This window comes from Triturus cristatus, chromosome 4_1 (assembly GCF_964204655.1).
Source record: "Triturus cristatus chromosome 4_1, aTriCri1.1, whole genome shotgun sequence".
Classification (NCBI taxonomy): Eukaryota; Metazoa; Chordata; class Amphibia; order Caudata; family Salamandridae; genus Triturus; species Triturus cristatus.
The window spans coordinates 684,225,986-684,298,074 of record NC_140585.1 but is presented as its reverse complement, the minus strand read 5'-3'; positions in this window follow the sequence as shown (position 1 = coordinate 684,298,074).

Sequence of the window (72,089 nt, the reverse complement as noted above, 5' to 3'; positions counted from 1 at the left end):
TTAAATTGAAAGACTCCTGTTAGAAATGGGGGTCTCTAGTTGGCAATGGATTGCACCTTTGTCCAAATAGGGACCCTTGCTTCTTGTCAGGGTAAGGGTGATACACTCCTAAAATAACCCCTTCTCTCCCCGTTGGTAGCTTGGCACGAGCAGACAGGCTCATCTCAGATGCAGTGCGTAAACCATTTGTAAACACATACAGTAATACAGTGAGAACACTACAAATGGACACCACACCAGTTTAGAAAAATAGGTAATCTTTATCTAAACCAAAATAAGACCAAACGACAAAAATCCACACTACAGTATTACAAATAAGGCTTTCAAATGGTAGAAATAGTTCAGTTGTAAATGCAACACTTTTCTCACAAGTACCTTAGATGCGGCACGCAAAACAAACAAAATGGCCACGGGAAGGTGCTGCTTCAGTTCCTTACACTCACAGAAAGTGATCCGTTGATTCCTTGCTCCGGGGGAAGTGAGGCGTTGTTTCCTTGCTGCAGCGCAGGGCAGTTGATGTGTCAGTTCCTTACCGGAGAGGCGGTGATGCATCATTTTCTTACTGCGTGGGGAGTTGAGGCATTCTTACTGGGGCCCCCAACGATGCAACTGTCTTGGTGCCACGATGAGTCAATCCGGTACGATGCGTTGTTTCATGCAGCCACAGAGCAGGCTTGCATCGGGATCGGTGCAGTGATCTCAGACTTCTGAGATTGTTGCTCCCAATGCGTTGTGTGGCGATTTTGTGAGCTGTGGCAGACACTGCGACGGTTTCTTTGGCGATGCTTCCAAAAACAGGTGCAGATGCGACACGCTTCTTCGGGGTTGCATCGATTTTCCTGCTCCCAGCAACTAACCATCTCTAGAGGTCCTAAACAGCAGCAGGCACTTCCATGCAGGTTGGAATTCACAGCAAGGAAATTCAGGGGAGCTGGTGGTGAAGTCTTTGTGTCCCTGAGACTTCAGAACAGGAGTCAAACTCAGTTTCAAGCCCTTGGAGTTCTTTTCTTCAAGCAGGTGACAAAGCAAACAACAAGGTCCTTTTCCTCCTTTCCTTGGCAGCAAGCAGCCACTGCAGGCCAACCCCAGACAGAAAACAGCACAGGACCTCTATCCCTCCTCAGCTTATCCGGCTCTTCTCCTTGGCAAAGGTTCCTCTTGATTCGCCAGAAGTGATCTAAAGGTCTGGGGTCTGGGTCCCTCTTTTCATACCCCAACATCCTTTGTTCTCTGAAGGACAGAGAGTTTCTGTACCCAGCCAAAACCAGTTCTGTCCTCACTGGTGCAGCTTCCTGGCAGGAGGTGGAGACAGCCTTGTTTAAGGCAGACCAGGCCCATTCAGCTGAAAAGGAAATCTTCTCCCTCTATTCTAAATGCAGCCCAGGTCTATTCAGCCCAGCCCTGACTCGTCGGACTTCTGGAGCCGCTGACCCTCTCTAGCCCCTGTCATCCAAAAGCCAGACATGCAATCCACAAACCTAGCAGAGGCACACCGGATGGTTAGGCAAGACAATACCTACTTTCTAAAAGTGGTATTTTCAACACAGAATTTACCTCACTAATAGATGCATTTTAACATTCAGAGTTCAGGCATACTAAACTTCATTTTTCCACCTTGTTCCCACGGCCAGTTATGTTTATAAGCTGTTATAAACAAACTCTTCATTCTGTCCTATGGGAACAGGTAGCCTTGCAATAGTGAAAAACTAAATTGGCAGTATTTCACTATCAGGACATGCCATACACATCAGGGCATGTCCTACCTTTCACATACAATGCACCTTGCCCACAGGGGTACCTTGGGCCTACCTTAAGGGGGGACTAATATGTAGAAAAGGGAAGGTTTAGTGTCTGTACAAGTGTGTGCACTTGCCAAGTCGACATGGCAGTTCCAGACTGCACACAGGCTTTGCAATGCCAGGCCAGAATTACATTTTACAGGCTGCTTCTGTGGGTGGCACAATCAGTGCGGCAGCCCACTAGCAGCATTTGATTTAAAGGCCCTGGGCACACATGTTGCACTGTACTAGGGACTGACTAGTCAATCATGAAAACACCTATCCATAACAGTAATTTACAAAGGGAGCACTTGCACTTTGGCACTAAACGGCAGTGGCAAAGTGCCCAAAGCATCTAGACCAGCAAAATGGAGTCCAACACACAGCAAAAACATAGGAGACAAAGGTAAAAAATGCAGGGGAGACCCACGCCAATGGGGCCAGGTCTAACAACCACATTGATGAAGATAAGCACGGGGTGCTGCTCTGGCGTGTGCATGGGGTGCTACTGCTACCCCAATATGTTCTTCAGACCAGGATAATGGTGGACTCTGCAGCTAAATCCCATGTAAGTGCACCACAGCAGCACTGGAGTGAGGCAGTGAAGAGAGAGGACAGAGACTAGCTTGTTTGGGGCGTGCCTTGCTGGGGTCAGTTTGCTTTGCTGAAAATGATTGCCACTCTCTTACCATTGCTTGTACAGTGCATCATCCAACATCAACTATGTACCGTAAGTTTTCTGAACACCTTGAAAAAACGCTCCAGAAAAATGTGTCATTCTGTCCTCTTTAGTTAATCACTACTACTTATTAATAAGAGACTATCTGCCATTGCAAATGGCCGCCAGCGTTCGCACTCTTTGTTCATAACCCAAGTAAGCGAGCTGATTGGGAAAATTGCAAAGGCAACATAGGCCCAACTTTTCAACGCTGTAATTGTCATTTTTTCATTAATATAAAGGTCAAGCCTTGGGTGCCCATGGCAATTCAGTGGACAAATGAAGCATGCGAGTCGAGTGAATTATGCTACCTCTTTTATTAAAGACATTACAAAAGTTAATTAATGTCAATCAGTTACAAATCATTACATTGAACATTAACAGGAACCACATTCTGAATTATCGGTCAAAGCCGCGCTGGTAATAGTTTTAAGTAAGAGACATATTTTCCACATAAAGAGAATAAAGGTTTTGACACTGTGAGAAACGCAAAATATACGGCTTCTGCAAATACCAGGTCCAATCATCCCGGGTCCAATAACTCTGCAGCTAGAGGTTGTTGGCAAAGGGAAAGCACAGACTGTACCTATCCAGTGGCGTAACAAAAACTTACGAGACCCCCTGCAGAATGTGATAAGGGGCCCCTGAGTCGCCTCTTTCTTAAGGCTATTCATCTGGCATTCTGCTAAATAGAGCCCCCCTACCCCTGAAGGGTTGGGACCCTCCTGGAGTTTTGGGAGTCCCCCTGCACCTGCCTACGATTTGCAAAACCACGCGGGAGCAGACAACACTCCCGCGCTGTTGCTTGATTGTGCCCTTCTTCCCTTCCCCAGCCCCCCAACTCACAGACGTCCCCACTACCATTTATTATCAGCTAAATGCAAGCATCCCTACTTGGGGCAGGTTCCCTACGCAAGTCCCAAGAATGAGGAGGTGGAGGGAGAAAACATGCCTCATAATTGCCACCTCTGCTTGGAATACTAAGCATCCCCTGTGTGTGTTGTAAATACCTCACTTATGAGCATGGTATTATAATCTATTGCCAAATAAATCCCGGACTGTGTGTTGAAGTGGATGTAGTCTGTTAACCCACGATGTTGTTATCTGCCCCATACTTCTTCTATAGTCCACATTTTATTTATTTTGCAGTTTTATATAACAGGAACTAGATCCTACGGGTTTCAGAACACTTTACAAAGGAAAAGTTACAGTGCATAAACAAATGTATTTGTTAAATTACTTTTTGTTACTGAAAGAATAGAGGTTACAAATAAATCCACTGTTTTGAGGTAGACTGTGTATAAGGGAAGGATTAGGATGGCATCAGTACTTTAAATGGGAAAAAATAAGTGCAGATACTCATTAAAATGAGCTAGAGGTGTTGCAAGTGGGCGGGGCTATGGGCAGGCTAAGGGCAAGACATAATGATACTTAATGACTTCTATACCAGTTGAAGCACATCTCAAAACATAACAGAAATGCATTTATGTAAACAAAATAGGTTAAATCATTACACAAAATGAAAGCCAAACTTGATATGTTAACATTTCCTTGTTTTGTAATATTGCAAATTCTTAATGTCAAAGCAGTTATTTGTTGTTTGGCACAATACTATATATTCTCAAGAGCGCACATACACAGAAACAAACAAGCAGACATACACAAAAGCATTCCACCATGCAAAGGAGCCTATGCTGAAGAGTCAGCCGCGGCTGAGCTCAGGACTACAGAAGCACCTTGGCTGTCAGAGGCAGCTTCTTCTCTGACAGCCTAGTGTTCACCAGCTCTATCAGCCAATGAGCCTACCAAGTGCTGGTACTAACAGTGATAAAAATGAGGAGTGCCAGTACTCAGCACATGTGAGTATCGTCCCATTTAAAGCACTGTCTCTGCCCTTTTACCTACGACCAGGCTCTTCCTGTCTCTTGCTAATTCAGTGTCTTTACATCCACATCTCCTCTCTGTTCACCTCTCATTTCTACCCAGCCTTTAACCTTCTCTCTGTGTTTCTGAAATGAAATGAAATGAAATGAAAGGGGATTTATAAAGCGCGACTGCTGCCCTAAGGCGTCCAAGCACTGAGTAGAAAAACCGGTTCACTGAGGGACTAGCTAAGGGAGACAAGTGGGGAATTAGTTCCTGAACAAGAAAGTTTTTAATTCCTTGCGGAAGGAAGGGAGGATGGGATTGGATCTAAGGGATAGGGGAAGTGAGTTCCATAATTTGGCGGCGTTGAGGGTGAAGGCCCTGCCTCCTGCTCTTGACCTCTTAATTCTAGGTACTGTGGCTAGAAATGCGTTAGTTGAGTGCAGTAGTTTCCCGGGGAGGTAGGGAGTGAGAAGAGAATGATTGATCTCTGGGTTTGCTCTGTGAAATGCTTGATGGGATATGCATAGGGTTTTGTATTTTATTCTTTCCCTCACCTGGAGCCAATGGAGTGATCGAATTCCCGTTTTGTCAGATTCTCTTCTCGGTATCTTAAGTAGCGTACGTGCAGCACAGTTCTGGATTCGCTGTAGTTTTTGCAGCACGTATTCAGGGGCTCCCAGATAGAGAGCGTTGTTGAAGTCTATCCGGGACTGGATGAGGCCCTGAATAACCACCTGTTGGGCTTCGAAAGGTAGGAGAGGCAGAATTTTCTTCAGCATCCGGATGATACCGAAACAAGTTGCTGAAGTTTTGGTGGCCTGGGTGTTCAGAGTGAGTGAGTTGTCGAGCCACACTCCCAGGCTTTTGATATTCTCCTTCGGGGTAGGTGGTGGGCCTAAACTAGGGGGCCATAGCCGGTCGAAGTCAGTGAGGGTGGAGGGGCCGAGGAGCATGACCTCGGTTTTATCCCCGTTTAATTTTAATGAGGATGCTGTCATCCATTTCCTCACCTCTTCCATGCAGGCCGCTAGGTTGTCCCGAGGGGGCCCGCTGTTCTTCTGTGCCAGGGAGACCACCAGCTGGGTGTCGTCCGCATATGAAATGATTTTGATACCATATTGGCGGACAACCTCAGCCAGCGGTCTCATGTACACATTGAACAGGGTGGGGCTTAGGGAGGAGCCCTGGGGTACCCCACAATCCAGGGATCTACTGGTGGAGCAGGAGTCGCCGTCGAAGACCTGGAAAGTCCTTCCGCTCAAAAAGGAGCTTAGCCAGTCAAGGGCGGCCCCGGCGAGTCCCAGATGGAATAGCCGGCAAAGAAGGGTTTCTGCCCCTCTTGCTCCCACCTCTCGCTTACTCTCTCCACAAGTCTCTTACATTTTGTCACAGTTTTTTCTCACTTGTCTCCTCTTCTCCACTCCATGATGTACCCATACCCTAAATTTACAATCTGGCCACTATTTTGTTGTGCTATATTTCATTATTTGTGTTGATAGCGCATGCTTGCTGTTGAGGCCTGTATTTTTAAATAAAGGCTCGCAAAAAAAACCCTGCTAAATTAGGATTGATATTTTATCCAGTAAATAAAAGCATAAATCATGTAATCACTTCAAAAGTATTTGCAAGCTGTGAAAGTATGAGCCTGAGCATGCGCGCATGCGCTGTGGCGGCCCTGCAAATTCTGCAAGGCAAGGTTTTAAAATAAATTTCAAGCTAAAGGTTATTTCATTTCCCTTGATCAGACTGCTTCCCACCATTAAAAGAGGCAATGCAATTGAAATCACATGTGGTTCATTAATAGTTAAACCAGTTACTTCAAGAAATACAGCAGATTTTTTACTTTACACAAATGTATGTTAAAATACTATTTCTAAGTACCCATTTCAGAACTGAACAAATATCTGGTCTTTTTATTGGAAAAAAGTGGCAATCCTAACTTCAGCTGTCACCACACTTTTTTACATTCCTCCCCCCTTCCTTCTATGGTTATCTTGTTCCCCCCCCCCCCCAACCAGATCCATTGCTAGTTCTCATTCCCGGGGTGCTGCAGCAGTCACTGCTATTCATTGCTCTTTGGGCAGGGCTGCCTTCACACCCATGGATCCCTCGCTGTTATCATGTAAATGCAGCCATTAGTGTTGGAGGGGCACACAAAGGGAAGCAGCACAGCGTGACACAAGCCCTCTCCAACACCTGCAGTGTGGGGAAATTCAAATGGGTGCTGCTAATCCAGCAGCCTCTCTGCAAAAAGGCTACTTCAGGTGCTCAAGGCGATTTGCGAAATTCAGAAGCAGAGCGGCATCTGTCCTGCGTTGGAGGAGATACCGAACCAGACCCTGCTGTGCACTCAATCAGGGTACGGGTACTCTTGCGGACAATAAAAAGTGCTGGTACTGATGGCTAGAAAATTTGGAACTGCTAGTGAATACCAGCCCATTTAAAGCACTTGATGGTATATAGTCTGCCTCAGATACTTGTGTCCACCCATCATCACTGAGCTGCAGAACGGCCTGTTTATGCTGAACTGTGCTGCCAGGTGTGATAGGTTCTAAGCAGGAGTCCAAGAAAGGCATGTGGTACATCCCATATGTACCTAGTACTTTCATATATAAATTTCTAGTCTCTAGACCATAGAGAAAATTGGAAACTGAGCTGTTATCAAATTGGAACAGGTGGATAATGGTTAAGTGCCTTATAATAGAATGATAACAGATTTAGGGAGACAAGATGTTAAGAAAGTAAAAGTGTCAGTCTGAATGGGATCAGAAGCTCGGGGATATGCATAACACCGACCCTGCAGGGAACACCGGGGGCATGAGAAGATCGCATGGGGGCATTCTAGTTGTTTCCCAGGACACGGCCTTGGAATGGTCTGTGGCCATTAATAGGCCAGAGCATGCAGCATATTCTGTGCGCAGAGAGGGAGAGGCAAATGAAGCTGCACCTGGAGAGAGGAACGAGGATGCCAGAATGAAAGAATTGGGAGAGGAGTTTTCAGCAGAGAATAAGGGGAGAAGAAGGATGGAGACACAGGAGATCAAGTTTCAGCTTTGGAGGAGGTGAAGGGTACCCCACAACAGCTAGAGCTGTTTAAAGGATCCTCGGAGGAAGAAGACAATGCGCATGCTCCAGGGAAAGGCGAAAAGGACAAGACCGCCGTGACTCTGAGGCAGAGTTCCGGCCTCAGGCAAGTAGCGCAGTGGGGTATGCCCCAGGTGGTTTGCTTGGCAGTATCACAGGGCTATCTGGTGGGGCTGTAAATAAAGTCACTAGTTACACTATTTGACACAAAATTTGATCACAAGTATTGTCGCCAGCACGGGGAGAAGGGGAGCACGGCAAGCTATCAAAGACACAAAAAAACACAGGAAAATAATGCATGTCCACCCAACGCCATGAGAAAATACCTGGCACTCAAGGTAATAACAATGACCTTTTCGGGGAATATGACCCAATAACCAGTCTCCAGAGAGAGACCACATGGTTTGGTGTCTGACCCTGTTTTATGCGGAACCTGATCATAAATAGCCATGGGCCGAGACTTCTGTTCCGGTCGTGGAGTGTGCGGAGATTTGCCTCCTCTGCATTCCGCGAAGAATGCAAATCTCCGCACACTCCGCAACGTAGGGGAATTGGCCAGCCCCCGCCTCCACCTCCATATTAACAATAAATTATACAACTAATAAATACATTTAAACCACTTACCTGAACTCTGCCGTCCCCGGGCTGCCCTCCTACTCTTCATCACCGTTTCTGATAATTCTTGCAAAAACTGTGCATGCGCGCAAGTCCGCACATGCACATTTCTTGTGAGAAATGCGCACGCGCACTTGCAGTTTATGCAAGAATTAGCAGAAACAGTGATGAAGAGGAGGAGTGCAGCCCGGGGACGCCGCAGATCAGGTAAGTGATTTAAATTTACTTATTACATATGACATAGAAGGTAGTGATGGTTTAAGAGGATTGCACATCAATCATGAACAGTAGATTATTTCAATTTATCAATATATGCCAATAATATTGGTGCACCTCAAGGTAACCGAATAAAGACACTCCACTACCACAGATGTCACCACACAGGAGTTCCTAAGAGCTCCTGTGCAAAGCTTAACAAAACCACTGTACCTCGGCACTCTTCAAATAACTCACAATTGTCATATAGTGTGACACAATTACAGTTAGGTAAATGATGTGATTACTCACAGGAAACCAATCCATACAATTAGACTGCTGCACAATTTAATACCAAGTAATGGCGTTTCATACAAATGTGCACAACCGATAGCCAGGGTGTAGTCCAAAACACTAACATATATTTCTTAACCTCTTAAGTGCCCATGACGAGATAGTCTCGTCATGGAGCACGGTCGCGCTGTGCCCATGACGAGACTATCTCGTCATGAACCCCACCCACTAATGTAACGCCCGGCACAGGAGGGGGAAAGGGCGTGGCACAGAAGGGGTTAATAAAGATTCCGTTGTCATTAGTGAATCCACGAAAGTCAAGATTATACGGCTTTTCAGTTGGCAATGATGGAAAACAGCCGACACGTGTTTCGTATCAAGGTAACTTCTTCAAGGCTTTTCGTATGGAAGATGTTAGGTCCAAGGAGATTTGAATTCTTCAGAATGCTCGTATCCTATTCTTTATAAAAACGGAAAATATGAGAGACCCTTGATTTAGAAGCCGTGTGAGTCTCTGGCCATTAGTGTAAAATTACCCCGAATAGAGAAATACTGTATGGAGGGAATCGTTCAATAATATGCTTCCCAGGGGGAGGAGCCTAGCGCTTGACCAAGATGGCCGCGTGAGCTTAGAGCTCCCGAGACCCTCGCGCCCTCCGTCGACTATCCTGTCTCTAATCCTGATGGTATGCATGGCACCGTGTTGCTGAGTTGTCAGGGAGGCGATTGATGCTACCCGCGGTCGGATCGCCCATCGGGAACCAGACTTACGACTGGCGGAAGATTGCGGCCTAACTCCCGGGGATGCCAGGGGCTAGAGTTGGCACGATGCCCGACTCCTAGTTGATCAACAACGGCCTGGCGAGGTGTGAACTGTCGGACGGAGGTCCTCGCACTTTCACTTTCGATTTCGTTCCCTTTGTCTGCCCGGACACTGTAGAGCTCTGGGTGGCTTTATTACCCCAAGGACGCTCGGCGGGCTGCTCACTCCTTATCCCTCTCTCTGAGAGGGAACAGTTTTAACTGCACTGGACTGCCCGGAGTCCATTATGTCGGGCAAAGCAGAAGGGGATCGGCTGAAGACTAAGTCCACCAGGCGGGGAACGTACTCCCAAGTCAACAGTATGGACCGCTACGCCCTCCTGGAAGCATCGCCGAGTGGATCGAGCCAGGCGCCGGATGCCCAGAAGGAGGACTCGCCTGGGACACCGGAGCTCTCCCTACAGGATGTCATGGGCGCGCTCGACGGGATGCAGACCTCGATGGGGAGACAGTTCGAGGCCCTGGCGCATAAGGTGGATGCCATCCTGGTAGATGTCAATCTGATCCGCTCGGACCTGGGCAAGACGAACGAGCGCGTTAAGAACCTGGACCACAAGACCACGGGCCTCACTGATGATGTTGCGGATCTGCAGACCGAGGTTCGGAAGCTGAGGGCCGAGAGTGACCTCGCCGCCCGCCGGCTGGAGGACTTCGAGAGCCGGGCCAGGCGCAACAATGTGCGCGTCATCGGGGTCCCGGAGTCCTCGGATGAGGCTTCGGCGGACCTGCTTGTGGAGGATTTGGTCCTCAATCATCTGAAGCCTAAGGGCCTTGGAAAGTTTTTTGCGGTGGAAAGGGCCCATAGGGTGCCGGGCGGGCGGCTCAAGGCGGGTGCCCCGCCGCGGCCGATTGTCGCCCGGCTCTTTCATTTTCGAGATCGGGACGCTATCCTGCAAGCTTCGAGGGTGACGGGCCCAGTCCCCTTCCAGAATGCGTCGGTGAATTTTTATCCGGACTTCACCCAGCAGGTGCAGAGACAGAGACAGAGCTTCCTGGGGGTGAAGCGGAGACTTCGGGAACTGGATCTGAAGTATGCCATGCTTTTCCCTGCCAGACTACGGGTGGTGCATGAAGATCGGACATTCTTTTTTGACTCTCCTGTTATGGCCGACGAATGGCTGGACGCTTTGCCCCGGCGACGGACGGGGGATGACACAGCCGAGCATGGAGACAGTGGCCGGGATGGACAGGGCTGAGATCTCAGAGCCGGCCTGACTTGGTTTGACCATACTTGAAGATTCTAACAGAGTGCAGTAACTGTGGAGGGTTGCGGGAGGACGAGGGGTGCTCTTTTCCTCCCTTAGGGTACTTTTTGTAGATTTTTTTTTTGTAGGGCGACAGGCACACTGCAAGTTGGGGGGGCTTTGTAAGCTGCAGCAGGGGTGCAGGGTGGGGGGAGTTTTGGGGATTTTGAGTTTGTTGTTGGGGGGTTTATTTCTGCAAGGCATTATGATTATCCTCAGGGCTGTTCCATGGTGGCTCCTCGGGTGTGGGGTGGGCCTCTTTCCGTTTGAGGATGGGGGGTAGGGGCTTAAGTGTTATAAGCTGGAATGTTAATGGTTTGGGGGATCGCATCAAGAGGGGGATTGTTTTGCAATTTTTGAAACGCTCAATGCCAGATGTTGTCCTGCTGCAGGAGACGCATCTCATAGGTAATATGTGCTATGCCTTGAATAGGAAGGGGTATAAATTCATTGCACACTCGGGATTCTCTTCTGGGTCCAGGGGTGCGGGCATTCTTGTTAGAGCATCGTTGCCTTTTGAGGTGGACTCCACCATTGTTGACGATAGGGGGAGGTTTGTGGCGGTGGCGGGGCGGTGGGAAGGAAGGACTTTGGTTTTGGTTTCGGTTTATGTCCCGCCGGCCCTGCAGGCCTCCACACTTGCTGAACTGGGCAGGGCTTTGCTGACTCTCCCGGGGGGAATGCTGGTAGTGGGAGGGGATTTCAACGCTGTGGGCTCCGGACTGTTGGATAGATACCCGCCCAGGGACACAGGGGGGGCTCAGAAATGGCTTCCAGACTTCCTGGATACGTTTGGTCTGATAGACTGCTGGAGGCTCCGGCACCCCACACAGAGTCAATACACGTTTCACTCCGGGGCGCATGGTAGCCTCTCCAGGATTGATTACCTGCTCACTCTGGCCGCACATGCCTCGTTGATATCCGAGGCGAGGCACATGGCACGCGGTATCTCTGACCACTCGCCAGTGTGGATCCGGCTGGATCTAGGTCGGGAGGGAGGAGGGAGAGTGGCCCCCATCAACCCATGGTATTTCCGAGACCCCAAGATGCGCAGCGCCCTGGTAAAGAATGTGGATAATTACTTTAAGGACAATCTGGGAACCGTGGACTCGGCGGTGTCGCTGTGGGAAGCCTTTAAGACCGTGCTTCGGGGGGAAGCCCTCTCCCTGGTGGTGGCTGCCAAGAATCGGAGGGATGGCGAGGTGCGGCAAGTGGAGGAGGAGATCGCGGCCCTTGAGGGGGCTATGGAGGAGGAGGTTACAGAGTCCTCACTGCATGAGCTTTGCTTGAAGCAGGCGGAGTATAGGGACCTGGTTACGAACGCCGCTAAGACCCTCAGTAGGGAACAACAGGGCCGCCTGTATGACGTTGGTGATAAGGCAGGGAAACTCCTGGCGTGGTTGGACAGGAAAGAACGGGTCAATAGAGTGGTGCCAGAGTTGACGGGAGAGTGGGGAGAGGCGATTGTGGAACCTGAGGGGATTGTGAAGTGTTTCGCGGAGCATTTTCGTAGGGTTTATTCCTCTGTGTCGGACAGGCCGCCCGAGGACTCGTCTGAGCTCCTCCGTGATATCGAGTTGCCCTGCCTCTCTGATATAGATAGGGATGATTTGGATGGTGACATAACGGTTGACGAGGTGGCGGGGGCGATTCGCGCGTTAAACTCGGGTAAGGCCTCTAGACCGAATGGACTGCCGATCGACCTGTATAAACTGTTCCCGGATAGGGTCGCCCCTCACCTGCGCGCCATGTTCTTGGAGGCGCGGGGGGATGGGATCCTTCCGTTGGATCAGCGGCTGGCGTCGATCGTGGTAATACATAAAGAGGGTAAACCCCGAGATAGGTGCGCCTCCTATCGGCCCATTTCACTCCTCAACGCTGAGCCGAAAATTCTGGCCAAACTCCTGGCTACCCGTTTGAGTAGGGTGCTTGGCGATTTGGTCCACCCGGATCAATCTGGCTTCATCCCGCACCGAAACACAGCATTAAACCTTAGGCGTCTTCATGGCGTCATCGCCAGGGCGGGCACGCTGCGTGAACCGGCTATTGTGGCATCTCTTGATGCCACGATGGCCTTTGACACGGTGGAGTGGGCATACTTATGGGCCGTGCTGGCCAAGTTTGGTTTCGGTCGCGGTTTTGTGAGTTGGGTCCGGTTGCTGTACGAGGGGCCACTAGCGAATGTTGTGGTGAATGGTCGGGCATCTACTCCGTTTCAGCTTGGTAGGGGTACTCGGCAGGGTTGCCCCCTGTCGCCTCTGTTGTTCGCCCTCGCCCTTGAACCGTTGGCTGCGTGGATACGTTGGCACCCGGATATACGGGGCCTTCGGTGGTCGCCTGATCACGAGGACCGTATTTCGCTTTATGCCGATGATATCCTACTGTATCTTGCCTCACCTAAGAAGTCACTTATAGTGGTCTGTGACGTACTCGCATCGTTCGGTGGGAACTCGGGGCTTGTGATTAATTGGGGCAAATCGTACTTGTACGTTCTTAGTGGCGAGGTCCCACCGATCCCTAGAACATGTTCGATACAGGTTGCCCAGCAGGGTTACGTGTATTTGGGGATTTTTATATCCATGGATCCTGCTGTGCGCTATGAGAGGAATCTGCTCCCCCCCTTGGCGCGCTTGAGGCGAGATGTTGAAGGTTGGCGGAGGCTGCCGCTCTCCCTTGTTGGGCGTGCGGCCCTGTTCAAAATGATGTCTCTTCCCCGCTTCCTCTATGCCCTCCAGAACACCTTGGACTGGGTACCGGCCAAATACTTTCGGGAGGTCGAAGGCCTCCAACGGACGTTGTTGTGGGATGGGCGGCCGCGAATAGCTATTTCAAAGTTGACGCTCCCATGGTACGATGGGGGCATTGCGCTCCCAGACATCCAACGGTACTATTGGGCCACGCAGCTGAGCGCGATCAACCATGGGTTTTATGGCCCTGCCCTCAGCCCTGGGTATGCCCTGGATAGGTGGCTGCTTCGTGGCGGCAACTACTACAGGGCGTTGTATTCGCGGTCCTTAGACTCGTCCCTCACGGGGCCCACAGGTGTGGCGGTGCGTGTATGGAAGATGGCGACTGATTCGTTGGGCTGGAAGGATAGGCTCACCCTCGCTACCCCATTGTTTGAATCGGAGAGATTGGGAAGACTCTGGCATACGAAGGGCTTTGATAAGTGGGACCTGATCGGTATATCCAAGGTGGGAGATGTGCTGCATAAGGGGAGGGTGAAGTCCTTCGAGGAGTTGCAGACTGAGTATGAGCTAGGGCCCTCAGAGTATTTCAGGTATATCCAGCTGCGTCATGCCCTCCGATCAGTCCTCGTGGAGGGTGAGAAGGTGCCGGAGTCCTCTCCCCTTGAGGACCGAGTCCTTGATGGTCATATGCCCGAGAGCACGATCTCGCTCATATATAAGAAGTTGATTAACGGGCAGATATGCTTTTGGGGCTGAGAGAACAGTGGACTAGGGATGGCCTTGAGTTGGATAATGAGGACTGGCAGTCAGCGGTTTCCTCTCCTAAGGAGGTTGCGATCCCGTCGCGTCTGAGGCTGGTGCAGCTTAAAATACTGCACCGGGTGTATGTGACGGGGCCAAGGCTGGTCCACATGGGATTCTCGGAGGACGGCCTGTGCAGAAGGGGATGTGGTATGGTGGGTACTTTCCTGCACATCATTTGGGAATGTGGTGTCATTGTGGAGTTCTGGAGGAGAGTCCATGCAGTTATGGGGGAGGTGACGGGCACTGCGGTACAGCCGGAGGCGCGGTGTTGCCTCCTGAACGTCTGGGGGCCCACTGACCTCGATGAGGCGCAGACCCAATGGGTGACTCTGGGTAACATGGTGGCTAAAAGGGATATCGCGCGATTGTGGGGCTCCTCGGGACCCCCCACACTGACCGCGTGGAAGGAGAACATGGACTGGAGCATGTTTAGGGAGAAGACGGTCTACTGCTCTAGAGGTCGCCCCCGGAAGTGGCACGCCATCTGGGGGCGGTGGAACCAATACAGGGGGGGAATATGTCTTGCCCCGGATCTGGAACCTCCCGAGGAACAGCTTTCCCCCTGACCTACTTTCCAGCACAGTTTGGTTTTAGGAACCGTTTTGGGCCTCTGCTGTCCCCCTTCTTCCTCCGTACACAGTCTTGTAACTAGTAGATGAGTGGGGTCCGGCCTCCCCTGGGGGCTTTCGCCATGGGCTCTCAATGTTCTGCCTTGCTGGGGTTTGTTGTGAGTTTTTTTCTGTGTTTATTTAAAATTGGACCTTTGCATTACTCTTTGAACTGTATTGGGGGCACATCACTGTATCTAACTCTCAATGCTGCGGAACCTTCGGGCTGTCGGCTGAATAGCTGTGTCCTGAATTTTGAAATAAAGGTTTTCAAAAAAAAAAAAAAAAAAAAAAATAATAATATGCTTCCCCCCAATGATGCGAAGCACCTTTAAAAAGTCCCCACGATGAGGAGAGTTCCCCAAGGGTGAAAATCGTTATAAACAGGTAAATACAGTGTAGTTTCCGTACCTCCGAAAGGGAGGACAACAACCCGAGACAAGCATGGGACACTGATGTAAAGGTTGGCAATGGCCAGGTAGGACCATACTTTTGCATGCAGAAAGGGTTTACTGCATTGGAAAATAAAGAAACCTGGAGAGGTCATCACCAAATTGATTGTTCCGCTCCCTTTTAGGGAACAAGTGTCACACTTAGCTCATAGCCAAACGGGTGGCGGTCACTATAGAAGGGACAAAACTGATGAGTATTTACACAGAGAATTTTATTGTCCGGGAGTGTTCATGGACATTCGATGATTCTGTACGGCATGTAATCGATGTCAGTTAGTCAACCCACTACAAAAGAGCATAGCACCCTTAAGGCCCTTACCCAACGTCAACATTCCCTTCTCAGAAGTGGGCATGGATTTGGTCAGTCCCTTGGTGACACCAGCTCATCGATACCAGTATATACTTGGGCTGTTGGACTATGCCTCCTGGTATCCCGAGGCGATACCTATATCAAGCATGACCACTAAGTCAGTTGCTCAGGCCATGATAAAGTTCTTTACCAGGGTGGGGTTTCCCAAAGAGCTCCGTACAGACCAGGGAACTCCATTCATGTCATGACTCATGGCTCAGATATGCCAGTTGTTAGGGATAAAACGGATAAGGATCTCCATATATCATTCATAGACCGATGGTCTGATGGAACAATATAATACACCATAAAAACTGTCTTTAAGAAGTTGGTATCTGACACTGGCAAAACTTGGACAGAAAAAATTATATCATGTACTTTAAGCTGTCCCCACCCGAGCCCAGCCCCCAACAGGGTTTTTGAATTAGCATTCGGCACACAACCCGGTCCACTGTTAGACATGGCTGCAGAACAGTGGAAAGCAGAAGAGGATGGGGGACTAGAACTGCTTGTATATGCCAACTGTTTAAAGGAAAAGATACATATCCTGTTGGAGAATGTTAGACTCAATATGGTGAAAGCACAAGAAAAACAGAAGTTGAGCTACAGCCCTTTTGAATTAGTATACGACAGACCACCCACAACTCGGTTAGATATGGCAGAAGAGTAGTGGGAAGCAGAAGAGGATGTGGGACTAGAACTGCTTGTGTATGCCAGCAAACTGTTTAAAGGAAAAGATAGATATCCTGTTAGAGAATGTTAGACTCAATATGGAGAAAGCACGAGAAAAACAGAAGTTGGGCTACTATCGGGGTAGTAAAGTAAGAGAACTACAATTGGGGGAAAAGAGCTTTAATCCTCCTTGTAGGAGAGTAGGATCTGCTTTTATGGTTACCCCTACTTTTTGCCTGGTGCTAGTTTGACTGGGATCCTGCTAATCAGGACCTCGGTGTCTGTCCTTTCTCCCCTAAATTAGTTATGGTAAGTACATAGGTACCTCCCAGATTGGATACTGGTCTACCCGTATACGTCTCTAGCATATGGTACTGAAGTACCAAGGGCATAGGTACACCAGGAGTCCCCCATGCGCTGAAGCATGTATTATGCCACCCATGGGAGACCACTCAAACTGTAACTACAGGCCTGCTATTGCAGCCTGTGTAAGCTTGTGCTAGCACCACTTACAAAAGATATATGTTTCCCAATATCTAAGGTCACTGCAAACCTATTATTCATCCCTAAAGCAGGCATTTCAATACGGAAGATAGGGTGCTCTGTTCTAAGTGAGAGGATGCCACCTGCATGAGCAGAACACCCCCTACAACCTTCAAGGTCTATTCTCCCGGGTTGTAAGTGCATAAGCTATCATGATACATAGAGTGGTCTTGCATCATTACGCGATGACCATCTCTAAACTGGCTGTAACGAACCCTGTAATGTTTGGTATCAAGCATGTTGGAATCATACCTCCCACACCGTAAACGGTGTGGGAGGTATGATTCCATGCACCAGTCTTCTAGACCCAGACAGCACAACATGGCTGCTGCCGACCAGAGACACGGTTGTGCCCTCCTGCTACTGAGCCAAGCTTGAGCAGGGGAAGGCAGAACAGTAGGTACCCTCTCACAGGGTCTGGGTGAGAGCGCTTGCCAGTGCCACTCAGTCTGCTTGAAGGGCACATTTGGTGCCCTCCCTGCATAGTCCAGTTCAAATCAGCTCAGGGAGCCATTGGCTCCCGCTCTGAGGTGAAACTGACCCCTGGGAGGGAACCCTGAATCGTCCCAACCAATTCCTTAGGGTATTTAAGGGTTTACCTTTGGGTGGGTCCCTAGATTCATCATGGGACAAGATTCATATCAAGACACTGCTTCTTCTTCGACAGTCTGGGCACTCTGGACTTAGCTCTAATCATCAAGACTGCAACTGGGAAGACTCCTGATACTCCTGGTCTTGCCGCCCAGCTCGTCTGCTGCAACATCCATGCCTGTGCTCCATACAGGAACCTTCCAAGGCCTGTGGACATCCAAGACACATGAAGGAATCTGCCTTGAAGTGAAGTAATCACTTCTCTGCATCTGCAGGCACCGCAACAAAGCTGACCGGTCTGCTGGTCCTGGGCTCCCATGAATTCTGAAAGGCTCAACAACAAATGTGGTTGTTCTTTATATCCTTTGGGGCCTGCCCTGTCCTCTCACGAAGTTTGAGGCCAGTTTCCCTCGTCGGAGCTGCAGGAACCAAACCCCTGTGCACAGTGTTGACTTGCTGTTGCAAAGGCTCGTTGGTTTCTTTCCACCAAGATCTTCGGGCTCCAAGTAGCCCCAATCTCAAGCATCTCTTGTGACCAAGATATTTCTACTCACCACATCACTTGCACCGTGGCCTGCATCTTTGGTGAGCTGCTCGGGGTCCTCTTGAGACTCCAGTGCCTTCGGCCTGTGGGTACTCTTGAGGGTCTTCTTTGATTTTAGTGGGCTCCCCGATTGGTTGGGGCATGCCCTGACTCCCCTGTTTGTGGGGAGTCACCTGGAACTTGCTGATCCCAACATTGCACCTTCTTTGCTTTCCACTTTGTTCGCAGTTGCCAAGGCTTTTTGGCACTCCCGATGGACACCAACCCCTCAACTCTCGACATTCAATGGTTGACAGCTCATGAACATCTCCTGGTCTTCCACAGCACCGCCTGGTCCACACAGCTACAGCTCCAAGGTCACCGTCAGCTCTCCTGCAACACCTGGCATCGGTGGGCATTCATCTTCCGGGCCGCCTGGTCACTCCCAAGTGGCATAGACTCTGTCCCCTTTGCTTGTAGGTACTTCTCATCTTGAATCCACCTTTGGGTTCCACCGGACACTGTCACCTTCCCCAGTAGCGGCATCTTTAGGAAGTCCTCCATTGAGTTTGATTGCAGTTTGCGACGCCACTTCACACCTATGCACCCGGCTTCCCTGGTGTAAGTATCCTGGTTCCTAGGGTATTCACGGGTGGGGTGCCTCTCCAACCTTCTGTCTCGCACTGGGTTTCTTCAGGGTCCACTGGCAAGGGTCCTTCTTCTTTAAAATTGCAACCACGACTTACCCCTTGACTTGTATTGAGCCCGCAGTCGTGTTCCCACTCTGTACACGGCCTCTCTGGGGTTCCCGGTTACTTACCTCGAGTGGTTCCTTGGGTCCCCGGTACTTCCACGTCTTCTGGGTATAGTCTTGACTTCAGTCGTGGTTCACATACCACTACTTTAGTATATGGTTTGGTCTCACCCTGGCGACCACTGTGTCTGTACTACTTACCTGTTTTTATTGCAAAGTATTGTGTGTATTGTGTATTTGTGTATATCTCCATACTAATTCACCACTAATCCTTTATGGGTTCCGGAGTAGCGTGCTACTCATAAAAATAAAGTGTTTCAACACCACATCCAGGTTAACAAGCATATATATAAATGCAAACCTTTTTCCCTTCTTCTATCCCTCCGCTATCCTTCTGAATCCAAATAACTTACTAACCTATCCACCACTCAAATTACTTTCATATTTCACTATACTTATTCAACACTAATCCTTCTTGGGTTCCAGAGTAGCGTGCTACTCGCCGGAAAAGTGCTTTGACGCCTCGTCAGAGGTAGTAAGCGCTATATAAATGCAATTACAATACAATACAATCTTCACTAGGAGATATCTGTATGTGTTAGTGAGTGTCTTATAATAAATGCATATTTTTTATAAATACACCGTGTCGTTCTTTTTCACATAATCTATACCAGTGCGACTATGCTCTGGTTAAAGACGCTGAATTATACTCCTTCTGGACTAAGCCTGAAGGCTGCTCTCCACAGCTACCACTTAGAGAGCTTTCTAAAGTTGTCTAAGACCACTAAAATCACCATAAGGGATGTCTGGATTAGTGCAGGGTGCACACTTACATAAGTGTGCACCATATACTAAGCCAGCTTCTCACACTCCTACTCTCCTCAGACAACAAACTGTTGGCCAAACGGCAGGGTCCTTATGAGGAGATAGCTCAAGTCACTCTGGTGACTAATAGATTGGCAGTCCCCTGTTGTCTGGAAAAAGAACAAATAAATCATATTTATCTACTTAAAAAATGGGAAAAGAACAACTGTCCTGATATGGATGCTCTTCCAGCTCTGTTGGTGACTGATCACACCCCCTGGAAATTTCCTTTTCTCCGCAGGAGATAACCTAACAGAAGGAAATAGCGCAGTTGTGTCCCCACCTAAATACCACACAGAAGGAACAGCTCTTAGCCTTGGTTGGCAGGAATAAGGATGTTTTATAGTGCAATCCAGGTTGGACCACAATGGTACAACATGACATAATCACAGAGGGTGACCGGGTGGTTCGGTTATGCACCTACAGAATTCCTTAGGCTAGGTGACAGGCAGTGGAAGATGAGGTGTTCAGCATGCTAGTAGGGAGAAATCATAGAACCATCTAACAGTACCCTGGTGTGCCCCATTGGTGCTCAAACGCAAACCCAATGGCACCCGGTGGTTTTGTATAGACTTTTGCTAATTGTTGGAAGGCGGACCTCGGGGGAGTCAGAGAGACCACCCAGAGGGGCCCCCACACTGTACGAAGTAGCCGAGCGCTGCTGAGAAGCCTCCTAGGAGAGGTCCTTCTCCTATACCGTACTAGCACAGTAACACCACCGCACAGGACTCGAGGATGTTTATCAAGACAAGCAATTCTTTATCAGCATTTAGGAAGTTACGGTTATCGATATATACAAGGGGGGATCGAGGGATCCGCAAGAGTCTCAAAGTCTTTGGTAGGGACGGGGTAGCGGGACAGTCTTTAGTAGCAGCTGGGTACGAGGGTACCTTGGCCCAGTTCTTGATCCTCAAGCTGGAGGGACTCCGGGTCTCGGAGTGGTCGAGCCGCGATGGCGTCAGCAGGGCTCTGGTGATCAGTTTGTGGAGCTTGAGCCGCAACTAGGTCAGCAGGGCTCTTAAGGTGTTTCAGTTCAGCTCGAGCCGCGACGACGTCAGCAGGGCTCTGGTGGAGGTTTCAGCGAGGTTGGGCCGCGACAGCGTCAGCAGGGCCCCGATGTTCCGTGAGGTTCCTGGTCTCACTAAGGTGGAGCCGCGACGCAGTCAGCAGGGCTCGTGGTATAGTATCAGGCAAGAGTTCTTCTCCGTAGGGTCAGCCGCGATTCCATCAGCAGGGCTCTTGACTCCGGGATACAACTCCTGTCCCATTGCGGGGTTGCCCCAGATATAGGTCTGGAGCCCTTTGATGTCCGGACTCTTGCGCCTGGGGGCGGAGAGGCCGGGCTGGGAGAGGCCAGACGCCCAGCGGGAGAGGCGCCAGGCCCGGGGAGGCCGGAGGACGATCGCACCTAGGTGTTGAGGGACGGTGGGGGTCCCATCGAAACTCTCCTCCTCCGGGAGTGGTGAAGTGGCCATGCGGTGCCCCCTGGCCAGATCTTGGTGCCTCGATGTCGGGGCTTCGCTGGGGCCGAGGCCGGAGGGAGTCGGCCTGCATGGGCTGGTGCGTGGAGCAAGCATGGGGAGGACCCCGAAGGGATGAGGGGTCCCTGTGCGGCCTGGAAAAGGGGGCCGCTGAGGCGGGTGTAGGAAACCGGGTACAATCCAAAGGGGGCCTCGAAGGGAGGAGGGGTCCCTGGCGGCCTGAGAGGGCGGCCCGTGTAGGCCGGTGCGGGGGACGAGCACAATCCAAGAGGGTTAAGACCACGCCACGAGGCCGGGTCCAACACTAATCGAATAGTATATAAAAATGTAACACATACCCCACGCCCAGCGTGGATGAACTCATAGAAAATCTGGGTGCTGCTATTTAACTCACTACCTTGGACCTCACTGAGGGGTACTGGCAAACCCCTTTGACCGCATCCGCTAGGGAAAAAACAGCATTCTCTACACACTCTGGTCTCTATTGATTCAGGGCGCTCCCTTTTGGGTTATATGGGGCACCAGCAACATTACAGATGTTGATGGGCCTCCTTCAATGACCCCATAGTGGATATGCACCAGCATATTTAGATGAAATAGTCAGCTATGGTCCTTCTTGGGAGAAACAAATGAACCATCTGGAAGTGATCCTCACAACCCTTAGAAAGGTCAGTCTCACAGCCAATCCCGACAACTGTACCCTCACCACTAATTCTATAAAATTCCTAGTATACCACGTGCAGGAGGGTAGGATTAGTCCCCAAGTTAACAAAGTGAAAGCAATAAAATACCTACCTCTTCCCGTGGACAAAAAAGGGGTCTGTTCCTTTTTGGACCTGATAGGCTATTATCGCGAGTTTATACTGAAATTTTCAGAGATAGCTTCTCCCTTGACTGACTTATTGCAGGAAAACCAACCAAGTGAGATAACAGACTGGTCCCCAATCCATCAAAACAGTTTTAACTGGTTGAAAAACACATTGTGCTGTGACCCGGTGTTGTTGTGCCCAGATTTCATCAACCATTTTGTACTTCAGACAGATTTCTGCAACAGAGGTCTCAGGAGTGACCTATCTCAACCGTACAAGTCGGGACATCTCCACCTGGTGGTGTGCATAAGCCGTAAGCTGTTGCCCCTGGAGGTACATTTTCCCTCCATATAGAAGATGTGCCAAGCCATTAAATAGGCTGTGGAGGCCCTTCAATATTCCTAGTTGGGGTGGATGTTCACACTGTTAATGGATCATGCACCCCTGGTGTGGCTGGCCCCCACCAGGACATAAACATGATAGTACTTAGGTGGACCGGGGAAAGTTAAAATGGACAAGAGCACTGTGACTCTCCTCAGCCTCAGTCAAGTACCGCAGTGGTGTCTGCGCCAGGTGGTTTGCTGGGCAGTATCACAGGGCTATCTGGTGGGGCTGTAAATAAAGTCACTAGTTACACTATTTGCCACAAACCTTGAGCACGGGGAGGAGGGGAGAACCGTGAGCTATGAAAGACCCCAAAATGCAGGAAAATAATGCATATGTGCCCAAAGACATGAGAAAATACTGGGTACTCAAGGTTGTAATGGTGACCCATTAGGGGGATATGACCCATCAACTTGTCTCCAGAGATAGAGAGCACACGGTGTGGTGTTGGGCCCTGTTTTATGAGGAACCTGATTATTAAGGTCTTTCTCCTGTTTCTATTTCCCCTAGGGTGAAACCTAGAACCTGGCACAGTCGACATGGTAACCAAAGAAGACCAGTGGGAAGACCCTATCTAAGGAGGAGGTTCAGTGGATTGGGACTTGGCACCCATGTCCTTAAGTCCTTAAAAAACACTATATTCTGCTAGAATACATCTTTATATACAACTATTCTGGTCTGAGTCGTCATCATACCCCATTACACTGACATTGCTTTGTTTCAACTGAGTTAGCTGTGACTGCGTTCTTTGTGACTGCTCATTGTGAATAGCCTTCGCATATTGTTTAATTCGCATTACATACTCATGGGTCACTGCACACCTCAAACGCTTATTTCCCAGTCTCTCTTGAGCGTGAAGCAGCGGCTGATGCTGTCATTGATGATGCATGATTAGGAAGACATTATTTTTTAATTTAATGGTTTCAAAAGCACCAAATGCTCTCAATCCAAACAGAACTTTTGTCAGGGTTCACTGCTGATGTGACACTCCACTTAAACTTGTCTTCCTTTCTTCTTTCCTTCTCCGTGGCTGCGCACAGAGTAAACTCATACCAGGGCTACCACACCTTCTTTGGCCTCATTTTACAAAGATAGTGTCATGGATTCCACTGATTGCAGCTCCTATGATAACATTCCAGATGAAAGAACACCATTTAGAAGTTCAAACACGTCCCTCCCCATGGCAATATTTCCTGTCAACAAAACATTGTGCCGATGAGAACATTTTCATCTGTTTCCACGATTTTCCACAGAGGGAAACCCGCAATGATGAATACAAGGAGATCCCGTCATGTGTCTGCAGTAAGCTGCTCTTCTTATCACGCGAGGCCTGGATAATATTTATTCTTTAGGCTAATTTCTGGTGTTAATGTTGACATGCTTTAGTCATAACCCTTTATAAATACACGCACTTAATTGTTGTTGCAAGGAATTACAGCAACTGTGCAGTTTATTATCTGTGAATGTCCTGCTCCTTAAAAGATTAAATTAAGTATAGTGGGTGTGCATAATTGAAATGTGTACCCCATTTCATGTGTGACCCCATCACCCAATCCTGCCTGTTTATCTAGGATTGTCAGCGCACTCCATCATGTCATAAACCCACAGGAAGGTGTAGTCTTAATAGCGCCAATAAAACAATTGCGGTCACACACCTGGTGGCAGTGATTTCTAAAAGGAAACATCCACCAGTCCAGAAAAAGGAGAGGTGTGGAGCAGTGGCCAGAGCAGCTGGATCCTGAGTGGGGCTCGTGGTTTGATCCCCAGTGCCGGACACAGCTCAGCTCAGCATCCTGTGACTCTGGGTAATGGTTCACTTAATCTTCCTGACGCCCCCAGCGCTTGGATACCCTTAGGGGTGATAAGTTGTGATTTACAAATATGAGATTTAGATAACATGGTGTCCTGAACACATGGGGCCTAATGCTAACCCTTTTTTAACCAATAGCACTTTGTATGCAGGGATTTTTAAACCAGTACTTATAAGGTTAAATATAAAACTGAAAGTCCTGTCAAAGAATGGGTTGTTAGTTAAAAAGCCAGGACTAGCTGAATATCTATTCCAAAATTGTCTTTATTCAGCTAAAAAGCCATAAAAGCATATAAAATCAGTACAATATATAAAAGGACCAAAATAAGAATATACAATCAACTTGATGAGATCGATAAGCGTTATTTGGACTGTTAGATATTTCATCAGATTCCAGTAACAAAATATCATCAATAATAGACATTTATTTTGCAAATGGCTGTATTAGATACATGTTAAAACACTGTCTCACTGACTCACACAAACTAGTTAGCAAACAAATTATGACCCAGCACTCCCAGATTGGGAAACAAAGTTTCTTAAACAGATAAATAAAGTCCCCTTTGTAACAAATAGCCTTCTCCCAGTTTTAGATTACTACAGTACCAAAAACTAAAAGGGGTAGCCAGAGAACATCCAGGGTCTCTTAACACCAGAAGGGGGCCTAGAACCTGGGGACAAGCGTCTGGTGGAAATAAGAACACACTACTCACTACCCATCACTAAGACAATGGGGATATTTACCTATCAGACATCTGAAAAAAGAGAGCTAGACATGTGCTCAATTTTGCCTCTCTCTCCACATGGACAACAAAAAGCGAGAGATTGCAAACACTATAAACTGCCTAGTATCACTTTTCAAGATTCTGGATGCCCTGGTATAATCACTGAGGCCTAAATTGCAGCACAACACAAGTGTCCATTTCCAGCTGTTTCCTAAATAAATTGGGCAGAAGAAGAGTACATGGTTCACTGTTTCAGTGGCCCCATGAAGAGGGGCAGAGCCTATCATACTCCTTGGGACCTCACAGCTATTTGGCAGTAAATGAGTGAAGTGCCAATATCCCTAGTTAAAATTTCAAGAAAATTAAATTTGCCCGAAACAGGTTCAACCTCATTCAGGTAATCTTCCAAAATATTTTCCTCTGTATGTTCCAGAAAGGATTAGACCTGGGCGGTAAATTTCGTTCAGTTCGCGTAATTTGCGATATTTTGATATTTTCGCGTTCCGCAGAGAGCGCGAAAATGTCAAAACTTTCGCAACCTGCCACGAAATGGAAGTATTTTTCTTGTTCACGCTTTAAAAATGCATTCTCGCGCGCGCGATCGCGACTTACCGGGTCCCTGCGTTCGCCGACGAGTTTTCCTATCCGTTCACACGCGCCACAAGATGTTGGATTGTTGGTAGCCGGTCGCGCTATCCCACGAGAGTTTGCGATCGCGAACACGTCATTGCGATCACGAACAGGAAATAAGCATCGCAAGCAAGATGGCCACGCCCATTAGCGACCGCATGGGCAAGTTGGAGATATATTTCCCCGCGAGCACGCAAAAGCAAACGGGCGGGAAAAGCAATCTCCGCATCTTCGCGAAAGTTTCGCATGCTCGTGGAGATTTTGTGCAATTTCGCGATAATTTACGAAAGTCAATTTTGCAAATTCTGCCCACCCTTAGAAAGGATGCAGTTAGAGTACAGAGTCTTGGCTGGCCAAGCAGAGTTCTTGTTTATACTGTCAATATCTACTCTTAATAAAGGCTTTAGATATTACATGAGCCTCATCTGGAGCTATCCACAGTCTCTCACACCCTATCTGCGTAAGGCACTTTTTTTATACTTTATCCAGGGTGTTGCTTGATCCGGAAATGCCTAGAATTTCTACACAGCCCTGTTGATAAGAAATCTATTCTGGATTTGCCCAAACTGTTCTCCAATATAGAATGGGTCTCAACCTTATTTTATCAAAAATAGATTTTAAGGCTAAGTCAAGTCTGAGGAGAATGAGTGGAGCACTTATAGGGAGGTTAGTCAATGAGAGCATGAATTGGTTTTCAACCACCACAAGACAGGGCATATCCTGAAAACCCCAAAGCTCTGCACCAAGAAAATTAAGTTGTAGATTTGTAAGACTGGAGAGATGGGTCAACATTAAGATCCCCACTGCATCTTTACTATGCCCCCAGACTGTTGCTCCAGTTTAAGCCTTCATTGTGTAATTTGAACTTACCAATCAAAGTGCTCTGATAGACCTATCCCCAAACTGTCAATTGGGTGGACCCTCTCCAGAAGTACTCTATTGAGCAATGGATTATCTCTGGTGTATTTACAAGGACTGAAAACCATAAACTTTGTTTTCTCAATGTTGAGTTCCAGGCCCCTCTGTTTACAGAAGCACTCAAAATGATGCAGTAGATTTTTAAGAGCAATGGGCAATTTTAACTTTAGGTGTGTATCATCTGCAAACAGAAAGGATAGTACCCTGACATCTGATAACCTAGCAACACTGTTCTCACACTTCTCCAAATATCCAACCATAGTAAGCAAAGTAGGGGTGAGGACACACCCCTGATGGATGCCCATATTCACTGGGATCGAGTCTGTCATTTCACCCATTGGCCCAACCCTGACCTACGTATAGCTGTGGTCAATGCACGTAACAACGGTGGGCGGTGGGGCTGGGTGGGGAGCTATTTCAAGGGACGATGCCAAGGGAAAATTAAATAAATAATTAATTTTCCCTCAGCATCGTCCCTCGAAATCCCCCGCACCCGGACCCACCACCCCACCGCTGTGACCTGCACGGACCACGGCTGCCTACGTATAATTATTATGATATAATCTAATGATTACATCCAACAAGTACTTCGGACCCAATTTTGATCAGGACCTGCTACAAAGTAGTTATTGGTACTAGGTTAAATGCAGACCGCTTGTCTACAAATACCACATAAAGGAGTCCAACCCACAATGTTTCAGTTTTCCAATACAATAGTTAAAGATGGAGCAACTAATCCATAGTACTTGTGCATTCCCTAAAATCCGGCTTGTAGGAGTGAAAGGACCTCAGTGATGGTTAACCATTCATGCAACCTATCCAATATAATCCTTTAGAATACATTTTGAGCACTGTCAATAAGACTTATCGGCTTTTAAAATTGGTGTGATCTCTACCTCAGCCCAGGTCTGAGGCAAAGGTGCACCTCTCATTATAGCATTAAACAAGGATAGGAAATAGGAACACCAAATATCAATTTCAGCATGAAATAGATCCCCAGGGATCTTATCCAGCCCTGGTGCTTTCATAAGCAAAATCTATTCTATAGCTTTACAAATTTCGACATAAGAAATATAAATGGCACTCAGATTTGACAAACCCAGCTAAGCAAGACCTCTGTCCTGGGTGTCCAACACCTGTGGTCTTGCAATATGCGTAGAGTTTAAAGCATTTGACACGACTGGGTTACTCTGGTGAGATTTCGACTCAGATTAGCTAGAGTTAAGGGCTGGGAAATGCTCAGACCAATCAACTGCAGAAATGTTATTTCCAATAGAATATTGTCTATCAATCCCTCTATCTTTGCCATCCTTTGTTTCTGTACACTTTTTTAAATCTTTTTTATTTTTATCTAGCTCTCTATTTTCCTGACTCTATATTTTGAGGATTTTTTCTACTTTTTGTGTCTTTTTCTACTACTGTTTCAACCTTTTTCTATAACTTGCTTTTTTCATTTCTTTCACTTACTTTTCTAATTCCTCCCTTTTCTTTTCTGCCCCACCCCGAGTCCCAGAACCATGGCTAAGGGCAAGGCCATGGGCAGGGGCAAGGCTACTCATAGCTGCAGCTGCGACCCCACAAGGGGTGCAGGCTAGGGACATCTTCAACGAAGCGGAGGTGGCCGCACTTTTTTGGGTCTGGGTACTGGCTCCGGGAGCGTCACCAGCAGTGGGGAAAGGTGCGCCGGGCAGCGTTTCGCTGCTCTGATGTCCGGCGCACCGATACCCAGCTGACGCACTGGTGGTCCGATATCCTGGACCGGGGGCATGACCTGCTGGACCTGCTAGGGGTGGAGGTCCCGGGGCTTGGTGAGTAGCTATTTAATATTACTACTTTATGTTCTTCTGCTCTGTGTTATATATTGCGAATATATTTTTTTTAGGAACAGCAAGAATGCTGTTGCTTACATTGCAGGTAAATTACGTTTAAAATCTTCTGTGATTGTTATGACACAGGTGCTCGGTGCTACTAATCTTACTTGTTTGCAACTTTGCGCTCGCTTGGCCTGATTATGTAAGAGTTTACTTTAGAGAACTTAAGTTAGGAAATGCTAGAGAGACTCTAGTCCTTCCTTTGTCCTCCTGCCACTAAGAAGAGATAGTGGTGGATTGATATGTTTAGTTACTTATTAGTATTAGTTGGTAATTTTTTAGTGGTCTACGTGACGCATCCTTCGTCACGTCACATCACATGCTGCTGAGTGCTGCTTAACTCAGTCCTTAGTAGAACCTTTTGTAGTTTGTTTAGTGAGTGGTAATAGGCTTATCACTAGCAGAACATCAGCAGAAACCAACCAACAATTGTATGCAAAAATGTATGCATGTGTCCTCCATCTATGCATTTTGTGAGGACTAAAATAAATGGAAATGAAGACTTAGTGAACAATTGGCCCGTCTGGAATAGGTGGGCTAGGTCAGGTGGTATTTAGGCTTAGTTAGTATTCTGGAATCAGAATGGACACTGGATTAGTGTTCATAAATAATAACTAGACGGTCCGCGATTCCCGCAATCCTAGTCAACCAGATTAGATAGGTCAATTTTATTGTAATTGCTGTTTTCATAAATGTTTTTTTGAGCGTTTTTTAAATTTTTTTTATTTGTTTTACACCAATCATCCATGTTTGTCTCCTTCTTTCTTACATCTTTCATGATCAGCACCCAGGGGCAAGAAGACGGGGTCGTCGGAGTCGGCGGGAGTAGCTGATGGCCAGGACTGCTCCTCTACTGAGGGCTCTGCTGCTGGCCACAGTAAGTCCTTCTGTTGTTAATATTAATAATTTTACTTCCCTAACTTTTACTGCACCTTATTTTTTCTGAACGGTTTCCTAATTCTATTTTTTACAAAATCTTCTTCGATCTAGACTATCTGTTCCTAAATTCTTGTTATCCCTGCTGCCTCTGCTATGACACTCTGTACTACTACTATTAGTCTTTCTGTAGCTAAGCTTGCCCAGTTGGCCACTCTTTATTTAAAAGGTTTTAAATAAAACTCAGATTCACCAATAGCTCTAGCCATTGAGTCCAGTCCTTTGGGTTGTCATCTTCTAGTCTTCTTAATCTTGAGGCTTTTTGACAATTCCCACCAACAAAATGCCCAACCAGATATTTTACTATTTTTGATAGGATAGGACATACTAATACTGTTGTAGGGATTCTGCACATACAGAACTATGCACAAGAAAATAGGACATTGGTGATAGGAGGTTGGACCTTCCTCACACCTCAGAACCCACAATCCCCTGACCGACTAGCTATAGTGTCTCATTAGCTCCCCGAACCCCCGAAGATACCCGATAATTAGACAACCCAGAACATAACACTTCCGACCTCTCAAAGTTGCGGACGCAATGCACACCCTTACGCTCACTCACTCGTGTAAATCCACACCAAATACCACAGAGTCTATGTAAGATCAAAAGGTTTATTTTCAACTAACAAGCTCTGTATGTTGTTCTATAATGCAGTATACAAGCCAGCACCAACAGCAAAATGCATAAGAATAAAAAAATAAACATTGTTACAACTACAAGTCTATAGAAGACAAAAGGGGAAATCATGATAACTGAACAGCGGTAGTTTATATAAAATTATAAATGAAGATCTCTGAGCGAATTCTGGGGGACCCCTCACCTTAGAACCTAGAAGTACTGGTTACATCATATGCTCTGCAAAGCTCTGGTTCGTAGAAGGGAATCTTCTGTCTGTTATGAGAAAAATGGTGCTCGTTAGTATAATGCAAGCATTTTTCAGTCGTGCCAAAAAGTGTAGCATGTTATGGCTAAGCAATACGGACTGACCAGAACTCCATAACAAAGTGGCTTATTTTTCGACCTTGTACACAGCGCTCAGACAGTAGCAGTATGAGCTCATGTGGGCTGAAAGGCATGTTACACAACAAACTGCGAGGTAACGTGCCCAAAAATAAAAGACACAAAGCTAAAATGGTTGCATGGCACAGGATAACTTAGCAAAGACTAGAATGACCCTAGGGACCATATAACACTACTAGTGTCTACTCTACTCTAGTACCCGATTTGTACTAGTGATGTATGTTGTATGTGTATGTGTTAACTTTTTTTTCAATCTTGCTAGTAAAAAAGAATAAATAGGGGGAGGTGTATATGGCATCTAAAAAATGTGAAATGTTTTTTCTAGGCGTACTACCCACCACCGGTGCTGGGCCAGCGGCGATGGCGACGCGGCCACTTTGGAGGGAGCAGGAGATGTGGCAGCTGCAGGAGCTGCAGGGGGGTGAGCCAGCAGCAGTGGTGAGCAGTGGTAAGTTATATTCCTTACTTATTGACATTATACTCACTGCAAGGGCACTGTACTGTTGGGGCTTAGTAAGTGACAAGTTGTTGTGAACAACGGTTGAAGAGGACACCCTTTACTTAGCATTAGCAATAGCATTAGCGGCGGGAGTTGAGTAATCAATGGCCTCTTCTATCTGACTTCAACTCAGCTGTGAAATTTTTATGGAGAAGACTGAAAGTCAGATCAGATGACCTTGATCGATATGTTGAACGAAAAGGGAAAGAAGGGTGGAAGAAGGAAGGACGGGCGAGATGTAATAATTATGACTGGCAGAGAAGGATACGTGGGATGCATGCACAGGTGGCTGATAGGAATCAGATGCAATGGTGGTTGAAGAATGGGTGGAAGGTGAAAGAAAAGATGCCTGCATGGGTGGGTGAAACTGTATGGGTGGATAGCAAGAATCCTCCGGGGTGTTTGTGTCAAACTCAAAGCCAAGGCAAGCAAGGAAGAAGGGAAGCATGGGTGGTGGTTTAAAACAAAAAGAATAAATGTTTGTTGTTGGTGAAGCAAACTAAGGTTTGTTGAGAGATTAAGAAGAATGATAGATGTTTACTTGGAATGTATGGATGCCTGGATGGTATTCATCATAGATAGCATAGGTAGAGACTGTCACTGGATGAAGAGTCTTAGTTTGAAGAGAATGTAAAAGAAACCGCGCCAGAGTAGCAAAGCCGAGGAGAATAGAAGTTGTATTTACAGAATACCCCCTTGACTCACAGTAGGTTGCAAGCACAGCATATATATTGTGTGTGTTTGTAGTTATCAAGTGCCTTCCTCCGACTCCGAGGACCACTCCCTACCTATGTTAATTTATTTTCGACTGTGTCAGCCAGCCTGCTATGGGTGGCCTATTGGCTGGTTACACAATAAATCAAAACAAAGTAACTCATGTCGTCCCATATATAAGCAACGATCATTGGATCAGATATAATCTGCCTTTTTGTAGTAGTCAGGGCAGGGTGAAAGTGAAATTGAGCAATTGCCCATGATGTAACAGAGTATGGCCAGTGCCACCCATAATAGAAAAATACGAGTTTCACCACCTGCAGACAGTAGTAAATAAAACTAACGTGAGTCTGTGTCATGACTCGAGCATGTTTGTCTTGGACGCAAGCTGACTGAGCTGGCAGGCCGGCTACAACAAGGTTACGTAATTTCGCTAAACATGAGAGAAGAAGAAGACTGGTGTACTGTGTACTTGAGTCCATAGTGCTAGTATAATGTCTGAAACTCCCACAAATGTTAGAGGCCGAGGAAGTGGGAGGATAGATACATACCACCAATGTTATGTACTGTGCTTGTTAGTGCTACTGTGCCACTATGTGTTGAATTAATTTTGTGTTACTGTTTTGCTGAGAGTATTGGTTACAATAGTCTTTTTTTCTTTCTTGATATAGGTCCTCCTTCCCAAGCAAAAAAAACAACCAGGAAGGAGTTGGCGCCAGAAGCTGGAGGCCATCTACCAAGAATACCGGCGGCTGGTGGTTCTGGAGGAGGAGGATGAGGAGGCGGCAGCAGCTGCAGCCTCCTACAATGCCCCCGGCCTCAGCCAGGCCCCTCCAGTGGTACGGCACCACAGTCTGGCAGCCGCCCGCCACCGCACTAAAACATCCAGCACTGCTGCCCCCCCTGTGGATGCAACTGCAGGGCATATGTGTGCTGCATGCTCCTCCGAAATGCACGTCTAGAGGAGCACTTAGAGGAGCTGAACAAGATGATCAAGGTCCTGAAGAAGGAAATCAGAAGAGCCCACCGATAAGACCCTGTTGGATTGCTCCTTATTTATACTTAAACATATCATACGTTGTTAATATTTTGTGGGGGATTATTGGTTTACACATCACATGGTTTCCTTGCTGCTGCAGGGCCGCAGCCAGTGTTTGATTTAAATAATCTGCTGATTTTGTAACACACAAACAGATAGCTACAATACCCCTCACTGAGTGACTTGTCCTACTAGTACTGTCAGTCTCCCCTCCTAGTCCATTATTATACCTCCCCCAAACTTCTTATCTTACCTGTGATTGATGTTTAAGTTAGGCACAGCGATGGCTGAATGGTGATGATGGTTTGGTTTCTCAAGAGAATGGAGATGCCATGGTTGTGGTGGTAGTAGTAGACACTGGCAGTAGCATTTGCAAAAAAGAAAATGAGACAGTCTGTCGCCTGAGAGAGACTCTGGGAGGAGTAGTAGAACAAAGTACAGTACAATACACAAGAAGACTGCCAAACAATAATGATATTGCTGATTAGCAATGCTAAAGTAAAATAAAACATAATGGTGGCGGGGATAGCATAGTACAACAGGTTACTAACTGTAGTTGTGTCGAGTCACTCGAGGATGTTGATGAATCCAATCGATGCCGGAAACGAATTGTGAAGGATTAGGTTCCTTTGGAAAAAAAATGTACTTGCAAATATACTGAGCATGGGTGGGCAAGCAGAAGAAGATCCTCGCCCTGCTTTGAAATTAAATTAGTGTTGCTTTCACCACATCCGCCCAAGCAAGCGTGTGATCAATTATTGGTGTACAATTAATTTAGTCACACCTCAATATAAATCACACAGCCCGGGGGAAGAGGGTTAAGGTTTGATGAATGGTTGGGAAGGGGAGTTTGGGGAAAGGTTTGACAAAGAAAAACACTATGCATGGACAAACAACAAAACACAATCTTGGCAGACGACCATATCCATAAATCTGTTAAGGGAGAAAAAGGAAATGCATGCATGATGAATGATGATAACTTGATAGTTAATGGTAAGTAGTACTTGCTAACTACTACTAGACAATTAGACAGTACAGGGCAGCAGTATATTATGCAATTTGCCTTGCCTGTCTGCCCTCAGAGAGACCCAAATTACATACAGTTTCTGTTCTGCTGTACCAGGCTTACTTTTAAAGATAGCAAAGAAAATTAAAAAAATAGCTGTAGGGATGAATTATAAGCAGAGAGCAAACATAATAACAACAACACACAGTCGTAATAATTGAAGATAAAAAATGAATCAAAAGATGATGAATGTTGGTACTGTTACTGTATGTTATCCTGGTCAAATTGGGGAGTTGCATCTCGGCATTCCTCTTGGTCCTCTCTTCTATGGACGCTCCGTCCATCAATCTTGGGTGCCGCCACTGCCTGCCTGGCGGATGCGGATTGGTAAGGTAAGTGTGAGTTGTTTTTCCCAGTATAGCACAGAGTAAGGGCCAGCCTGTAATTGTAGATGGAAAAACAAAAGGGATATTGAAAAATCAAGAAGAAAGCAAATGCATAAATTACGGTGGAGTGCAGAAAGAACACTTTCAGAGGCGGCATGGATACATCATGTCTACTCCAACCTCCATTTAGCTTACATTTTGACAGAGACAGAAAAAGCACATATACAGCAACATAGCATTTTCCAAATTAAGTGTCTAAATCAGTGCACCGCTGTCAGTCATACCACTACACTCGACTCCACCAATACAGAGACATGTGGGTCTGCTGTGGTTCTTGTTGACTTGTTTACCTTTTATGCCACTCATGAAACGCCCTGAGTTATTCCATCAATCATCTCTGATCCTACTGAGTGACTGTGAAGATATTAGGTCACTGGTCATCATCATGGTGTTGTCCAACTCAGTGTGCAGTGTACATATTGAGTCCAGATTCCATATTAAAAAATGCAAGGGATCGGCCTGCAGTAGAAGTACAATTTTGTTATTAAACAACATGAAGGGAAACATTGACTTGAGTTACTTTTAGTGTGTAGATTAAATAATAATAGTACACAATGAATTCACTTCATGTACAACAAACAACAACACAAACACCAATCACTCTCAGAGTCAGCGTCCAATGCATGCCATCATTAATTACCTGTTCCTACTCATCTTAAGTTAAGGGGCAGCCTCTCTCGGCTCGGAAAGGAGGATAGCTATAGTAGTCATCATATTCCACTTCCTTTGGAGGGACTCGACGAGGCAACATTTTCTTGCTTGTACTATTATTATTCTAAATCCAATCATCATCTGGCTTGAGGGACTCGGAGTAGTGGGCTTTAGTTAAATGCAGACAGCTGCACCTCCAATATGGCAATAAAAAGACTAGAAGACGGTGGTAATGGATTTGATGTGATTCGAAGTTTCGAACTAGAAAGACAGACACACACAGATACAAGTAAATAAGGAAGGAAGAAAGAAAGTAAGAAGTTCAAGCCTAGTTGTCAGGGAAGTATAGCTCATCCTCAAACTCAGGGGGGTTCAACCAGAAGTAGGTAATCATCTAACACACTACATCCGTCACCTAAGTCGCTGTCCTCATCTTCCTGCGTATTGTGTAATTCGGTGGTATAAAGTGCTGATTCATTTTGATCATGGTAAACCTCTACACATTTTTGGGTGAGAGACTGGTCCTTTTCACTGTTACAATGGCACCAGCAGCACTGAAAACAGGTTCAGAAGAGACACTTGCAACAGGGCAAGCCAGATAGTTTATTGTCAGCCTGCTGAGCACTGGCCATTGGCCCCTTTTCCCATACCAATACCGCAATGTGTTTTGATTAATGTTGATCTCTGTTGGGTCATCCAGATAGGCCTGGACCATCTGCTCAATGTTCAGGGGTGCTACACTTTGCTTGGCCTCTTTTGTCTTTGCATCAGCACTGGACCTAGCAAGCCCTTGCTGTAAATGCCAATCCTGTGCCGATTTTACTGGGGCTGATGATCCAGTTCTTGCTGTTGTCGATTGTGTGTGTGATCGGTCTGAGCCAAACGCACTGTCCTCAGGCTCTAAAGTGGAACTTGACGCCAGATACCCTGCTGCAGTACTTGTTGTGGGTTTGAGTAGTGGGCCTTTAATTACCAGCCATTCATTTTCAAAGTCACTGGCTGCCTCAGCTATTCAAGTTTTGTACCGGGCAACATCCACTTCTTAAAAAGGAATTAATGTCTTACTGCTCAGTGCTGATTTGTACCGTGGATTCAGAAATGTGGCACAAATGTAATGTTTTTCTGAAACAATGCGAGTTTGTACCCTTGTATTATCAGCTAAGCAATGGGATAAGCTCTCCACCAACTCATATGCTTCATTTGTTTCCCCCACACCTGTGTATGCTTCAGACACCTCCTTCAGCTTTTGCTCTAGCAGGTGCAACAATGAGATAGCTTGGCCCATAGTACAGTCCTCCTTGCTGACTTCATGTGTGAATAGCTTGAAAGGAAGAAGCATCTCTGTCAGGCATTTAACTAGGCCCCATTGGTCCATCTGAAGGGCCATGCCTTTGCATGACATATTCATTGATTGGTCTGTACTGCTCAAACAGACAGTCAAGCATGTAATAAGTGAGTTCCAGCTGCTTCCGGGCTTTAAAAGAATGGCTGAAATGTGCGCATATTCTTCTGCAGGTGGTCAGTAAGTTGCTGACTATGGCTTCTTTTTTCAGGGACCCTGAAATAGGCACCATCCTCCATGGCCTTAAGTACATTACTGCCATTATCCGTGGCAACAAAACCAATGTTAAGCCCTCTTGGGCACAGCCATTCAAAGACCTTGCTGTTAAACTCTTCTAAAATATTTACAGTAGTATGAGATTTCTCCATGGCGAACATGGCTACAGTTGCATGTTTACGAGTAGCATGAAAAATCTCAGCAGTGTCAACAACACCTGCTTCAGATATCTTTTCTCTAACCCCCAAAAAAGAGACCAAGTGTGCAGTGATGCACATGTAATCAGTGGCTTGGCAACTGGTCCACATGTCTGGTGTCAGGTGGATAGTGTGAACAGCACTCTGCTGCAAAGCTTGTAGAAGCAATTCCAGCACATCGTGATGTAGTGCTGGAACAGCAACTCTGGCGAAATAGGACCGTCTGGGAACCTTCCATTTGGGGCAGATGGCTGACACAATTCAAGGAAACCCACCCCTTTCACAAAAGAAAAAGGGAGAAGGTCCAGCGCTAACATTTTAGCCTGCTTCGCTTTGTAAAACGTGCCGTTGGGTGGTTGCGTTCGTACTGCCACTCATACCTAAGCATGCTGTCACTGGTAGGCTGGATTATTTTCCTTTGTGGTTCTGCTGATGCAGGTGACTTCTTGAACCCAGTTAGGCTCAACAACGTACTTTTTTTTCATTGCAGTACTCTGTTGCCTTGGTGTCTCAGTCTGACTCTGAGTCTTCTTAATACGGTGCCACTGAGATATTGCTCAGTATGTGGGCGGTACCACTACACTGCTGGGGACAGGGCTAGAAATGTCTCCCTCTTGTTTCCCTTCCACCGCGATCATATCTTCTTCTACTTCTTCATCCCACCAACAGCAATGGGTGCAGTTTTACTTTTGTATGCTAAGTAGGTGCACCTCCCACTGGATCATGTGGTGTTGTTTGAGATGACTTGTTTGTCCTCCGGTACCATAGTTTGTACCAAGCTTACCCTGACTAACAGCTTGTTGACAAATTGAGCATTGAGCAACGTTCTCCTCCTTACTGCTAACCGAAAAGAAGTCCCAAACTGGGGAGGTGAACTTTCTGGAGCTGCTGGAGGTGGCACTTTTTCAATGCCAGATGAACTGGAGGGTGGGCATTGAATTTGACTCTTACAGTACCACTACCTACTCAGGTAGAGGTTGAGCTGGATGTAGGTCCCTGCCGGGCCTTAGCAAATGCACATATGGGAGCTGGAGGTCGTGTTGGTGTTACCTGTGTTGGTGGTATATGTGCCACATCCCTCACAGCAATTTGGGATGGGGTAATAATAATGTCGGACTCCATCTCCACTGGGGCGGGAGTGATGATCATGATGACTGGCTCGTCAGCATCCTACTCTTCTACATATCCCTCCATAACTCTAAGGCTTTCTGGAACCTTCCTTTTCCCTAGCCTCGTCGCGTGGCGTGCCTCACTTTCAGACTGAGATGGTGGCTTCCAAGTGGCATCTAGATCATCAGAAGGGGGGCTTGAAGAAGACGTTGGACTACCCCTCCTTTTCCTTGCGGGGGATCTGGAAGACAATGGATCTTCTGAAAGAGTGGCTTGTTCTCCTTCCTCTGCAGGAATCTTGATTTCCTAAACTGCCCCTACTTCGGGAGGAGCAACTACTATTGTGGGCGGTGGTTGCGGCTGTTGCAGTTTTTGTTGCCCACTTATCTGCTGAGTTTTCTCCTGCGTTGATTGTGTACTACTTTGCGATAACGATAAGTCAATATCAACATCACTGCTCGTTGGCGTTTGCACAATTAGACTAGCTGCCTCTGCGACACTCATGGACTTGGGCCTAGGTTGGTGGGGTGTGCCCAATGATGCAAAGGTGCTTCTCCCAGCTTGGTCCCCTGACACCGCTGCTGCAGAAGTTATGTTCTGTTCCCCAAAAAACATTGCGGGCGGCACACCAGTCTTGGTAAGTGCCACTTCCTTCTTCTGTTCCTTCTTCTCACTGGCAACTTTCTTGGTACTGGAGGACCTGGTAACTTTCTTTGGGGCCATCTTCTTCAGATGTCAGCAGGACGCAGTTGCACAAGATGCAGAGATGTCTGTGGCCACACGTCACGTGACGTTGTGCGCAGCAGGACTTCTGTCTGGCAGTACAACGGGTGATGATTATGACAGTGACACCTCCTCCTCAGTCTTTTGTGTACCTAAAAGCAAAGAGAAGCCAGAGGAACATCAGTGAAATGTTGCATTTGTTGCTGTGGTTCAATTAATACTAGTACAAATAAACGTTTTTGAACTCAGTTTTTTTTTTTTTAACAGTGTGTCCATTTGTAAGACTTTGACAACAAGGGCTTTCATGGTATACTGTGTGCAGTCAGGAAGAATAGGAAAGAAGAACAAAAACAAAAATACAAATGGAATGACAGTGGAACCTGTTTGGCATTAATTTGCGCATCATGTCATTCAGGGAGCTGCAGCTGGCAAAGGGGATGGAAGCAGTAAGCCAAGAGGAACAAAGGAAACACATGCAGGCCTATATGGCAAAAGCAGCACACTTATAACTACCACCATAAAATGGCCACCAGCCACATGGACACTCACAGTCACAAGCAACACGCATGAGGCCTGGAAAAAAATGAACAGAAACAGGCCTATAACGGCCAGGCAAAGGAGGCATACTAAACAACACAGTTTTAATGCAATAAAATGCAAAAACGAAAATCCACAGGGCTAAACAAGGTGTGCAAGTTACACAACAACCACACCACACACACACACACAACAAAGGCATTTATTTAACACACACCAAAAAAGTGAAATACCCCAAAAAACAAATTTTGCAATTCAATCCAATGCCATCCATGCCCTAAATGATGTTTATCAACAGACCCCACAGAAACAGTTGTTTCATCATGCACCCATGACTACCTCTGGACCTACTGGATGAAAGGCCTATTGGCAGACTAGGCCACAAGCTTGCAGGCCTATGGCAAAAGCACACTGCCTGGCTTCAAAATGGCCTCCAGCCACATGGCCAGGACCACAACAACAAGAAAGGGAAGACAGACAATGCTGGCCTATGGCAAAAGCACACTGCCTGGCTTCAAAATGGCCACATGGCCAGGCCCACAACAACAAGGAGCCTAAGCCAAAAAGGAACAATGAACTGAAACAGGCCTATAATAGCCAGGCAAAGGAGGCATGCTAAACAACACAGCTTTAATGCAATAAAATGCAAAAACAAAAATCCACCAGGCTAAACAAGGTGTGCAAGTTACGCAACAAGCACACCACACACACACACTCACACACACAACAAAGGCATTTATTTATCACACACCAAAAAAGTGAAATAACCCAAAAAATACATTTTGCAATTCGATCCAATGACATCCATTCCCTAAATAATGTTTAAATTCAACAGAACACACAGAAACAATTGTTTCATGCACCCATGACTACCTCTGAGCCTACGGGATGAAAGGCCGATTGACAGACTAGGCCACAAGCTTGCAGGCCTATGGCAAAAGCACACTACCTGGCTTCAAAATGGCCACCAGCCACATGGCCAGGCCCACAACAACAAGAAGCCTAGCCCAAAAGTAACAAAGGAAACACATGCAGGCCTATATGGCAAAAGCAGCACACTTATAACTACCACCACAAAATGGCCACCAGCCACATAGATGCTCACAGTCACAAGCAACAAGCAGGAGGCCTTGAAAACAATGAACTGAAACAGGCCTATAACAGCCAGACAAAGGAGGCATGCTAAACACCACAGTTTTAATGCAAATTCAAAAACGAAAATCCATAGGGCTAAACAAGGTGTGCAAGTTGCACAACAAACACACCACACACACACAACAATGGCATTTATTTAACACACACCCAAAAACTGAAATACCCCAAAAATACACATTTTGCAATTCAATCCAATGCCATCCATGCCTGGCCTAAATGATGTTTAAAATAAATTCAACACACACCAAAGGAAGAGTTGTTTCATCATACACCCATGACTAGCTCTGGGCTTACTGGCTACCCACAATAAGTTTTTTTTTTAAATGATGAAAAATACAAAAATTGTAGTTACAGCAACTGCAATGCCCCAATCAAACAAACAACGCCAACTTACTTGTAAAATCTCAAATCCAAAAGTCCTCAAATCCAAAAGTCCTCAGATCCAAAAGTCCTCAAATCCTGAAGTCCTCAAATCCAAAAGTCCTCAAATCCAATGATATATGATGCAGCAGACAGAAAGAGTGATCCTTCCAGCTCCAAATCCAAATGAAAAGCGAACAGGACATTGACAAAGCACTGGGAGGAGCCTGCTGGACAGGAACAGGAAGCTGGAGACTCTGGGGCACTTCCTTCCTCTTCCAAACTAAAGGTTTTTCAAAAAAAGGAATCCTTGCACAAACAAGTACAGCCAAATGTCAATCTGAGGAGTTTTTTTCATCCAAATCATCATTTTTTAGAAGGTTTTATTCTGCTCAAGATATTCTTCTCCAGATTGGAAATTTTGCGTGTTCGGCATCGCGAGCTTCACCAAACATCCGCCGGATGTCCGATGGCGTGTCCGAATGATGTGTTCGCGAACGCACACTCTTGCGGTGTCCGATGGCGCATCCGAATGACGTGTTCACGATCGCACACTCTCCCGGGATCATGCGGCCGGCTACCAAAATCTTGTGGTGCACGCGAACCGATAGGAAAACTCGTCCACAAACGCAGGGATCCTGGTAAGTCGCTACCACAAGTGCGAAATAGCATTTTTAAAGCGTGAACATGGAAAAAATTCCACTACCCCACGATCGCTGAATTTTCGGTAATTCTGCGTTCTACGTGGAACGCGGAATTGCCAAAAATCCACAAATTCCATGAGCAGAGCGGATTTTAATGCCCAGGCTTAGTCCAAAAACCATACCATAGCACTCCGTTTTATTCTGTGCTGATAATGAGTTAATATTAGCATTCTATCAAACAGTTCAGTATGAAAACTAGATATTTTATTTCCCAGTGGCCTAAGAGTGATATCCACAGCATTGTGATTGCTGTCTTGACATGGGGTCACAATTATTTAAACCAGAGTTGGCCACTGCCTAATATCTTAGAAAATGTAATCAATAAGGCAAACATTATGCATACAATTAGAAGTGTATTTCTTCCTTTTGTCAGAAACCATTGTACAATTACAAGCTCTTTAGTCATGGTTAAGGGTAAGTGTGTTCATTTGAACAGCCACTGCAGTCCATTTGTTACCATAGGAAATTGTAAATCCTGGAATTGACCAGACATCATCTTCCTCGCTTGAGAGAGCCTCAACATCTGAATCTAAGGGTTTGTACTTACAATTGAAGTCCCCTGCAACAATTTTATATGTACCAACAGGAAGAGCTCCTAAATTTTTATATCTGTTCAACAGATCTATAACAGGTGACTCAGAGTTAGTGCCCACTGATCGACAATAACCATTGTAGATGTAATACATTTCATTTGATGGAAAGTACAAACTGACACAAATTGAACCCAGAGAACCTAACTCGATCACAGACCCACAAAATATGGTGGTTTTCACTCAAATCGTTAGACACCCTGATGGCCGTCCCTTCCCTACTGTGACAGTAACTCAGCTGTAATTGACAAATCCAGGATGGAATTGAGGAACAGAGACCCCGTCTCCTGAAAAAGAAAAAAATCAAACATGTCTATAAACTGACACCAATCAGGACATGTTAATTTAGAAAACAACCCAGCAAGATTCCAGGATACAAGCTTGGTGTGTGAAATTACATTATCAATAACATGTGCCCATCTAAGAGCTGTTCAAGTAACCAAACTAGTGCCATCAGTGAGGTTAGATAGTGAGCTAATATTGCATAAATCCTCTGCCTTTTCTAGCCCTTGACTAATGACTACACAGTTATTAAGTGTTTCTTTTCATGCCATATCATAGGGATCCCATTGATCCAATTATTTGCTCAAAAGAGGAGGGAACAGCATCACCCCTGTACACCCTCAAAGTTTAAACAACCAGTCGCAAGTCAATCTACTTCCTCAACTCTAGAAAAATGTTGATAACAATTAGATCAAGATAATTCGAATGCTGGTCGCATGGTTGGCAGTCTTCTGATCATGGGGCATGAGAGGGTGGGTACCATGCAGCCATTATCTTTAGTTTTATCAAAAATAGCCAAGGGCCACGCTGAACTATGCTATTATAATAACATCTTAGTATGGAGTGAGTAAAAAGGGGCTGATTAAAATTAGTGATCAGTGAAAATGGATAGGAGCACACTGCCATCACGTCTCAGCGTCATTACCTCTCGGCATCTTGATCGATGTAGTACATTGTTTATCGCTCACTACAAAGTTCGAAATGATAATTGACTAATGCCATATTTTTAGTAGCGTATCCATGGACACGTCTTTCTGGATTCCTCCGTCATCAGTAGGGAAAAGTTAGTAGGTTTCTGGACATGCTGCCACTTAATTTTCACAGGCACAATTCCACTCAGGGAAAGCAGGCGCTGCCAAGCTTGTCTAGGAATACGCTACTAAAAATATGGCATTAGCCAATTATCATTTCGAACTTTGTACTGAGCGAATAAAAATGTACTACATCGACCAAGATGCCTAGAGGTAATGACGCTGAGATGTGATGGCAGTGTGCTCCTATCCCCTTTCACTGAAAATTAGTGATCACTCTGTGCCCTTTGGAGTTTTTCTCTGAGCATCCAATCCAAACTACTCTTGTTACCATGATAATTTTTCTGTTGAGATTTTAATGTCCTTCATGTGTGCCCCAAGCCAATAAAAACACCTGTTTTTTAGGGATTTCTAAGATTCATACATTTTAGGTTTTGCAACATTCTTAAACATCAATGCAAAGGGCGTGACTTCGTGAGGGTGATCCAAGCATGGTAGAGAAGCATTGGTTGTCAACTGGTGAAAATTAGCTGAATATGTCGCATGTGATACTTGGCATCTATTCTCTCGATTGTCAAAGATATTTATTTACTTGACAAATGAAGCTGTTGGAGCCTCAAAGTTTAATAGTAATCATAAAAAAGTTGCATGGCGCACTTCCTTATTACTTCCAATTGTTTTCTTCCATCAGTTTATATTATTTATTTTACCTAAAGCTGAACTAAGTATTCAGAAGACTAAATATGTGAGAGTTCCTAAATACCCTTGAAAAACCAACCACTCGCAATGATAAGCCAATGTGACATTCCAGGTCGAAGCAATTGAAACGAAGAAAAAAACTGTACTGTGCATTTGCCATGCTACATGTATTCCATAGAAAAGGTACATTTCCATAAGGCTAAAACACCAAATTTCCTTCAATATAATTCAGTACTTGTGTCATGATTTTTCTGCATTCAGTTTCAAATCCATTTATTGCATACTTGTTTTTATCAAGGCTTGCAATTCATTATCATAAGTCTCTGTCTCACCTTTTGGATGAAATTAACATACATGTATCATAAAGTGTTTTGCTCCGGGTGGAGTTCTTCTTGAATTAGCAAGCCACAAGGGAAATCTGTTAATACCTTTTCACCCACATTGTAATTACTGGATGTTATGCTTGACAAAAATACCAATATATAAAGTATTTGAAAAATGTGCCAAAATTGTCAGCAACTTTCGCATGGTTTTCAAATAGTTTTATATTGGAGTACTAGAAGGATAAAATTGATAACAGGGAGCAGTAGGTGGATGAAATATTTATTACATTTTATGTGTATTTTTCAACTTACAGCACAACAACAGAAGGACAGTTAGACACAAGCATATGGTGTAGCTCCCTACCTGCATGGGGAAGAATGCGACATTTGACAGATGCATCCCATACCTCACCAGTTATAGGATGTCATAAATATAAAATAAAAACAGAGTATTTTAAATATCACAAAAATAATACATAACTTATTATCTTGATACAATCAATCACCCACGACATTCTCATCCGAGCAACTATCCCATTAATGCCAACCGCTCCCCCGAATAACAACCACGCCTATCATCACCCCACTGAAACACGCAAAGCACACTTACCTACCAACACTAATCAGAGGTACGACTCAGATGAGACCCTACAACCCCCTGACCGTCACCTATCCACTCCCCCCTAAATAACTCCTCCCCACTATCAACTACTAAAACGAATCCTCAGTCATTGAATCCTAACTCACTTACTTGACCCGCGAGCCAGAGGCGACCGCATCAATCACGACGTGACCCACCTCACACCCGGTCCAAGGCTACCCACAGGAATAACTCAGGCAGTATTATTACCAAAAGCCAATATCTCAATTCCAAGCTCTCCCCTTTCCCTGGACAACACCCCCCATGACAGGCAGTACCCTGAAGCCCTCACCCCCTCCTCCTGGGAGATGAATCAGAGACTCGCTCTACTGGAAAGCCAGCTAGAAACGGTAATAGTGGGTCATAGTGGGTCTTAACTAAATCATACTTAGCCTCACCTCACACCGGAATTCTCAGCAACGCCCACACCTCACGTCCAAAAATAACAACACAAAACACCCAAGACCTCTAAAGGCTCAATGGCACAGCTGGAAAACAATGCCCCTCGCGAACCAATCACAGAGATCTAATAGAGCAAAAACCGCAATGCCCATGAGAGAGGCGATGGAACTTGCCACCTCATATGACATATCCCCTACTATCACCCCTAACTCCAAGATCCAGGTTATCCCCAAATCGATAGAGACCGCTCCCCACCCAGAACGCCAAGACCACCAGATTTCGTCTCTTCTATTCCCAGGCCCCCCTAACGTAGAATCTCAACAACGAGGAGATCAACATCAAATGCTTACTCACTAACTGCAGATCGGCCACGAAACGTGCTACCGAACTGGCAGAAAGCATCCATGAACACAACATAGACATCATGTTCATTACTGAAACATCGCTCAATGAGTTCTCTGCTGCATCCATGGACATGCTTGTACCCCCAGGCTTCTTAATCATTAACAAAAACAGAAAAATCAAACGAGGTGGGGGTACTGCAATCACACACAAGGATAGCATCTCTGTAATGGAAATTGACTCCTTCATCTATAACTCATTTGAATGCCTAACTGTCAACATCAAGATGAGGGAAAACAAAACTCTACTATGCCATCTCCTCTACCATCCACCTGGCAACACCACCACATTCGGTAAACACCTCTCCAACCTGATAACTCATTGTGCACTCCGGGACTCCAACAGCATAATTCTTGGTGACCTCAACCTACAATGGAATGAGGAAATCAACTCGATGATCCAAACCTTGAATGGACTGCTGCACAACACCAATCTTACCCAACACTGTACAGAACGATCACATAACAGAGGATCAATCCTAGATGCCATCATAGCCCAAGCAGACACAGTCACTATCGACCACATCCTGCTGGTGGACTGGTCAGCCCACCATTTAATTGTATTCCCCATCAACCAAACTACCCTATGCCTGCCTCACATGCAAGAACACCCCCACTGGGCGAGAAACCTAAAACAAATTCCTCTTAGGGAGTAAGCACGCTCCTCCCCATCACCACAGACAACCTCTCCACAACAGAACTCACCTCACAATACAACACAAATATGACATCCGTCATGGACCAATTAGCCCCCTTGAAAAAGGAAAGAGTCAGGAACACCCCTTCTAGATCCTGGTTCAACTTCGACATTAACTGAGAAAGAAGACAGCTTAGAGCTGCAGAAAGACTCTGGCGGAACAATCCATCCAAAATCCTCCTTAATCGACTCAAATCAGTTCGCAGGGCATACAATAAGCACATCAAGAACGAAAACAAATGTGGGGGCCCTTGACAACATAAAAAACAGACCGAAAGAACTCTTCAATGTCATCAGAGAACAAATTTCAAAGCCCCCAGAACCCACTGTGCAGGCCTCCAAAGTCCTATGTGAGAACTTTGCCAAAATCACAAAGATTGAGCTCTCCCTGGACGTCCACCTCTGCCACCCTGACAGTAGCTCACTCACTGAGACAGAAGCTACCAAACCAAAGCGCCACCCAAACAAATAGAAATCTTTCAACCCCATGTCTGAAGCTGAGGTAGCAATAATGATTGCTAGTTCGACTCCCTCAACTCACATCTCGGATCCCATTCCGTCCCAACTGACCAAAAAGATCAATCTTACCCTAGCACCGATCTGGACCAAGATTATAAATAGCTCCCTGAGAACTGGAGTCATGCCTGAATGTCTCAAAATTCGGACAAGTCACACCTTTACTAAAGAAACCAGGCTCGGACGCAAATGATCTGAAAAACTTCAGACCCGTCACCAACCTTCCTTTCCTAGCTAAAATCCTGGAAAGGTGTGCTCTCCTCCAACTCATCCAACACATGGACTGCAATAAACTCCGAGACCCTCACCAATGGGGTCTCTGAAAAGGATGCAGCACAGAGACAGCGAATCTGAACGTCATAGATGACATCCACAACTCTCTAGACAATGACCAATGCTGTCTACTCATACTCTTAGACCTATCTGCAGCCTTCGACACGGTTGGCCACAAATTACTCATTAAGGTACTACAAGAGAGGGTGGGGGCGGATGAGGTGGTCTTACAGTGGTTCACCTCCTTTCTACAGAAGCGCACCCAAAAGATAATAATCAACAACTTCCCGTCTGACCTACACCCCGTCAACAGGGGTGTACCCCAAGGATCGGTTCTCTTCCACAACTCTTCAACATCTACATGGAACACCTCACCGCCATACTCAGAAAATCCAACATCACCTTCCACCTCTATGCGGACGACACCCGGATCTATCTGGAAACATCTTCCATGGACGACATCCGATGACTAAATGACACTTTAAGAGAAGTCCAACACTGGCTATCACTCAATCACTTGAAACTCAACCAAGACAAAACAGAAATCCTTCTCATTTCCAACAAGGAGCAGAAACCCCAAATCACAGAATGGCTGAAAGCCATTGATGCTTTCAACTGCAATCTCACCCTGGCCGACTCAGTGAAATCACTGGGAATCACACTGGACCCAAAATTAGACATGGCCAAACACATCAAAAACTCTGCCAAGAACGCCTTCCTCAACCTCAAACTGCTCAACAAAATAAAGCCCTTCATCCCTCCGAATTACCTTAAACAAACTACTCAAGCCCTAGTGCTGTCCAGACAGGACTATGGAAATGCAACCCTCACAGGAGCAGCAAAATCCCACCTAGCTCACATCAGAGCAACTCTGAATGCAGCAGCCAGAATGGTCACCGGAGTAAAGAAATTTGAACACATCTCGGCTGCACTCAGAGAACTAAAATGGCTCCCAATAGAAATGCGTGCGAACTTTAGAACTGCCTGTCTCATGCACAAAGCTCTACACACTGGAAACACCGCCAACCTGGCCACGAATCTCAAAAAAGCAGACCAGATAAGGAGCCTCAGGAGTAGCAACACTCTATTCCTCATCCCCCGGAGAACTCGCAAACAAAAATACGCATCTCGATTTTTCTCAGGAAATGCGCCCAAAATACGGAACTCCATCCCAGTCCATATCAGGACCACCCCCTCCTTTGTGTAAACTTCAAAAGACAACTTAAAGACCTCTTCCTCAACCGATCCCTTCCTAATGGATAGCCGCTGCCCAAACGCAAACTCCTGCACACTGCAGCACTCAGTCACCTGAGCATTAAGACTTCTACCTCACCCACCACCCGAACGGTACATGGGCTTCCCTTCCCGAAAAAGGTCCTCACACAAATCAATTTGTATACAACTCCTATATAATGCGTTTTCATGCCAATAATGTGATACTATATTCTCAGACTTTTAATTCGCCATGACTCAATATGTATAATTAATATTGTTTTTCTTTGACTGATCTCACCATTACTTATGTTGTAAAGCGCTCCGATACCCTCGGGTCTGGCAAGCGCTATATAAAACTCCTAAATAAATAAATAAGTGTCTCTACTAGAACAAGTCAGTACATCCATTTGTTTACACTGGACCGCTTGGAAATGGCTATAGTGACGCTAGTATGCCTGCATCCATGCACAGTCCATGGGTTGAAAAGTGACTTTCATAGCCTCAATTGCAAGCAGATAAGAACTTAGCTGGCCTTGTATGTCTTGAGGTATTAATGAGGTATGCAGCTGATCAGCTTAAAGCTTTAGCTATTTTTTTGCAGTACAAAAGGGACTGCAGCCATTTTTTTCTGGCATTGGGCTCCACCCTTGCCACACTAGCATGTTACTTGATGCTTAGCTAGGAGGGGTGCCAGTGCTGTAAACCTTCTCATAGAACTGGTAACTTAGAAAAAGAATAACATATCTTCAGTAGGCCTGGACCACACTGCAGCCCCAGGCCAAATCCGTGAGACCTAGCCTCCGGCATCCTACAACCCCTACATTTGCAGTCCTCACTAAGGCAGCACTTCCACATACCTTTCGGAGTATTAAACATCCAATGTATAAACCTAAAATAAATAAGCTGAAGCCTGCTACTAGGGGCAAGCATACTAATTTGTGTGCAACAGAATTTCCATGATTTCTTCTCTCAGTTCGCCAGCCCCCATGTTTCTTTCAGAGGGGCATGTGATGGGAGCTTCTTCCTACGCAGACCTGTAGATTAATATCATAGGTTACATTGAGAAGTCAGCGAATCCAGCCCTATTGTCTCCATGCAGTTGATAATACATGCACATATCTAATCAAGTCTGGTTATCTCTGTTCACGGTGGTATGTAAGTCTATGAGTTTACTGTTATTATGTAGGGCCCCTACCTTAATAATCCCTGATTCATGGTGCTGGCCCAATGCTTTTCCTTCATGTGTAACCCTTATCTTCAAGAGATGTCATAATGAACCAACCCTACATGGATTCTCATCTTGACCTAAGCCCAAGCAGTGCAGACAAATATATCAATAGTCATCGAGTGCTGAACTAAGTATGCACCCAACTGTGCCTGTAAAGAAACTGGTGTTGCATTGTCTGATTCCTCTGCCAAGTGAGGCAAATAAAGAAGTGGATGGAACAAGTAATATGTAAAGTGCAATTTAAAGTAAAGGTAATACATACATGTCAATATTTAGAAGAGGAAAGCAGGAGTTTTAAATGAAATAATCGGGAGAATGTGTTCCTCTCATTGACTTCTTTTGAGGATGAGGCCTTTATCAGGTCTATTGTCATGTATGAGACTTGCAAGTGTGCTGCTGCAAGGTTGGATATCAGAAAAGCAAAATACATATTTATTATTACCTATCAAGAGTGTGGAGAAAGCGCCATAGCAGGCAGAGAGAGTGTGACAAACACGTACTGGTCTGTGGGAGCAGGTTGCTGGCAATGCATACTCTGAGTTACACACGTCCAATCCCTGTTGGCAGAAGGCCATCGAAGATTCAAGATTTTGCATGCAGGAATCAGGAGGCGAGAGACTAGCCTTGAAATCAGTAGTCTCCCGCCTGAATCGGGAGGGTTGGCATATATGCTAAATAAGTTCAAAATCAGGCCACTCACACAGCCACAAGTTCACCCTTACAGTTAATCACACGCCTACTCATACACCTATGCAGGCACTGACACAGCCACTGACTAATCTATACAGCCACTCACACAGCCACTCAGTCTCCAATACAGCCATTTACACACCACTTACTCACTCTAACAGCTACTCCCACACCTGCTCACTCTTGAATACAGCCACTCACTCTCCAGTACAGCTACTCACACACCAATACAACCACTAACACATTCACTCACACACCTATGCAGCAACTCACAGAGCCATTTATAAACAGATTCTCACAGTTTCATAGCCACTCTTACACTACACTTACTGGGTGATGTCATCAGTGATGTAATTTGACATGTCATCAGTGATGTCACTAAGCATGTCATGGGTGATGTAATATGTGAGGTCATAAGCAGTGCATTGCGTGGGCTTAAAGTACAGTTAGCTCAGGTACCTACAAATTATTATTACAAACACTTGTAGAGCGCATAGCTACCCGGAGGAATCCCAGCTCTAGCAGCATCAAACAGACAAGCAGACTAGATGATTTATGGGGCAGAATTTTGGAACAACCATATTTTGAGGAGCTTCCGGAAAGAAACATGTAGGGTTACTGAGCAATGTTGTATAAAAGAACGCCCTCCACATCTTACCCTTTTTATTCTGGGGATTTTATTCTGGGGAATAAGGCTAGGAATAGGTTGGTCTATCGTAGGCATTTACTAGGATGATAGAAAGTGATGAGAGAACGATTAATAGGGGACCCTTTCCCCCAAAGGGACTTGTGAGCTATGCACAGAGATTTCAACTTTATTCTCTCTTTAATTGGCAGCCAGTGTGAGGTATTCAATGCAGGCTTGACAGACTGGGTTTTGGGAATATTAAGCAGCATTCGAGCTGCACAGTTCTGTATGACCTGCAGTGTCCTTGTGGTTGACAAAGAGGCCCCTCGACAGAGGGCGTTTCCATAGTGCAGGCGGGAGAGAATCGGAACCTGGACCATAAGTATCATTAAAATAATGGGAAGGAGAGGTAGAGGTAGAGGAGAGACTTTACGGAGCATCCTGGGACTGCTATATCAGGTCGCTACCAGTTTCACTGCTTGGTGTTCGAATTTCAAGGACTTTTCCAGCCACATATCTAGACTTTTGATCTTAGTTTTAGGGACAGGGCCCAGACAATTTGGCCATACCAGTCCAAGATCAGAGATGGAGGGGTTGTCCAGGAGCATTAGCTCTGTTTTATCTCCATTGAGCTTATGACAGGAGTATTCCATCCAATTTGCCACTTTCTCTAAACATGATTTCAGGCAGGATGGGAAGTTCTGTGAGTGATTCCGAGCAACAACCAGTTGAGTATCATCGGCATATGTGACTATATTAATCCCATATTGCAGAACAATCTCTGCAAGAGGTCTCATATATGCATTAAACAATGTAGGGCTCAGTGACGATCCCTGGGGCACTCCGCAGCTAAGCGACAGGTTCTTGGTGGTGTTACCTCCTTCAAAAACCTGGAAAGTTCTACCTTCTAAGAAGGACTGTAACCAGGTGATGACTAAGGGTGGGCGTAGTTCGCGAAGTAGCACTTCACGAAGCTACGCAAAGTGAAGTTCGCACTACGCGAGCTACACGTAGCACTTCGCGAACTGCGTAGTAACATGTTCGCACTGTGCAAGATGTTGTTTTCAATGATTGCACAGTGTGGACAAGCAACCGGCACTGTGCATCATTGAAAATGGCATCTTGCACAGTGCGAGCTGTAGTTTTCTGCTGCTCGAGTAGATTTTTACTCGAGTGGCAGCTTTCTCAACGCGAACTGGTAGTTTCTCATTGCGAGCGGTCGCGAGCATACGCGACCCCTCGCAATGAGAAACCTGACCTCCTCGCGTTGGGAATCTCGCCGGGAGGTTTATTTTCCATGCTCGCGATCGCCAACTTGATGTTGCTGATCGCGAACAAGGAAAAAGTCTCGCCGGGATGTCATTTTGCTTGCTCGCGGTCACCAACTTGACGTTGAGGACCGCGAGCAAGCAAAAAATGACCGCAGCACTACGCAACACTACGCTACGCTTGTTCGCACTGTGCTACGTGCAGTTCGCATAGTGCGAAGTAGCGCGAGCTTCGCAAACTACGCGAGCGTAGCGTAGTGCTTCGCCCAGGCTTAGTGATGACACCACCTGTGACTCCAAAAAATCTAAGTCTATTATAAAGGATGTTACAGTTTACAGTATCGAATGCGGAGCACAGATCGAGGATTTTCTTAGACTCATTGGCCACAGCAAGAAGAGCGGGTTCCGTACCGTATTGTGGCCGAAATCCAGTTTGGGAGTAGTACAGTAAGTTATGGGTTTCTACAAACTTTGAAAAAATCATATTGCTATATTTTTCTAGAATTTTGCTCATCTCGAAGGAAGAGAGATGAGACTGTAGTTACCCAGAATGTCAGGGTTTAAGTTTGGCTTCTTTAGCAGTGTCCTCACCATGGCACGTTTCGAGGGAGGTGGGACTTGGCTGGTGAAAATAGATAGATTTATCAACTCAAGTATGACTGGGAATACTACTTCACAGCCTTACATAAAAAATGAGGAGATGCTGGGTCAGGGGGAGAACCTGATTTTACTTGGGAGAAAATTTCTAGTAAAATGCCCATGTTAATGATTGGAAATTCCTCCAATAAGTGCTCAGTATAAAGAGGGGAATTATCCTTAGTAAGGTGGATACTAGGGCAGAAGGAGTGAAAAAATGTATCCTTTAAATCCTGGATTTTTAAAGAATTCTGCAGGTTAACTGCAGCAAGCTGATGTGACATCAGGTAGTGTATCTGGTAGAGGAGGCTGCAGAAATTCTTTGCAATATGAAACATTTCCAGAGGAGAGTTAGATGTTAGATTCATTTTTCTTCATAATAGAGTGCTTGTGCTTTTTTTTACTTCAGTTTGATAGAGGTTAATGAAATCCTTATATTTCTGTTTACTTGACTCATTATAGTCTTTCCTCTAGCTCTTTTACAGCTGAGTTTCTTGGGAATAACTAGATCCAAGGAAGACTCATTCCACTGATTACATTTTTCGTTAGCTGACGTAAGGTTAGAGTCTAGCGTAGGTTTTATATTTTTAAGGGCTGAGATCCAATGTTCTAGAGGTAGTTTCTTTAGACCAGGCGTTTTCCCAGCTACCGGTGGTTCTAAAAGAGGAGGATTATTTCTGTGTGTCCCAGGAAATAGGGATAAAAAAATGATCAGACCAGGGCACTGGATCTCTCACTAGAAGCTTATTGTTGTTAGTAAAAATAGAAAAATGACTGTTGCCTAAGACCCAGAGTCTATCTGACTGCTGCATGGAGTAATGTCCTTGCCAACCAGCACTTTTTAGTTGGCATGAAAGCATGCACATCTCAAGTTTAGGTGGAAAGCAGCTCCCGTATAACGCACCCGAAACACCAGCGACACTCTATATTTGCTCACCTCAAATGTCTGCTTTTCTTTCAAAGTCTTTAAGCGTAGGATTTACACAATTCCATCCATGCCAAGATAGAAAGGGACAAAGTATTTTGCCATTTCTGCAGCAACGTTTTTAAGCACAGGACTAGCATAGTGCTATCCATGCCTCGCTGCAAAATGACCAAAGCCTTTTACCACTCCAGGCACAGTATTACAACTTTGAATTGGTAAAATACCAACCAAGCCAACCTAACCTGAATAAAAGCAACCCCTGACCTGTGTGTTGCTCTCATTAGAGCGCTTCAGAGAGGTATTGCTTTGTCCAGACACAAGAGAGCACCCAGTATAAGTCAAAACAATACCCTTTCAGGTTTAGAGTGATGCATAAATCATACAAAAAATAAGCAGAGAACTCTGGGTAGTTCTCAAGTTTAGGTGGAAAGCAGCTCCTGTATAGAGTACCCTCAACACCAGCGACACTCTATATTTGCTCACCTCAAATGTCTGCTTTTCTATCAAAGTCTTTATGCGTAGGATTAACACAGTGCCATCAATGCCAAGATAGAAAGGGACAAAGTATTTTGCCATTTCTACAGCAATGTTTTTAAGTATAGGACTAGCACAGTGCTAGCCATGCCAAGCTGTAAAATGACCAAAGCCTTTTACCAGTCCAGGCACCATATTTCAGCTTTGAATTGGTAAAATACCAACCAAGCCAACTTGAAATGAATAAAAGCATCTCCTGACACGTGTTTCACTCTCATTAAAGCTCTTCAGAGAGGTATAGCTTTGTCCAGACACAAGGGAGCACCCAGCAAAAGTCAAAACAATACCTTTTCAGGTTTGGAGTGATGCATAAACTGGGGTCGCCAGTAGGTAGTTACAGTTAGGTCCTAGTTTCCATAGGAAAAGCCTCTTTTGTTTTGCTAAAAACTTTGGCACAGTTTGACAAATCTTCCAGAAATTTTCATAAGTAGTACGTACCTGAGTTCAGTTGCTGTCTGGAAACTTTCAGGGTGATTCACCAAACAGGGGCCCCATGCAATTTCCCATAGGGACTTTAGACATGAGGACAGACAGAACTGCTTAACAGAATTACACCAAATTTGGCAGAAGGCTCGATCTTGGTTCAGAAAAAGTCCTTCTTATGATTTGGTGTTTTTGAGCTATTGAAGGAAAAACAAATGTGTACATCTAGAACCGCAGACCCTCCGTGAATCCATGCTGAGATCTGATTGGCAGCCAATACTTCAAACAGGAAGTGTTGGCAGCCATCTGGGACTCAGACAAGTCCCAAAAACAAAGTCAACAAATAAAAATAGGGGGCAAGGTAGGAATACCCTGACCCCCTAGGCCTGGTGCTGGGGTCTCCCCATGACCCCACCTGGACCAAACTGCATTTTGTTTAATTTTGCTGTGATTTCGCAGTGGATTTGTGGATTCGTGAATTTGCAGCAAGATAGTAAAAAAACAACAAGCATGGTCTCCGGCGCTAATTTGTTTGTCCGCCCCTGGGAGGTGGGCCAGGTCCTTGGGGCATATGTTAATATATATTATGAGAAGGGGGTGCCTGTGGTCCCCATGGCCAATCGGGGCCAGGACAATATGCAAATATAAGAGGGGCCTTTTACGGCACCAGGGACTGTCACCTCCCCGGGGCCAGGCCGAATAAAGATAAAGGGGTTGAGTGGCAGCACAGCCCCCTTCCCAGACCATGTGCAGCCCTGGGGACCACCACCTCCCTAGATCTTGGCTATATTTTGCAAAGGGGGGCACGCAGCCTCCCTCCTCATCGGCCCTTTCTGGCCCAAGGGAACACCATCTACCCAGGGCAGGCCCTCGAATGACAAAGGCACTCCAACTCGAGCCACTAATGGTCATGGGGTCTGCCACCCCCTCAGAGCTGGCTCCCTATGTCCTGAGGTGCCCACCCTCAGGACATAGTTGCTTGCTATCACTTGCCAGGAGCTTTGACAGCTCCCACCAAGCAAGAGAAAACTGCAAGTCCGCTCCCAGTGGGTGGGAGCAGGAAAACTGCTCCCACTCGCTGGGAGCGGACTTTTCATCTGTTAAAGTGAGCAGGAAAACAAATGAAAGAATTGCTCCTGCATGCAGGGAGCAGCATTTGTGCTGCTCCCTGCATGCTGGAGCAATGCCGGCTCCTGCTGAAGTTTGGTAGCTGGCAGGGTCTGCGGGGGCATTGAGGCTCCCACCGCTGTCTCCAACATGCACGCTTGGTGCCCTGGGGTGCTCCAGGGCACCCAACATCAAGTTGCCGGGCCCCGGGAAATGGGGTCCCTGGGGCCAAAATCGGCCCAGAAAGGGGAGACGCACAGCCCACTCCCCATCTATAATTCAGGTATAGTGTAGAATATGCACCAGGCATTTACCTAACAAGGTAGCACTTACTGAAAGTACTCCAGTTGAGCAGACATTTTGTGCAATGCTCTGGACTTTAATTGAGTAAATGGGCCGATGAGGTTCCATTCTGGCCCTGATGCCAATTTCACAGAAATTAAATCTTAGTGGCCAACATTTACAAATATAAACATAGCAAGTGCCCCAGTTGAAGCTCCACTTCTGGAAAGGACAAATTATCCTAACGTCCTGGGCTTGACAAAGGCAAAGCAAGTGTGTTTTCTTGGCAATTCCACATTCAAAAATGATCTGAAATCCTTGGCAAAGGTGAATGCATTGTTGAAATATTGGAGGCAATCTGAGTGTGACTGTGGTGAGTGGGTTCTGACTTGGCCTCTCCTGGTAAGAGCAGAGTCCATTGTTCTCCCTTTGCATTACTAAGAGTATCCAGATGTGCAAATCACTTGGAAGCTCTACCCTTTCAACCCCACCTGTCCACTTTAGTAGTATGCATAGGTAATCCCGCCTTTTGCCAGGTTGATGGAAAGCTTAACAAGTGGCCCCCCAGTGTGTTCCCCACCGATTTTGGTAACGTTTTATAGATGCAGAGGAATATGAGGGCATCTCCACCAAACAACTTAACAAATAAGCATTTACTTCACATAGTTAAAGGGAAGGTCCTTTGTTTGGTGGAGATTTACCTCATTGTAATATTGTTGTCTTCTCTATCGGAAGATTCAAATTATCACAGATTGCTAGATACAGATAAATGATGAACACACAAGGTTGCTTGAGACATTTCCTCATGGTCTATTATTTAGGTGTAGTGTAGAATATGCACCGGATATTTACCCAATGAGGGAGCACTTACTAATTAACCAGTAGAAAGTACCCTTGTTGGGTTGGAATTTCGTGCAAAACTGTGGACTCTTGATTAGGCAAACTGGCAGGTGAGGTTCCGTTCTGGTCCTGATGCTCAACAGCAAGCACTTACAAATATAAGCACAGAAGGATCCCAGTTGAAGCTCCATATCTGTAAAGGGCAAATGATGCTAACTTCCTGGGCTTGACGAAGGCAAAGCAAATGTGTTTTTTAGGCAATTCCACATTAAAAAAAAGACCAAAAATCCTTGGTAAAGGTGAATGTATTGTTGATCTATCGGAGTCAATCTGTAGTGACTGTGGGTTTATTCTTGTGCACTCCTGGTGAGAGCAGAGTACATGGTTCTCCTTTGAAATTACTTCAAGTATCCAAATACGCAAAATCATCTAGAAGAGTCACCCATTTAGCCCCGCCCCTACACCTTAGTAGTATGCAAAGGTCTTCCTGCCTGATGCCAGTATGATGGGCAGCTTACCAAAAGGTCACCCAGTGCATTTCCAGCTTTCTTGATGCAATGAATATGAGGGCATCTTCACCAAACAAAGAAACACTTACTTTATATAGTTAAAAGGAAGTACCCTTGTTTGGTGGAGATTCACCTCTTTGTAGTCTTGTCATGTTCTCCATAGGAGAATTCACGTTATCACAGATTTCTGGAAGAATACGCTTGAGGAACATTGACTTTGCTGAAATTAAACACACAGAAGTTCACTGGAGACATTTCCTGCTGGTCCATTACCCTGCTGCAGTGTAGAATATGCACTGGATATTTACTCACTGGGTTAGCACTTACTAGTTATTCCACTGATTGACTGACCGATTACTGATTTTAAACTGGTCTGGTACATATGGGATGATAATTTTGGCAATATATTCTTTGAGCACATGAATGGGTCTGTGAAACAATAAATTCAGTTCAGCCTTTACTTGTCTATTCAGTATTGTTAATTAATTTGCAATAGTTTCCTGGAAAAGTATTTACTAATCTTTCCCCTTGAAAGTGCTTCATTTTTGTTTATTTAGTTCATTTTCTCAAACTCGATTGGGTTACCGGGAAGGCCTCACACTTTCTTTTCCGAACAGCATGACCATTATCGCCTCCTCAGGATCCGATGTTTCATTGCTGTAGACAAATTGTTTGTAAATAACCCAGAGACTTTGGAAGATTCTGCAACTGGAACTGACAACCAAGCATTTAGAAAGGCTGTCAAAGCTCATGTGTGTGATCTCCATGCACAATATTTGCCGGCCCTGTTATGACATAAACATTATTCAAATCTAACTTAGACTTCGTCATTCTTCCCGATTCTTCCTTATGTTGACATTTGAGGTACCCCCCGCAAATGTTGGGCTTTTTTGGGGGGGTCATAAAAGACAATTTGACTAATAAGCTGGTCTCTCAAGGGTTACTTGGGCTTCATTGTTTCTAGTTTCCTGGCACCTAATGACCCATATGTGAGTAGTCCTTTTACACTTTGAGGGCACAGCGTTTAGTCCATTGCCATAATTAAACTAAACTGGGGTAAAATTTGATGGTTGCCTGCACATTTAGAGTAGACTTGTTGCTGTCTAGCCATATAACATATTGTATAGTAGCCATCTAGATTAATTTGTGCTACTGAATCCACAATGTAAAGAGCACCCTCTGAGAAGTGAGGCAAACTGGGGTTGACAGTATCTTTTTACATAATGTATTAAAGTTAATGTTGTTTTTTCGTTGAAACCTACTTAATTTATCAACAGCAAAAGGATGAAAGCCTGAAATATTCTTGCTAGTTTAGGTGCTGTAATCTGCAGGTTGCTCGCAGCGCTCTGTGAATGCACTGAATAAGTCGTCTTGTGTTACTGGTACATTGTTTTCTTGGCATAACAGGTATATTTTCAGCAGTAACTGCAGGCTGGTAACAACGCGTGCGAACCTAGCCCCTGGCGTGATTGACTAGTGTGGGTCGCTGGGAGGAGGGCTGCAAGGGCACTGGGTGACCAGCCTTTGAGCTGGAAGGGGTGAGGATATTGCCTTCTTGTTCTTGCTCGGAGCCTCTGCGGATAACTAGCATGCCTGCAGCTTCCATCATCCTTGTGTAGCTTTTCCTCCTGCCCTCATGCCCCTATTATCATCTCTTGGCAGTGTTTTGAATATTTCTGCTGGGTTGTTTTGCTTTGTTGTGTTTTGAACAGTAGATTTGTGGTTGGCCACAAAGAAGGTAGACACTTTGGCATAAGACATCCAAATGTCAGTTGAATGCTGAATTTGGGGTAACTTTTACTGTGATGATTGAGGGGGTTGGTTGAGGGTGCCACAACAAGTGTTCCTAGCCCATCATGGGTACTTTGTAGCACTTCCCTAGGAGAACATGAGCCAGGGATCCAGGGTATGGCCCGATTTGCCAGGCCCATCTGTCAGATGATGCCAGGAGGCTCCCTCTTTTAGGTTGTCCATTACATGATTTTATTAGTAGCTCAGCTATCAAGTTGGCCCAGTTATAAAATTCTATGATAAAATGGATCAGAGTCCAGAAGTTAAGAAACAGAAGTTTAATCTTCAATGGCACACTATCATCCTACAGCCAGCAGATCAGTAATATGAGAGTTCTAGTTCTGTTTAGAACATCCACCTAGAGATGGAATGTGCAAGAATCAAAGATACCAAAATATTAAAGGGAAAGGGACAAGAGATGAATACATGCAGATATAACACCAAGCTTCCTTGGTGTTCTGGAACAGTTGAGTTTGTCTTGTAAGAAGGTACACCTTGGGAGGGGGCACCCAGAAGTAACTAGTGGGTCCCAAGCCAATAAACTGATGCTGTAAAAGCCAGCTAGATAGTGAACTTTGACTCTAGTGAATCTGCTGCTTAGGTAATTCAATATCTAGTTTTTCCCTTGTAATTAAATATATATAATGCTGCAATTATGTGATTGTGAAGATTGTTTTTTGCCATGTTGTGTAAATAAATACCTCCTGAGAACCTCATCCTCATATCCAACAAATGATATTCTGAAACTGATTTCGTAGTGACTGGAGAGGAGGAAATTGTTAGCATTTTGCCCTTTCACAAAGAGCACAGCCACACAAAGTAGTTCCCTTCACTACATGGGACTGCTATGGCAAAGTGTTCATTACGAGAAGAAAACATATGTTTAGCCAGTCTTTGTCTTTTATATTGGCAAGGGCCCAGTGGATCTTTAAGAATAAAGTTTTACAAAAACCATTTGAAATAAAGCAAGCCTTGACGTCTCTCCATCCTATTTCCCTCCTACCCCTTTACCCTACCCCCTCCCCCTTCCTAGCTCCTTTTATCTCGTCTTTACGCTCTTGAAATGTTGTTCTAGTAACCTATGTAACTGGTAACTGATGTAATTTTGTAGCTTTGTGGAACCTTAGGTAAAGCACTCTGATACCTCCGGGTCTAGCCAGCGCTATATAAACCTCAAATAAAAAAAAGGAAGTACTCCAGTTGGGTAGATATTTTGTGCAAAACTATGAACTCTTGTTGAATGAAGGGTCAGGTGAGGGTCCGTTCTGGCCCAGTCACTCACACAGCTACTGACAAACCCTCATAGGGCACTCAGCCACCTACTCACACACCCATTCTGCCACTCTCACATCCACTCAAAGACCCATAAAGCTGCTCACAGATCCATATTGCCACTCACAAACCCAAATAACCGCTCACATGCTCATTTACAGACCCATACAGCCATTCACACACCCACAAACCACTCACATACTGACTTACAGACCCATAGTGCTACTCACACACTCACTCACCGACCCATATACTCACTCACACATACCCATACAGCCACTCAATACCCACTCACACATCTATACAGCCACTAGCAGACCCACTAATACACCCCTGCAGCTACTCACACACCCATGCAGACTCACACATCCACTCACTCACCCACACAGATACTCTCATAACTACTCCCACACCCACTCCAATACCCAGACACTCACACACCTCCTCAAAGACCCATACAGTCACTCACACAGCCAGTCACCAACTGATACAGCCATTCACACACCTACTCACGGACCCATATAGTCACTCACGCAACCACTCACTGACCCATACAGCCACTCACATACCAACTCGCACACCCATACAGCCATTCACACACCCACTCTCAAAGGTTGCAGGTTAAAGTTAGGAAATAAAATTTTAAAAAACCTACGAAATTCACAAAATAAACCAAAGGTTGCAGCCATGTTATAGTTAGGAAATAACAATAAAAACTATAGAAATACACTGGGAAAAAAAATGTTTCAGGGATGTTAGAGTTAAAACTTTTAATTTAAAAAATTTTAGAAATTCATTGAAAAGCCAAAGGTTCCAGGGACATTTTAATTAGGCTCAGATTTCACATGCACAGATCCATGGAAATTTAGCAGTTATTTTAACCGGAGCTAACTATAATGTACGCGCCTGCAACGCAGTGCTTATTACCTCACATAATACATTACTAATGACATTGGCAATGACATCACTGATGACATCCCTTGTGGCTAAAGATAAATTTATGGGGGCAAGAGTACAAATGACATATGAGATCCAGACAGGAGAGCTAGGCAACATAAAATACAACACAAGACACGCCAATCTCCTTAAAACCTTGAAATGTGCACTGATCATGATAATGAAGACTCTACAGACACATGACTATGACTAGAAGTATTTGGCAAATGTGATAGACTTTCTAATTCCTTTTAAGATCATAAAGCTCATTGAGTATAATTTGGAAGCAATTGTGAATATAACAATGATGAGAAAAGTTTGGCTAATGTAATATATGTCTTAATTATATGCAAAGAGTTAAAGTAACTGTGAAAAGAATCATGGTAATTTGAAAATGCTGGCTCAAATGTATTGCGGAACATTGCTTTCATGCGTATGTCATTTAATTTCATATTTAAATGTTTTCACTTTCACTACTATTTATTTTAATATGTGTCACAAACTACAATTCCCACAATGCTACATAATTCTGCAATGCTACATAATGGCCAATATGGGCTACTATATAAAAGTTCTAATTAAAAAAGGACTCACTAACCTTGAGCAAGACTTGTGTGGAAACACTTCGGTGAGTGGCATAGACGCAATTGCTTGGCTAAATAAATTGTCTGGAAACACAATACTACCTATACTGCAATGTTCTTTCTTGTTTGGATATATATCAGCATCAATCGCCAACGTGTTCACTGGCCTGGGTGAGAGCACCACAACGGACCGCTTTTGCTATTACAGAATATCTCTCTCTGTCTCTCTCTCTGTCTCTTTCTCTCTGTCTCTCTCTCTCTCTCGCTATATATATATATATATATATATATTCACTGAAAAAACCATCGGTTTCACACATGTTATAGTTAGCTGGACATTTTACTGATAAAAAACCAATGAAATTCCCCCGTTATAGTTACTGTAGGCAACTATAACTCACGCGACCGTAATCCTCTGCTGATGCTAATACTGTATTTAGACACTTATTTGCCCATGTCTTCTTCCATTAAATTTTAGCTATACATATATTACAAATATTTTTTTTTCATAAAGACACATATGTCATCAGCAGAGGATTACGGTCGCGTGAGTTATAGTTGCCTACAGTAACTATAACGGGGGAATTTCATTGGGTTTTTATCAGTAAAATGTCCAGCTAACTATAACATGTGTGAAACCTATGGTTTTTTCAGTGAATTTGCAAGGTTTTTTAAATGCTAATTCCTAACTATAACGTGTGTGAAACCTATGGTTTTTTCAGTGAATTTGTACGTTTTTTTAAATGCTAAGTTACTTTACGCCATTTGTGGCGTGCGCGCCCACTTAACGCAGTTAGTTCCGTGCGCGCACGGTGAGCACGCGGTGCAAGAGGCGCACCGCGTGCCCACGTTACGCTAGATGGGCCATGAACGCACGATGCGCTTCGCGCACCGTGCGCACATGGAGGACATATGATGAGCATCGTTGTGACAGGTAAAATATATGTTTTGTTTTGCTGTAATAAGCCATGCACAAATGGTGCCCTTCGGGCAACATTTGCACACAGGGTGGGGAGAATGTGGATAATTTTTTTTTTTATTATTATTTATTACCGTACGTGTACGGTAAGCGTAATCGGCGAAATTTTCGAAAAAATTAAAATTGCCATTTTTCACTTGGGGGATCGTTGGGGACTCCCTCGACATGGCTAGGTGCTTGGGAGCTGTCTAAACAGCCCCTTTACATGTTTTTGCACTTTGTTTTTCAACCCCCTGTCAGAGTGCGAGAGAGAAAATGGCGGCCGCCGCTTCCTGGTTTCGACCGATTCGAATGTTTACTAAGATCTAACGGCCAATCAGAATCGCGCTCGCGCACGTCACCGTACGCGTACGGTAAGCGCACCGTAAGCCCACCGTAAGCTGGCTCAGATATATATATTGATTTAAAGGCTATTTTCTCAGAATCTACTGAACAGATTTACACCAAACCTACAAAAGGCACTTCCTTGACCTGAGGACTACCTCTCTGCCAAATTTCATTAAATTCTGTTCAGCCGTTCGGGCTGTAGCTCTGTCTAAAGGTCCTATGGAAAAATGCATGGGAAAAACGCGTTTTGGGACCCCCCTTTTATCTCAGCCCCCGCTTGACGAATCCCCCCGAGACTTTCAGGGTAGGAGCGGAGCTCAACGCCCCACCTATTTTGAAAATTTTGCGAGGATTCGTTGACCGGCGCCAAAGTTATTCAAAATAGAATGTTGCGGATTTCCTATGGAAACAGGGTCCTAACTATAACTACCTACTGGCGACCGCCAGTAGGTAATATATATATATATATATATATATATATATATATATATATATATATATATATATATATATATATATATATATATATATATATATGAGGAAACCTTGCTGCTTGCTGTTGCTGCCCGGACGATCTGGAGTCTTTGCCTGCCGTCGTTGGATTGTGCCCCGTGCTGAGGGGAGGAACCTGCTGCGCTAGGAGTCATTGTGGGGAGGCGAGCTAAAAAAGATCTGAGCCCTCGTGAACCGGCAGGGCTGCGAGCAGCGAGCCCAGCAGGGACTCCATTGCCCAGGAGTCCCTGCGTATCACACCTGTGGCCGCTCTCCCTGCCGGCCACGCCCCCGACACCGTAAAACCAGCCCGTGTTAGAAACACTGCGGGAAACCTTGCTGCTTGCTGTTGCTGCCCGGACGATCTGGAGTCTTTGCCTGCCGTCGTTGGATTGTGCCCCGTGCTGAGGGGAGGAACCTGCATCTTGCCGGACCCGCTGCGCGGGTCCCGCTGCGCTAGGAGTCATTGTGGGGAGGCGAGCTGAAAAAGATCTGAGCCCTCGTGAACCGGCAGGGCTGCGAGCAGCGAGCCCAGCAGGGACTCCATTGCCCAGGAGTCCCTGCGTGTCACACCTGTGGCCGCTCTCCCTGCCGAACACGCCCCCCGACACCGTAAAAGCAGCCCGTGTTAGAAACACTGCGGGAAACCTTGCTGCTTGCTGTTGCTGCCCGGACGATCTGGAGTCTTTGCCTGCCGTCGTTGGATTGTGCCCCGTGCTGAGGGGAGGAACCTGCATCTTGCCGGACCCGCTGCGCGGGTCCCGCTGCGCGGGTCCCGCTGCGCTAGGAGTCATTGTGGGGAGGCGAGCTGAAAAAGATCTGAGCCCTCGTGAACCGGCAGGGCTGCGAGCAGCGAGCCCAACAGGGACTCCATTGCCCAGGAGTCCCTGCGTGTCACACCTGTGGCCGCTCTCCCTGCCGGCCACGCCCCCGACACCGTAAAAGCAGCCCGTGTTAGAAACACTGCGGGAAACCTTGCTGCTTGCTGTTGCTGCCCGGACGATCTGGAGTCTTTGCCTGCCGTCGTTGGATTGTGCCCCGTGCTGAGGGGAGGAACCTGCATCTTGCCGGACCCGCTGCGCGGGTCCCGCTGCGCTAGGAGTCATTGTGGGGAGGCGAGCTGAAAAAGATCTGAGCCCTCGTGAACCAGCAGGGCTGCGAGCAGCAAGCCCAGCAGGGACTCCATTGCCCAGGAGTCCCTGCGTGTCACACCTGTGGCCGCTCTCCCTGCCGGCCACGCCCCCGACACCGTAAAAGCAGCCCGTGTTAGAAACACTGCGGGAAACCTTGCTGCTTGCTGTTGCTGCCCAGACGATCTGGAGTCTTTGCCTGCCGTCGTTGGATTGTGCCCCGTGCTGAGGGGAGGAACCTGCATCTTGCCGGACCCGCTGCACGGGTCCCGCTGCGCTAGGAGTCATTGTGGGGAGGCGAGCTGAAAAAGATCTGAGCCCTCGTGAACCGGCAGGGCTGCGAGCAGCGAGCCCAGCAGGGACTCCATTGCCCAGGAGTCCCTGCGTGTCACACCTGTGGCCGCTCTCCCTGCCGGCCACACCCCCCGACACCGTAAAACCAGCCCGTGTTAGAAACACTGCGGGAAACCTTGCTGCTTGCTGTTGCTGCCCGGACGATCTGGAGTCTTTGCCTGCCGTTGTTGGATTGTGCCCCGTGCTGAGGGGAGGAACCTGCATCTTGCCGGACCCGCTGCGCGGGTCCCGCTGCGCTAGGAGTTATTGTGGGGAGGCGAGCTGAAAAAGATCTGAGCCCTCGTGAACCGGCAGGGCTGCGAGCAGCGAGCCCAGCAGGGACTCCATTGCCCAGGAGTCCCTGCGTGTCACACCTGTGGCCGCTCTCCCTGCCGGCCACGCCCCCAGCCCTGCCCCAGCCCTAGATAACCAGCTGGAGTCACCGCTGCGCGGGAGCGAGCGGGAGCGACCGGGGCGAAGACCGGGCTAAGAGCGGGCCGTTTGAGGCCGTTCGAGGTCTGCGAGGACTGGACTGGGCCACCCTCTTTCGTTCTTTTCCCAACATTTCCTCGTCTGAGCCTAAATTGACAAACCATTCTATCATCCCATCCCCACTGTTAAGCCAGGGGGTTGCCCTTGTTGTTGTTGTTAAGTTATGTGCACCAGGTTAACACGGAGCAAGGCCGCCAAGGGTGGCCCTCCAATCAATGGCCCCATGGATGATTTCATCACCCGTACCAATACAGCCATAGACCATGAAATTTCTAAACTTCAGACTCGTGTCTCCCTGGAATTGGCAGCCGCCAGAAGACTGTCCCAGGTAATCGAACTTCCAAAAAAATCCTCCCTGGGCCACATAGCCACCGCGGTTACCCCGGTGCGTCCAGTTATTCCCCATTGTGTAGTCACGCAAGTTGATGTTCACCACACCCCGACTTTTTCCCCACTTTCCCCTACTTTAGAGCCATCGACTCAGGAAAGTGTAGTGAACCTACCTACCATTTCTCTCAAGCAGGATGTTAGTTTTAATTCCCCCACCCCTGTAATGTTTTCACCTAGGTGTATCACTAGTAAAGATAAACAATCTAAAAGAAAATGCAATTCTCGGTCTGCTTACTGTCGTAAGAAGGCTAAAATTGCGGTTGCACAACAGCTGAAATTGATTAGTGTACCGGTATCCAATGCTATAGGAGGGTGTGTTTCCAGGGAACGACCACAATGTGAGGGAGCCAAAGAGGGGACAGCTACTGCTTTTTCCACCATTATGGCAGAGGATGAGGGCTTACACGTGGAGGGTCTGGAAAGGAATGAAGGGGAATTTATAGGTTTAGTTTGGGAAACTCTTAAGAAACTTCTCTCCCCCCTTGATCTTAGACTCTCACGCATTGAGAATAACTTGCTTGAGATGGAAAAGAGCATTATTGCCCTGGCCACTCTCGGCCTGAGAAGTCTAGAAAATCAGGGCCTTCCTGTAGTTGAGCCACCACCTCAAGTCCTAATTTCACAAGCCCCGCAACCCCCCCCTCCAGTACCAGCTTTTGTACGGCCGGTTCCAAAACCGCGGACCGTGGGTGTGGATCATATTACCACCGCCCCTAAACTTAAGGCTCCCAAGCGCCCCACCCCTCAACCATCAGTCAAACCCAATGCAGGCGTCCCACATAGACCCCCTCCCAGTGAAGTGGCGTACCAACTAACCCAGGGCCCTCCTGTTAAGAACAATTTTAGAGGGGGCTATATCGATCTCCCTCCAGAGGCCAATGATTATGTGGTTGTGTTGACGGGTGTCCCCCAGATTGGAAACGGTCAATACGAGAACCACTGGTCTCTGAAGAATAAGATAATGCATTGGCTTAATGTGAATAGACCAATTCCCAATGGCCGGAGAAGCAGAGTCCTGATGGTACGTAGAATCCCCTGGGTGGGTCCCACAAAGAAAACCAGTTCCGGGGACTGTATAGTGGTGACCTTTGAGGACTCTCACACGGCACACCACATCTGTTCCTGGCCCATTGGTGAAGGTTCTCTTGTTATACCTAGGCCACTGTCCTTCTTTTATCCACCACGCCCTAGACATACACGGGAAGAGGACTGGTCATTAGTACACCATCACACTTGGAGGAGTCATCCTAATAACCACCAAGATTTCCCCTTAAACTGGAATGGCCTCCCAACCTCGAATAGGTTTGGTGGTCTTGAGGAGGTAGATTGACTCCCATGGCAATCTGCTCTCCAAGCACCTTCACCACAGGTCCTAGGGCTCACAGAATCTTTTCCTGGGTTGATTGAACCTTCTGTTGTTAGCTCCCTAGGCCCAGAGGGAATGCCATTTGCTTTACCTACAGAGGGGGGATTGAACACGTCATGCACTTTAGACTCCCAAGTCGTAGTGGAACGACTGGACTCACCTTGTACGATTCCCTTGCCACCTACTCAGAACGTCCCAACAGATAGGAAGTTGACCGATGCAGCAATGGCTCCCTACCATCACCAGACTGAGCCACTGCATAGGTTAAATAGAACAGCTGCGGGGGTGGCAGGACCTGTGCTCAATTTGGCTATACCTGATAACCCTTCAAGGCAGATTACCCCAGCCGACCCCTTGTTAAAGATCATAAGTTGGAATGTGGCAGGGCTTGCCAGCAATCTTGAGATTCCCGAATGGAATGCCTTTTTGGACCCTTATAACATCTGTCTTTTGCAGGAAACCTGGTGCCTAGAACCCAGGCACAGAGTAGGCTTCACGACCTACTTCGTCCCAGCTTCCCAACAACATGGATGCAAAGGTCGCCCGTCTGGTGGCCTTCTTATATGGGTCAATATCGCACTAGGTTTAAGTGTAAGCCAAAAGTCCACTCATTCTCCTGACCTTCAGAGGATAACTATACTATGCCCAGGGGGAAGGAAGTTAGAAGTTTTTAACCTCTATCTAAGGGGGGGCCAGGGGCGGGGCATCATCTCTATCCTCTACAGGACTAAACAGTGATCTAGCCGCCTGCAGCATTGATTCTTACGTTCTTCTTGCAGGCGACTTCAACTGCTGCTTTGAACCATTGGCTAGGGAGGACATTTTGGACACTTGGGATGAGGACACAAGGAGAGGTATCCCCACCCTGACCCTAGACCCGATTCCTAAATGGACGCAGAGTGCGATAGACATCAATGCACTCTGCATGGAACACGACCTAAGACCAACTAATGGACGATCCAACTCGGATCCTATGGGTGCGCATACCTATAACAGGATGGGACATACCTCCAGAATAGACTATATCATGCTGAATTACAATCTGTGGTCATTCCACTATGACATGGAGGTTATAGCGTCTTGTGATAGTGACCACAATCCTCTCTCTTTAACCTTGACTCCGCCTTGGCAGGTTGGGAACTTAGCCAAGTTTCCCCACAAGTGGAAAACCTCCCATGAACTTGTACCTTCAAACTGTGGCAGGCGCCTAAAGTGGGCTAAAGTAGCAGCGGATGAGGAAAGGATGGCTCAGGCAGGGACCATCATGTTAGCGGTGGGGCCGCGCCTTGATGCCTTAGGTGTCACTAGCCAAATTGTTTTACCGATATTCACAGAAACCATTGTGGCATTAAGCGATCTGTTTATTATATCCCAAACCAGCGCGAGGGTTGCTGTGAAAGGTGCTTCTAGGGCAAGAAATAAGTGGTATTCCTCCAAATGTCGGGTTGCTAAGGGGGAACTCATTTCCGCAGTGAAAAGCAAGGATCCAGGCAATATCAGACTTGCGAGGAAACTTTACAAAAAAGTTGTAGCTGAGGCTACGGAGGCTCATGAATACAGTTTTTGGCGGGATCTAGTGGAGGCAAGTACCAGGAAAGATTCCAAGGGGTTTTGGGATCTGCTGAGAGCCAGGGACAAACCTCTTGATCTTCAGTTTACCTGTAATATCCCTGGTGATGTCTGGTTTGCCCACTTTTCCAAACTGTATTCTGTTCCATGGGGGGCACCCCATCTTAGTATGGGTCTTCTTGCCAGTTTTCCAGCCGAGATTTCATTTAACGACTGCCCCTTCAGCACTGAGGAAGTTGAAAGGGCAATCAGCTGTATTGTATCCAATAAGGCTGCAGGTCCTGATGGAATTCCGGGTGACCTGTTGAAGAAATACCCATCACTGTGGAGTAGACTAATTGCCTCACTCTTGAATGAGGCTCTGCTGGGAGGTTCTCTCCCTGACTCATGGAGGGGCGCTGAGGTCGTCCCTATTTTTAAGAAAAGCTGCCGGGACGACCCAGCTAATTATCGCCCTATTAGTCTGCTTGACTCAACACAAAAGGTCGCGGGCAAAGTGGTACTAGGTAGGATCTTGCAGTGGGCCAAAGAAAACCAGGTTCTGTCAGATTTCCAGGCAGGTTTTAGAACAGGGATAGGCACCATCGAGCAGACATTTCGCCTTCTAACGATATATTGGAAAGTGGTTGTGCTGGGTGGGGGCAGCTTGTATTTAGTCTTTATAGACTTGCGAACTGCCTTCGACCTGGTCCCACGAGCCCAATTGTGGAATGTCCTCGATAGGTTGGGCATACCCCCTTACTTGCTGGCTTTGCTCATAAAGTTTCATGAAAGCAACTTTGCTCAGATTAGATGGGGTACCCAGGGGGAAAAAACATCTCGTATTCCCGTAGATAGGGGCGTCCGCCAGGGGTGTGTGCTTGCCCCCACTCTGTTTTCTCTCTATGTTAATGGAGTGGCGGAGCATCTGCTTCAGCACCCGTCAGATGCACCATCCCTGGCTGGCAGGAAAGTTCCTACGCTCCTATTTGCGGATGATACCCTCCTAATTTCAAAATCACCAGCCGGTATCCAAAAGTTGCTTTCTAGTTTCAAGGCCTTCTGTGACATCAAGGGCCTGTCCATAAATATATGCAAGACCAAATTCCTTGTTCTTAACCCCCCCAGGAAATCTTTTGTCCCTCCTACTTTAGACTCTGTTCCACTCGAAAAAGTCAAAGAATTTGACTACCTAGGCATTCGACTCTGTGACAATATGAGTTGGAAGGCGCACCACCAAAAGGTGTTTCTGACCCATAAGAGGGTTGCAGGGGCCCTGCTCAAAGAACAATGTGCCTCATCCTTAAAACCTATTGGGGCACTACTAGACATTTACAGGGCAAGGGTGGTGAGTGCAGCATTGTATGGCGCGGAATTGTGGGGTATACAGAGAGTTGACATCTTAACTCACCTCGAAAACAACTTCTATAAAGATCTTATGAAGTTACCTCACAGTACCCCTACAATCCCCCTCTTGCTAGATGCAGGCACACGCCCAATTTGCGAGCAAGCTAGGCTACGCCCCCTTTTATTATGGGCCAGGATATGGAACGTCCCTGAACTGAGTAGCTATGCAGATGCCCTGAGCGAACTCTTATCCCTATCAGGCTGGCATAAGGTAACCTGGCTCAGGGAGGTTAAGCGACTTCTTTATGAGTTGGGTTTAGGAGACGCTTGGGTCAACAGAACAGCACCTTCAAAACAAATGCTAAAGAAGGCTTATTGGTTTTGGGTGGATAACGAGAGATTGTGCAACCCTAAACATTGTAAATCTGTTGCCCAGTTCCTGCTAGTTAAGGAGCTCCCCTTTAGAGAACCTTATCTGGTCTCAATCCATAACTCGGGCGACAGAGCATTGTACTTTAAATTTAGGGTGGGTGTACTTCCCTTAGGATTGTTAACTTCCACCTGGAAACCTCCATTTCAAACTATACCTTAGTGCCCCTTCTGTGACTCAAGGGTTGAGTCCATAGCTCATCTGTTGTTTGAGTGCCATGCTTATGCTGTGCCTAGGTTGAAATGGTTGAAGCCCCTATGTAGGAGTCTGGGCACAAGATCACATTTGGAAGCCTTACGAATATTGCGCTCAGATGCCCGTCCCTTTTTTGCCTGCTGTATGGCTAAATTTCTGGGCTGGGCTTGGAGGATAAGAACTGCAAAGAAACAGTTGATACAGTAATGTGCTTCGGCCTGTACTGGCTTTTAAAATTTGGCTACCATTTTACTATTTTTAAAAATGCCACTGTTGATTCTGTAGGCTTTTATACTGTGCTTTGTTAAACTGTTCTTTTTTTTCTTTTTTTTTCTATTGATGTAATGTATTGCTTTTATGATATGTTTTTATATCGAAATAAAGCTTCAATCAATATATATGAGGTCCGCAAAGCAATGAAGACGCGCTCTCAGGACTCCAAGGAGGATATTTATTGCAGGTACAGGTTACGCGTTTCGGAAGACAAGCTTCCTTGGTCACACGAAGAGCCAAATACACACACCCCTTACATAGTGAAAAGTACTAAACATAGACATGGGACAGCGTTGAAAAGAGTCTACTTCCGTAATGGAAGTGTGTCGGCCATCTTGTAAGGTCCACAGGTACAAACGTCTATACAAAAATTAGCATGTAAACAAGTAATTGCATAGTGCACACGAAAAGCATGGGAAGTGTCCTAGCTCGTATTCGCCAAGTACAGACAAATACTAATGCCTCATAGTGAGAAATGGAAGAAAGAGGGAAAATAACTGCCAAATGACTAGACGCTACTGAGTAAGAACCCTCAATCTATGCCAATAATGTACCGGGAAGTGGAGTAAGCACGAAAATAAATGAAAATGGGATTCAAAAGAAAAGCTAATAGCCCATACTAGCGCCAAGTGGCATAATGCTACAGCTAGGGGGGAAGTTATCCCAAATGGGTTATAACACTCATACTGCTATGGAGACAATTGAGATAATGCAATGTATAAAATAAACAATTCCAAGGCTAGCACTATACTCCATGCAGAAAAACACTGTCCAATATTCTATAAAATAGTGAAAAGAAGAGCTTATCTATACGTGATGATATTCTCTTCAGAGGATAGTGAAGAAAAGGGTAGGTGACCCGTGACGTGCACAGAATACCCAAAGGGCCCCTTCCTTTCCTCCTGTAAAGAAAAGAAAGAGAACATAGTTTAGAATAATTGAATAAAAAAATTGCAATTACAGTTATTTGTACATAGATATGCATGTTATCATACAATATTTACACTTTCATGAATATCAGAACATCAAAAACCATTTGATTATACTCCTAAACAGGAAAGACCCAAAATACAATACTCTCATATCTCAGGGTTCCATGAGATGTGTTGATAACTCCTCATCTATATTATGTCCTAGCGGGTACTTTGTCTCGAGATTAAGAATCCATTTAGATTCTCTCTTTCTGAGTACCAGCTCCCTGTTACCACCTCTAACACTGCTCAATACCTGTTCAATTACAAATTACTTCAGCAACGAACTGTTGGATAAATGGTACTCAGCGAAGTGTCTAGCAACTGGATAATGAGAATCTTTGTTATTAATGGCCCTGAGGTGTTCAAGGACCCGCTTCTTGGCCATATGGGTAGTGCTCCCCACATACCATTTCTGGCATGGGCATATTAGCACGTATATGGCATAGGTGGAACTGCGCGTGAGGAATTGTGAGATGGTGTTTTTCTTGGGGGTATGGGGTACACTGAATTCGTTGACCATATGACTGGTTTTGCAGGCCTTACAGTGACCACATGGGAAAAAGCCTTTAAGGTTGTGCAAGGATGTAGTGTTGGATTCAGTGATATCACTATGCA